This window comes from Musa acuminata, chromosome BXJ3-8 (assembly GCF_036884655.1).
Source record: "Musa acuminata AAA Group cultivar baxijiao chromosome BXJ3-8, Cavendish_Baxijiao_AAA, whole genome shotgun sequence".
In the NCBI taxonomy this organism is placed as follows: Eukaryota; Viridiplantae; Streptophyta; class Magnoliopsida; order Zingiberales; family Musaceae; genus Musa; species Musa acuminata.
In genome coordinates, this window is record NC_088356.1 from 11,978,159 (window position 1) to 12,043,304 (window position 65,146).

The 65,146-nt window shown below is 40.8% G+C and overlaps 6 protein-coding genes across 16 annotated transcripts in view; 4 read left to right on the top strand and 2 right to left on the bottom strand.

Moving 5' to 3' along the window:
• Window positions 1-6,087, top strand: part of LOC135645536 (uncharacterized) — an 8,876-nt gene extending 2,789 nt beyond the window's left edge. For both annotated transcript variants that reach the window (XM_065164023.1, XM_065164022.1), the window contains exons 5-15: window positions 183-302; window positions 410-480; window positions 719-812; window positions 1,023-1,235; window positions 2,277-2,531; window positions 4,436-4,544; window positions 4,946-5,013; window positions 5,297-5,366; window positions 5,461-5,535; window positions 5,639-5,730; window positions 5,813-6,087. In XM_065164023.1, the coding sequence (XP_065020095.1) occupies window positions 183-302; window positions 410-480; window positions 719-812; window positions 1,023-1,235; window positions 2,277-2,531; window positions 4,436-4,544; window positions 4,946-5,013; window positions 5,297-5,366; window positions 5,461-5,535; window positions 5,639-5,730; window positions 5,813-5,894 (1,249 nt within the window). In that variant the 3' untranslated portion in view covers window positions 5,895-6,087. The remainder of the gene's footprint in view (window positions 1-182; window positions 303-409; window positions 481-718; window positions 813-1,022; window positions 1,236-2,276; window positions 2,532-4,435; window positions 4,545-4,945; window positions 5,014-5,296; window positions 5,367-5,460; window positions 5,536-5,638; window positions 5,731-5,812) is intronic.
• A 4,290-nt stretch (window positions 6,088-10,377) lies between these two features.
• On the top strand, window positions 10,378-15,040 carry LOC135584291 (auxin response factor 18-like). Its single transcript, XM_065161828.1, has 6 exons — window positions 10,378-10,596; window positions 10,707-10,973; window positions 11,069-11,130; window positions 11,212-12,366; window positions 13,428-14,323; window positions 14,755-15,040. Exons 4-6 carry the CDS (start codon window positions 11,266-11,268, stop codon window positions 14,810-14,812), a joined length of 2,055 nt encoding a protein of 684 aa, XP_065017900.1. The 5' UTR covers window positions 10,378-10,596; window positions 10,707-10,973; window positions 11,069-11,130; window positions 11,212-11,265; the 3' UTR covers window positions 14,813-15,040.
• Window positions 15,041-34,411: 19,371 nt separating this feature from the next.
• LOC103994969 (protein S40-4) lies at window positions 34,412-35,387 on the bottom strand. Its single transcript, XM_009415442.3, has one exon. It carries the CDS (start codon window positions 35,189-35,191, stop codon window positions 34,703-34,705), a length of 489 nt encoding a protein of 162 aa, XP_009413717.2. The 5' UTR covers window positions 35,192-35,387; the 3' UTR covers window positions 34,412-34,702.
• Window positions 35,388-39,007: 3,620 nt separating this feature from the next.
• LOC103994968 (aquaporin PIP2-4) lies at window positions 39,008-40,589 on the top strand. Its single transcript, XM_009415439.3, has 4 exons — window positions 39,008-39,441; window positions 39,541-39,836; window positions 39,940-40,080; window positions 40,206-40,589. Exons 1-4 carry the CDS (start codon window positions 39,129-39,131, stop codon window positions 40,317-40,319), a joined length of 864 nt encoding a protein of 287 aa, XP_009413714.1. The 5' UTR covers window positions 39,008-39,128; the 3' UTR covers window positions 40,320-40,589.
• A 140-nt stretch (window positions 40,590-40,729) lies between these two features.
• Window positions 40,730-60,499, bottom strand: LOC135644531 (uncharacterized). Of its 10 annotated transcripts, none has more exons than XM_065162184.1 (11): window positions 60,297-60,497; window positions 59,620-59,893; window positions 54,685-54,870; window positions 54,234-54,605; window positions 54,052-54,148; window positions 53,788-53,949; window positions 53,530-53,665; window positions 53,247-53,412; window positions 52,876-52,990; window positions 42,410-42,509; window positions 40,730-41,100 (listed from the first exon to the last, which is right to left on the bottom strand). In XM_065162184.1, exons 4-6 carry the CDS (start codon window positions 54,472-54,474, stop codon window positions 53,841-53,843), a joined length of 447 nt encoding a protein of 148 aa, XP_065018256.1. In that variant the 5' UTR covers window positions 54,475-54,605; window positions 54,685-54,870; window positions 59,620-59,893; window positions 60,297-60,497; the 3' UTR covers window positions 40,730-41,100; window positions 42,410-42,509; window positions 52,876-52,990; window positions 53,247-53,412; window positions 53,530-53,665; window positions 53,788-53,840. The 10 variants fall into 10 exon arrangements, 9 of the variants coding, with proteins under 9 accessions (XP_065018256.1, XP_065018257.1, XP_065018258.1 ...); XM_065162185.1 differs by having other exon boundaries at window positions 60,348-60,490; XR_010498498.1 differs by lacking the exon at window positions 59,620-59,893 and having other exon boundaries at window positions 60,297-60,499.
• Window positions 43,445-52,524, top strand: LOC135644530 (protein disulfide isomerase-like 1-4). Its single transcript, XM_065162178.1, has 12 exons — window positions 43,445-44,068; window positions 44,593-44,722; window positions 49,687-49,852; window positions 49,942-50,060; window positions 50,139-50,219; window positions 50,756-50,842; window positions 50,941-51,015; window positions 51,170-51,238; window positions 51,325-51,405; window positions 51,481-51,615; window positions 51,955-52,011; window positions 52,162-52,524. The coding sequence occupies exons 1-12, from the start codon at window positions 43,488-43,490 to the stop codon at window positions 52,339-52,341; spliced, it is 1,761 nt and encodes a 586-aa protein (XP_065018250.1). The 5' UTR covers window positions 43,445-43,487; the 3' UTR covers window positions 52,342-52,524.
• Window positions 60,500-65,146: the final 4,647 nt, after the last annotated feature.

The following is a 65,146-nucleotide window of genomic DNA, read 5'->3' on the forward strand; positions in this document are numbered from 1 at the left end:
AAAGGTTTTTTGTAATAGCTTTTGTCGAACATTTGATTATCTCTTTAATCTAAGCTTTGGTGAATATATATATTATGAAGCAACTCATGATGCTTGTATGCATTTTCAATTCTAAATTTTCCTATGTACAACGGACTTGTGATTGTGTTGACCTGGAAAGCATATTTGCTGTGATGTTGCAGGAAGGTTATTCATACAGTTGGCCCTAAGTATGCTGTCAAGTACCATACAGCTGCAGAAAATGCTCTTAGTCACTGCTATCGTTCTTGTTTGGAGCTCCTAATTGAGAATGGATTGCAAAGGTAGGTTTTGTAGATTGCAAGTATTAAAGTGGAATGTTGTAGATATTCTTCAGTGTTCGCCTACATTTAATATGTCAAACTAAACATCCTTTAACATCGTCATGCAGCATTGCCACTGGTTGTATATATACAGAGGCCAAAAACTATCCTCGTGAACCGGCCGCACATGTTGCAATAAGTGCGTAATGCACACTCCTTGACAGTGGGATATCCTATTTAGTAATTAACATAAACAAGTCCTTGTGGTGAAATCAGTTCATCACATTTATATTCATATTTTTTTCTTTTACATTCATATTCTTATATGTGATGAGGCATGCACATGGGGTAATGATTGCTCTATGTTGCTTCAGTTATGGTGCTTTCTTTGTAAACAATTTGTTCATGCTAATTATTTATCTTTGTGAGTTGTATAGGGACTGTTAGGCGGTTTTTAGAGAAGCAGAAAGACAAAATCACTGCAGTTGTTTTCTGTACCACCACATCATCAGACACAGAAATATACAAAAGGTACCTACTTCTAAAAGCTACAAGCTTGTTATAAACATATCGATCTGGGAACTTGGATAATATGTATGATAACATCAGATGACATATCCATACTCTTTCATTTAACTTTCATGGCAGACATAGTAAAGGGCAGTCAAGGTTCCTCCTTACATGTTGTAACATTAATTCATCTTTCTGTGTTCCTTTCTTTGACTTCAATGCACTATGAAGGTTGCTTCCACTTTACTTTCCGAGAGACAAGCTTGAAGAAGAGATTGCAGTTTCAAAACTTCCAGCTGATGTCGGAGATGAGAATGGTGAGACAATTATCGATGAAAGGAAAATCAGAATAAAACCTTTGCCTGCAGTATCTGCATCTACTCCAAAACCTTCAACAGCCACGTTGGATCTTCCAGTCTCCGATGTTGGACTGACATTGAGACGGTTAGTTAAAGCTAAAAACCATCTATTCATATGTTTTGTGACTTTATTAGTGTACCTCACATCTGTGATAACAGATGCAAAGATCACTGAAGTTCCTTATAGACCTAGAAACCAAATCAGAACATTATAGTTGAACCTAGAGTGACATATACATGCATGCATGGACAAGGGGGCCTTTGTACCTTTGTCAGCAATGGAGGGCCCAGATAATGAGGAAAAACACAACTGGCTTCTGTTATATGTCTAATGCTTTATGTTTCACAGTTCATGCATTAAGTCAGTTCTGCTAATGGTAAAGTCTGCATACATCCTTCATCTGCTACATGTTCCTTGATCCGCTTCCATCCTTTTGTTGTGTATAAAGAAAAGAGTCTATGCGTTTGGCTGCCTCCTATGGCACTATTTTTGTAAATGGTAGCAACGCACACAGGTTGTCGACTAATAACCTTTAAAGGCTTTTTTTCATTCTACTCTTTGCAGTAGAATATTTTAACAAGCTAGAGATTTAGCAAGTATGGAATCTTATTCTTCTACTGAACATCCTCAATTGACATGGTTAACTTGCATGGTAATGGAACTTTAAAAACATCAGATGGTTGTGATACATACAGGATTATGGATTACCTCAATAAAATGCTCACTAGTTGTTGCTTCACACTTTGTTTCTTCCTTTTCTTAGTGTACATATGTGACAAAGGAATAAGTTTGCGTCACTAGTTTTTAGCCTTTTTTTGCTTTTAGATGGTGGAAGCAGCTGGAGATAAAAGGAGGCCTCTTCTTGTAGCATTTTTTAATCTTCTTTTCTGTAGTTTTCTCTTTTTTACTTTTGGTTTTTCTTTAGCAATTTTTTGGAGCCTCTTCTGCATCTGTGGTCCTTTTCTTTTTCATGTTTGGGACCTGGAGGATTGAGGTGGTTGGGCTTCATTTTCTGAAAGTTCCAAGACACTGCTGTTTGCTGGAATAAAAAAAAGGGAGGAATATTTTACTATACACATTATGAGGGTGTTTTTGCTTTTTTTTTACTAAGCTGTATTCTTTCAGCAAGAATTCTTTCAGCTTGGAGTCATACCTGGATCCTGCATTTATGTCATTGATTAAAGATCCCGACCAAAGAAGGAAAGAGCAACAGGAAAAGGCTGCCCAAACACAAAGTGGTTTCAATTGTGCTAAGCTTCTTGGATTTGGTGATCTTGGTGGCCCTCCATTATCCGCTGCTGAAGAATACTCACTCCATTCCAGATATCTTGCAAAAGCTAATTCTCTTAATCTTTCAGATATTGCAGAAATGAAGATAGTGTAAGTATTTTTTTATACATATAGAACCCACTTATTATGCAAGTAAAAGGGCCTTCTCATTATTAGTTCAACTCTTGCTATAATAGGTTCGTCTCATTATTAGTTTCTTTGGACTATGCCATGTAGAACTTAATGGGTATATAGCAATATATAACTTGTTTTTTCATTCAGAAAAAGGTGTAAAGCTGAGATCTGTTAGATTGTTCTTATGTTAATTGCAGATGCATTTATGACTTTGCACCAACTTCAAGTGTTGGCATGCTTTATGCAAGAACCAAATAGATTCTGTGGATCTTCTGCCTCATGTTCTAGTTGCTCTTTTACTTAGTATTTTCATATGGATAGAAATATTGTTTATCAGTGTTTGAATTATTCCTTGTCAAGCCACTCTGTTACTAAACATAACTGCATTAGAAAAAAAATCTCAAGAGTGGCTTTATGCAAGTTGATTATCTAAGAGTCCTTTATTAACTTTCCATTCTAAACCCTATTTTCAGAAGCCCATGATGGGTCCAATGCATTTTCTCTTGTTCAATGATTGGCGTGTTCTTTGTATTTGTTGGTCATGTTGCAAATGATCTTTTTTCTTACATATGTCCATGTTGCTTGCTTACGGCTTTGGATGATGTCATTGCACCAATGATAAACTCCGAGTAGTGATCAGTGACTAGTGAGAAGATAATACATATTGTCTACCAAGAGTAACAAGAAATCTACTGAGCTTTCTCTTGAGATTCTTATAATTGTGTTCACTTGGTTCCCTAGCCATTGTTATTCTGGCAACTAGACGAATTGTAGTTCTGCTGACCAAGGAAATTTTTGCTATCGAGTGTGTCTAAGGGAATATGTATCTTCTCTGTAAATTTACATCATATCCTTGCTCAGAAGACCGAGGAATCCTCTTTTTAGTTCCAGAAAGATGTTGATGATGTTACAAACTTTGACTAGAAATGAGATTGAACTTCTCGATATGTACCACAATGATTATCCATTTGACGAATATGAATCTCCGCATGATGATAGAATATAAATTTATATTTGGCTCCCTTTAAAATGTGTTTCATAGCAGTTGCTCTTAATAATTGGCCTATTAATCATTATAGATGCTGGTAGCCACTGCTGTATCTTAAGAGTGTCTGGTTATAAAGTTACCTTTGTAGCAGTTATTTATTATTGTTTTTGTATGACTATCATATTTTTCTGTTGCAAATCATGCATGAGATGGAACAGCAATTATTTAAGATTTAGATCATAATTCAAAAATCTGAGAAGGCTCAACAAAAGTTCAGCCAGTTATCAACTAGATGCGAATCATCTCAAGTAGGTCCAAGTTTAATTCCAAGGTAAATTTATTCGAGACAGGTAACATCAGAACATATCAGAACAAACTAGCCTAGGATTTATGTCAGAGATTAAATCCAGGTGCTACCTTCTTGGAAAATTTAATGAAAGCCACTTCTATTTGTTAATTTCACTTTTTTTATCCATCGACTTTTTGAAGGTTTTCTTTAGATACTACTTTTTGGACATCTAATAACATTTGACACAACTGATCATACTTGGGATGCCATCTATCCATCAGATTGCATCTCTTTTTCAACTCCTCTTTAAGAGACACAAGTATTAGCGTTTTTGGAAAAGAAAAGTTAAACTGGGAAAACATGGCCGAGGACCTATAGAGGAGATAACTTGAAGTGAGTAATTGACAATAATGATAACAGAAGAAATAGGAGTACAGATCTAAAAGTAACAGACTATAGCATACTTCATGTGTTGTTTATGTTCACTTCTCTAGACATTTTTAATGAATATTTATGAACTTAATCTGGTGATTGAATGTGATTTTTTTTCATTATGTACGCCTTCTCCATATTGTTGATCTTACTTTTATGTATGAATTTCAGTTACCGTGGTGGTGTCGACAGTGAGGGGCGGCCTGTGATGGTTGTTATAGGAGCTCACTTCCTTTTGCGATGCCTTGATCTGGAACGCTTTGTCCTGTATGTTATAAAGGTATTGAGTTATAAAGAAGTTGCTTTTCAGGGTTTGTTTTCATGTATATAATATGACCATATGAATTTAAGAATGTGCAAATTATTTTCTGGGTGATTATTAGTAATTAAAATAAGTCCTTTATCATCATAATCATCTTATGTGACTGATATGTTACATTTTTCATATAATTATTCCAATAATTTGGTAATTTTGGGTAAATAATTTAGTATTAGAAAAAATATAATCACCATAGAGAGCTCATGGTAGATTGTTCAGCCATCTGCCGAGATATCATATTTAGTCTTCTTGTAGTTTTGCAGTCTCATGGTTAAACACAGTCTGTGCTTACATGGAGTTCTTTGCAAGATTTTCTATGCTGTGATCATGCCTTTCGGAATAAAGCAATATTCTTCTTGCAGGAGTTTGAACCCTTGATTCAGAAGCCTTATAGCATTGTCTACATTCACTCTGCTGCCTCCTTACAAGTGTAAGTATGGTATCACTTGAGGATGTTTGAATCCCAAGAGATTATACTCACATGCTCCATAAAGAAACTGATGACAGTAATGCCTCTGAAAATATTAACTGTTGTGTCTTACTAGTTGTATGAACAACAAGAGCTCCTGGTTGATTTCCTACACCCATGCTAGTTCACAATATGCTCACTTCACTTAGTGCCTACATCAAGCTTGCAGATAGTTGAATCATTGGCTATTTGCCTAGTTTCACCTCTTCTTCTCAATGGTCTCATGTGTGATGCTACTACACAGGCAACCAGATTTAGGTTGGATGAAGCGCTTACAACAGATACTCGGTCGGAAGCACAAGCGTAACTTACATGTATCTATTTTTAGCTCGAGTACTCAAATTTTCAGCTGACTGGAGTTGTTACCATGTTCAGGCTTCTTATAATGCTATTTCCATAATGTTGCAGGCTATATATGTTTTGCATCCAACACTGGGGTTGAGGACAGCGGTCTTTGCTTTGCAGCTCTTTGTAGATGGAGAGGTATTTCTTGGCATGCATAGCTCCTCTCTTTATTAGTAAAATATGATAGCTTATTGTGTTCACGTTATACTTGGTATCTTTTCAATAATCGTGTGCTTCTTAGGTATGGAAGAAAGTTGTTTATGTAGATCGACTCTTGCAACTGTTTAGATATGTTCCTCGTGAGCAGCTGACCATCCCTGATTTCGTCTTCCAGTGAGTGCCCGAAGACTCCCTTGGTTTCCAGTTTTCAGTTCATAAATGAAAATTGCGTCAGTTGATGAATTGATCTGTGCAGGCATGACCTCGAGGTGAATGGGGGTAAGGGCTTCATCGTGGACCCAAGAACAAAGTACATATATCAACGAACCCCTGCATGATCAGATGCATTCCATGGGCTTTTCTGCTTTGGCATTGTCGTGTACACAACTCGGTCTTTTCTTTTTCTTTTTGTAATTTAGTTTGTTCAAAGGTATTTTTAAACGTCCCGAGTCACCTCCCATGATGTTTTGAAGGCTATAATTCTTGTTATGAACCATCTGAAATGACAAATAAATGGTATTGGTTATGATATACTAGTGTTTGCAGAAGTGCTGCATGTTTTTGGTCCTAGCAATCTCTGCTTTGTTGATCTGAATCAGAAATTTTATTGCAATGACTATTACTTTTCCAGAAAGATGGCATCTCTGAGATGATATCATCATAACAGCAATTCTACAGACTTGGTCACAATTTCTTGAGCATTCAGGAAGAAAGGAGCCATAACTTTTGGCCAACATTATCCTTGTGTTTGTCAAAGGAACATGTTCTGCGGCCACTTCTCATTTATTCTTCCTACAATGTTCTCCGTTTCAATGTTCATCAAGTGCTACTGGTATGCATCAAGGCCTAGTTGTAAACCTGTCAGTGGTGTCTCCGAAATACTAGGGGATATCTTTAAGCAGGTAAACTTTGCTTGCCATGTAGAATTTACTGTCTGCCCTCTGTGTCTTGTAAGCTTTTCTATCCTGCATATTACACAGTATTATGGCTAACAAAAACTGTTAATAATTTATCTCACCAACATCCAAAATTGTGTTCCCTCCCCACCCAAGCTTGTATGTGGTCAGCTCCAAAGCCTATGCTACCGTTTACCTGCACCTAAAGTTTGTCTCATGTCTCGAGTAATCAATCACACACAAACAAATGGTTCCAATTCATTGGGCTTGTCGAGCTAAACTCGGCAAACCCAAGATCAAATCGTCTTCAATCCCAAGTGATGGCTTTGGGACCATGTCTTCTCTACTCTACTTGTTCTCGTTGCGCCCCCCTCTTGCACACTGGCCATCTTAAAGATCACAATTAATAAGCTAGTTTGGGGCCACTGTTTTCTGGGGATTAACTATGTGTGGTGATCACAAAGTCAAGACTGCATGGAGAAAACCCCAGTCAATGTGGGCTGCTGTGGCCTGCCCTGCCCCCTGTAACCAATATGAGGTTTAGCTGTTGGGATTTCTTGAGCTAATTAAAGATTGAAGTTTAGCACATGGAAGTGTGTTCTTGAAACTGATGAGCTTCTGTGCCAACATATATTTCTCTGTTAGCTACTCGATGTAACACCAAATTCTTACATACATACATACATATTGTTGCCGGTGAGCCAAAAGGCAAAGATGGTGGAAAAGAAGGCAACTTGAAGATCATTTGAGCTCTGTCGCATGACATGGTCGTTGCCTGCCCAATCTTGTCTGACAGCCTGAGGCAATGAATGGTGTTGCCTGAAGACAATTAATCATCACAGCATATGACAGATCTGGCATTTACTTCTTGCAAAAGCTTGTATGTGTGTGTGCGTGCGGGCGCTGAATCAGATGAAAGCCACTTGGTGGCAGCTGACCATGATCACCAATGATTCCAGTGTGAGCTTCTTGCAGAAAGTACACACAGCAGCTTAGCTTCTGTTCATGAGATGCACATGAAAAAGCTTGCTTCGGAGTGGAGTGGCGTGGCGCGCTTCCCTTTTCTCCTTTAATGCAATGGGAGTTGATGTCTAACATCAGCTACAGTGATTGATTGTCGATCGACTGATACCAACACCAACCCAAATGCCAGTCGACTCTTTTATGAGATTTATCCTTAGAAAAGCTTAATCGAAAGAGACAATGAGACGAGAAAAATGTATTGACATATATTTAGTTAGCGTTGCCATTATCGTCTTCTAAAAGAGAGAAGAAAAGATGGAAAGAAAGAAGCCATCGGCACATCGATGATCTCAATCCCCAACGAGACAGACTGAGTGGAGAGACAGCCAACGCAATGGACGCTTGACGAGCTTGGCCGCACTCATTCACAGCCACCGAGACGGGGGTGTGATGAGTGCGTTCACGTGTGCATGTCCCCGGTGTTGGCGTGCAGGCCGTGGAGTGCATCGAGGCCGGAATGTGCTCCTTCCCTGAACCCGCCGGAATCCGTGTTCTTGGGACGACACCCCACCGGCCTCCGCACATGAACAGCTCATCTCCCTCTCCCCACCCCCACCCCCACCCCTAAACAAATCAACCGCTTCATGTACTACGTGTTCGAGTTGCTGATGGAGGAAGTCACTGCCGACATCGATCCCAATGATCAGATCGCCCACGCTTGCGCCGCCGCACCAGGAGATGAGAATGGGTGTTCATATGAGCTGCTGCTGCCGCTGCATGCAGAAAACCTACCACTGGGTTGACCCGACACAGCGTGCATGTACGTTTAAGATTTCCATTTCTGTGTCCACGAGTCGATGTTCCTAAGATTTGCATTTCATATACTGGTCAAAGGCAGGTGAACAGCTTCATCGATCACGGATGGCGAGACAACTGGCCCAGCCATTTGAGCTAGTGAAGGACCACATGATCCTGGTTGACTTTTTTCTCTCCTCGACAAACCATCTTGGATCCAAAGACCATCCTAACTCCTGTTCTTGGGCATGACGGCAGATGACGCTCATGCAAACGCATCCAACCCACCTACCGGTGCGGGGTTCTTTAACACCGAAAAATTATGTGAAAGATAAGATAGACTAAACTCCACTGTGATGTGAAGGAACCCTTTTGGTTTTTGACTCCTGACCCGAGGAAGAAAATGCATCATCATTTGTTGGTACACGAATGAATCTTTCCCGATTTATTCTACGCCAACCAATGAATTCATGTGATCTTAATTCGACGCTATGTCCGAAGCACAGCAGCCGAAGTCTTCTTAATTTAAGGGACAAATCCTTTCGGATAAGCATGACCTCAGAAGTCTTGTTCTACTCGAGTCATCGATCGGAAGAGGACAGATTGTTCTGCTGTCGTTGTTTCACGATCGACTTGTTCTCTGTAAATTGACGTGGAGCTCTGATGAATCTCGACTCTATTTGTGTTCTTTTTTCTTTGGATTCGATTGGATTAAATTATCCAAGAAATTATCGGAATTATGGGGTGCCGGCGGAGCAACGCAACTGAGCGACAGAGATTCCCGGGGAGGGGCCCGACGAGAATGGGGGATTCCCGCGTGGCTGGGCCTTCTTCCACTCATGACGCGACGCGCGGGCCGTGGCGCCGACGCATGGCGTCCTTCCCACGTGGCTCGACTGCGCCTGACGCATTCGTCTCGTAGCTGTCAAACCGAACCCACCACGGCAATTTGTGGATAGATAATGACCGTGGTGTGGCCCACCGACGGGCGCAACGTTAGCGGGGACGACCGCGGGGGCGGTGCGCGTTGACGCTAAGGCATCGGAGATGGGCTGTCGTCTTCCGCCCCCGCCGCCCCCGCCGCGGGATCCACCAAATCTGTCTCCTTCGGAATCGATTCGTCGCCGATCCCCTCCTCCATTAATCGCCGCACTTCTCCCACCGGACCGGTCAACAAAGCGAGCAGAGGCTCGTCCGCAACAACATCAAACCCTGGAATGAGCTTGAACTCGTTCCGAGGCATTAGGCATCGGTGGAAGACGACAACAGCTCGATAAATGGATGGATTGATTCCATCAGTCGATTTCTTTGATGTCCTCCTGTTTCATCTTGTCCGTTTAGCGCAACACGGCAAGCTGTGGTTGGCCGCCTTCATGATGCATGCAGCTCACGGGATTAGAATCCAGTGCTGCGTTTTGTTGTCATCTTCATCAGCGAGAATCTTGGAGCGAACAGGTCGCATCAGCAGCAGCTTCCCAACATTTCCAAAGCAACAGTCTTCGCCGAAGCCGGAAGAAATCGATTGCATGCTGCTTCTGTCGATTGTTTAGTAATCTCTATTGCATGCATGCTTGATTTTGTCTGACTTATATATATTATTCATGGAAACTCGGAAAAAAATCGTAGGCAAAAGCCACAGTTTTGCACGCTGGGAAGACGTCAGTGGCAGTGTTGTAAAAAGAGATAAACACGAAGGGGGAGTTCGCAGAAGGAAGCGCGGAGTCGCCGAATCGTCCGGATCGGCGAGTAATAGGCGACGCGGTCGCGTCGAGAATTCCGTCATCGGACCAAAAGATCGGGGGTGGAATTAATGACACGCGTCGCCAAAAGATTCCCTCTTGGAAGACGTCAAATCCAACGGTACAGACACCAGATCCTGTGACACGCGTCGCAAAAGATTCCCTCTTGAAAGACATCAAATCCAACGGTACAGACACCCGATCCTGCTCCCCCGCTCCCGTCTCCCCTCTCCCGCGCTTGCACTCCCCGTCTACAGTATCCACAACGGGGACGTCATATGAAATTAAACCCCCTCAATAAAGAATTCCAATTTGATTTCTTTATATAATAGATTGGATTCTTTTCTCTCGCTCTCCGTCTTTCCCCTCTTTGCCCTTTCATTGCGCCGCGACGCAGCGAGAGAGAGAGAGAGAGAGAGAGAGAGAGAGAGAGATATATAGAGAGATCCATTTATAATAACAAGGATTCGAGAACGAGGGCGACCCGCGGTGTGCGAAGAGCCTCTCTTTCCATCAATCGCCAACGAATTCGGGTGATTCTTGCTGTAATGGGGAGAATCTAGCAGAGGATAGGGGATAATTGGTGGAAAGATTGCATCTTGCGTTGGATTCGTGGGGGAATAAGTTCCTTAGTCGTTGTTACTTAGGTATGTAGTCTAAACTTGTTCCTTTTATGTGGAGTGGAGAGTTTTGGAGAAGAGAGACGCGAGGATTGAGATTTCATTTTGGTGAATGACATGGATTTTGGATTTTGTAGGGTTTCGGGACAGTAGGGTTTGAGTTGAGGAAGAAGTCGAGTTGTAATTGTTCTTCTGATCGGATTTTCTTCTTGGAGATCTCAGCGGAGTGGAGACTGGGTTTTTGCAGTCGCTTCGACTTCGAGGAGGCGGTTTTGGGAAGAAGAAGAATTTTTCTTTGCTGCTCCATTCTGTATCTGAAATTTCTGTTCTTTTTCCAGTCGCACCAGTTCTTCTCAGAGCATCGTGAGCGGTCAGACGTCAAGTCTGACACCATAGAGCTTGAGGTTTTTTCCGTCTCATTTCTGTATCAAAAGCCCACTTTGCAGTCTTGTGTGCGCGTTCATGCTGTATCAGTGTCCATTTTCTCTCCTTGTTTCAGGAAGCCTAGTAAAGGAAGGAGTCTTGTGTCGGGAGGAGATGAGGAATTGGCTTGATTGAAAGGTGAGAATTTTCTTAGGAATTCCTTCTTCTTGGGTGATATCCTTTCCAATTTTACTAGCAGAAAAGTGTCTCTTCTCACAGCATCCTCCGAGGACTAGGTAGAGTTGTTCCCTACCACTTGCTTTTGGCAAATCCATGAAAGAACCACCTATGAAGGACAACGACAAATGCCTGGACTCTCAGCTCTGGCACGCCTGCGCTGGCGGAATGGTTCAGATGCCGGCCGTGAACTCCAAGGTCTACTACTTCCCCCAGGGTCATGCCGAGCATGCCCAGTCAGCCGTGGACTTTGGGACTTCGCCACGGATACCACCACTCATCCTCTGCAGGGTGACTGCAGTCAAGTTCAGGGCTGATAAAGAGACAGATGAGGTCTTTGCCAAGATCCAGATGGTTCCCATCAGTAACAGCGAGTCTGACTATGGCGAAGGTGATGGTTTGGGTCTTAACGAATTTGATGCACAAGAAAAGCCTGCATCTTTTGCCAAGACACTGACCCAATCGGATGCCAACAATGGTGGTGGATTCTCTGTCCCTCGCTACTGCGCTGAGACCATCTTCCCCAGGTTGGATTACTCCACGGACCCCCCTGTGCAGACCGTGATTGCAAAGGATGTACATGGTGAGGTTTGGAAGTTTAGGCATATATACAGGGGCACACCACGGCGGCACCTGCTCACCACTGGCTGGAGTATCTTTGTAAACCAGAAGAAGCTGGTGGCCGGGGATTCAATTGTGTTCCTTAGAGCAGAGAATGGGGATCTCTGCATCGGCATCCGGCGTGCCAAAAGAGGTGGGTTTGGTGATGGTCCTGAGACTCCAGGATGGAATTCACCAAGCGAAAGCGCTATCTCTGGCTATGACAGCTTCTCTGCCTTTCTGAGGGAGGAGGAGAGCAAATTGATGGGAGGTACTGGTGGGAATTTTGCCTCCAGCGGGGGTATGAGAGGAAGGGGGCGAGTGAGGGCAGATGCTGTCATTGGGACAGCATCACTAGCAGCTAGTGGACAGCCTTTTGAGGTTGTGTACTACCCGAGAGCCGGTACACCTGAGTTTTGTGTAAAGGCTGCAGCTGTGAGAGCAGCGATGAGGATCCAGTGGTGTCCGGGGATGAGATTTAAGATGGCTTTTGAGACTGAGGACTCATCTAGAATTAGCTGGTTCATGGGGACTATATCTTCAGTTCAGGTTTCAGATCCTGTAAGATGGCCAATTTCACCATGGAGACTTCTTCAGGTAACTTTTTATGCTGCATGCATGCTTGTTATGAATTTGTTTCTTCTTTGTATCTCCATTCAGTTTCACATTCATTTTGTTTTTCTTTGCTTAGTTGTCTAAGAAAGATATAATATAACTGACAAAATACGTATTTTTCGATAAAGATATAGTGAAGAAATTCTTAAGGGATATCTTGGGATATCCTTTTCTTATTAAGATGCAATTGTCCATAACTCTTGAAGTTCTTAATTGTGTTGACTAGAATAAATTTTTATTTTCCTTTGTATTGATTATTGAACCCATTTGTTGTCTATAATTTTGTTGTTCTATATAATCTATGATATAGCGGTGTTCCATTGTTGACAAAAGATTATTATCTTTTGTTTCATTTTCAATTCTACAGTCATGTGGCAAATGATAGGGCTTTTATCCGTGGAAGTTGGAATGTGTGATGTGCTTGTAATTTGAATGATTCTCTCTTAAAAACAAATCCATGCTGTGTATATGCTTGTGAACATTGATCACTAACCCGTCAGTCGTTAGATTAATGACATTATATGTCTCCCGCGGCTCTTCCTGATCATCATCCTGAAGGTTGTATTAGTTGTATTTTAATTTGTTGGCACTAGAGGATGTATTTATAAATAAAAAAACAGCTCAAATGATGCCTAGGCAATACTTTTGAGTGTTAAATATGTAAGTAGTGGTTCAGTGTGAGATGTGTCTTTTTGGCAGGGAGCAAACTTCTTTTCCGCCAGACAAATTAGAGTATCTCCTGAATAAATGGGACAAATCTATTCTGAATTTATACATATCTGCTTATTGGAGAAAGAAAAGTAGAGTTCCATTATGGTTATCTTTTCATAACCTGGGGTCCTGCTGATGAGCATGAACAAATCTTTGGTTCATTTGCTATAATAAATATGAACTCATAAAAACCTCAAATTGTGCTTCCGTGATTTCTGTCACAAGATTGATGGTTATTTGAAACTGCACTCGACAAGTGGTACTCTCACTTGACGGTTTATGTGTGTTTTTCAATTTGAGTATTCTGATTGTCCCTTGAAATGGATTTACAGGTGACATGGGATGAGCCAGACTTTCTACAAAATGTGAAGTGTGTGAATCCATGGCTAGTTGAACTGGTCTCACACATGCCAGCCATAAATCTTGCACACTTTTCACCGCCCAGCAAAAAACCACGGATCCCTCAACACCCTGATTTACCCTTTGAAGGCCAATTTCCGACTCCAATGGTCGCTCGAATCCCCCTTCGGTCCGGCGACAGCCCCTTTTGCTGTTATTCTGACAGCACTCCTGCAGGCATACAGGGAGCCAGGCATGCAAATTTTGGTCTACGAAATCTCCACCTTAACAAACTGCAGATGGGTCTATTCCATGCTGGGCTTCACCGGGTTGATCAAGCCACTCCAAACTCAAGGATATCCATGGGTGTTATTGTCGGCAATCCCACCGTTGATGATGACTTGTCTTGTTTGCTAACAATTGGTCATCCTTCTCAGAACCTGAAGAAATCATGTAATGGAAAGCCACCACAACTGGTGCTATTTGGGCAGCCAATTCTCACCGAACAACAGGTATCTTTGAGCAAATCTGAGAATGGAGTCTCCCTTGGTGCGACCGGAAAAAGTTCAACAGGTGGGGATCTCAAAAAGACAACATATGCATCTGGTGGTTCTGGATATGAAATAGATCGGAAGGGGTCTCCTGAAGCATTCCCAAGTTACAGGGATCATCGAGCTTCAGAGCTTGGTCTTGAGTCTGGGCATTGCAAGGTTTTCATGGAATCTGATGATGTCGGTCGCACTCTTGACCTCTCAGTCTTTGGCTCATATGAGGAACTATATGGGAGGCTTTCTGGCATGTTTGGAATTGAAAAATCAAAGATGATGAACCATGTGTTTTACAAGGATGTGGCTGGTGCAGTTAAACACACAAGAGATGAACCATTCAGGTGAGGACCTCGATCACAGTTTTTGCAATTTTCAGGAAGACAATCTCTTTTACTTGTAGGATGTTATCCACTAATCCCCGCCTTTTTCTAGTGTAATTTCGCTTCATAATTTCTTTTAGCGAAATCTGGAAGTTTTCAAATGTTTTATTTCATTTTCTTAGCAACCTTGCGTGTCATCATCTTCATGAAACAGATTATGTAGATCTTTGCCTGTTTCACGCACATCGTATGTTATTATATCTGAAATTAACGATGATCAATCAATTCCTATGCCTGTTGTAAAACATTTCATGCAGCTGAGCATGTTTCTTCATCTTACACCTGCGGTTTGCTAGATGTAACTTGTGGCAACTAGGTGTTCATGAGAACTTAACATGTGCTATTTCTTATGGGAAATAAGCTAAAAAAAATCATTATTTCATGTGTTGTAGTGACTTCATGAAAACAGCCAGGAGGCTGATGATATTGACAGATTCAGGAAGCCGATGACCTGGCAAGGTAGCAAAGGTCTCTTGCCAATCGTACAGTCGAACTAACAAGCCTCTTATTGAAGTACCAAGATCATAGGCACTTCATTCTTGGATGTTATGTAACGTAAGTCAGTTTTCCGAATCAATTCCCAGCATGATCTTCTTTGCAATTGAAGACTAGATGGGATAATGTGTTGTTCTTGTTAGGAATTGCTACCGCAAGTGCTTGTGCTATTAAAAGCTCCAATATATTTTGTTTTTGATGCATTTGGGAAAAAAACTAATTGCCATGGTGTCACGGACAAAATTCTAAACGGGATGTTTGATGTAATACTAATGTATGTCCGTGTCTTTTGGTTTGTTCATGCTTTGCACAGCATGTAGAGGGACGGTCGAAGGTTTAACAGTCTCATTTTAATTGAGTTTGATGGTCTTTTTAGGCTTGTAAATAAAGGTTGTGTCATGTGGACACTTGTGAGAGATATTTGGTCTATAGTGGATTATTTTGACCTTTTGTTGTGTAACTGTTCAGAGCTTGTAAAGTCTGTTTGTAATTTGCATTGGCTATGAAGTGTTTTCTGAAATGATTGCTTTCTCTAATCCGTTTTCTTTTTTTGTATGTCCTAAGGGACCATGGGAGGTTTTGGGGAGGCTGACCTTTGCGGATAGACATGCAAGGGTGTCGCACAACTTAGACAAAACCAGCTAAGTCCGTGACAGATGGTATCAGAGCGGGACAAGCACTCATAGAAACACTTGACATGCAAACGTGGGGGACCTAGTTGGGCTGTGTTGAGGGCAATCAGCACGCTCAACCATTTGGGGAAAAACGAGCATGGAGATATAGGGAAAATGAGTTGCTCGGAGGAGCGGGCATTTGAGATTAACATTCAGAGAAATGACCAACCCTTCACCGCAAGAGGCTTGGAAGAATGTGTAGCGTACAAAGGTTGGGATGACAGAGTTCGAGCTACGGCTCGACGTTGACAACTATACTTGATGGTACTTAAGGCAAGCGAGGCGCTTGGTAAAGGATGAGACCATATAAGGTAGAATGGGTTGTTCAACGTCCGAAAGAGTTGTGTAAAGCTTACAAAGGTAAGGGGAATTGCTAACTCGAAGAATTCGATACTCATGCAAAGGCTTACATACGGACGATGGAATGTTCACGGTCATCCTAAGGCAATCGAAACTCGACGCCATGGAGCATTAAAACTTTCTCTTCTACATGAGAAGGATACGTCTGTAGGAGGCTGAAGTGTGCAGCGAGTTCAGCATGTTGCTAGCCCTTGAGTGGTGCAGCAGGGACTGTATTGACGTGGAGTTGCAATCTAGCAAGTGCGTTTGCAGAAAGCAGAACAATGCATAGTTTGTTCACCAAGTCAGAGTAGTCCAAGGGGATGGTGGTCTCCGAAGCTTTCAGAGGGAAGGAAACTAAGAGAGATATTGCTCCAATGGGATAGATACCCAGGAGGGATAAGTCTCGGCTTTTTAGAGGAAGAATCACGTGCAACGGACCGCACATGTTGAGGAGGAGTACCTCAAAAACAGCAACTCCACGAAGCTCTATGGAGCGAGTGAGTGGCGAGGAGTCGTCGCATGATCTCGCTTGAGAGAATGCATTGGTGGATGCATTACGAGATAAAGTGGGGGAGCGACCTAAGGTAACACAAATGAAGGCATACTTGGAGTCGATATAGAGATCAGACTCAATGGAGGGCTGACCCGTGGAATGGTGGGCGCGAGAGCCACCATCAACTCAATGCAAAACGAGGAGCGAAGCAACTGGGGTGTAACTTGGCGAAGCACCCAAGTTGCATGAAGGGAGCCGGCATAGAAGATGAAACATGGAGCGGAGGTACAAAGCTTTCCTTGGACAGAGGTCAAGTACATGAACACTTGCAGAGGCAAGAGAGGGATCATGTCGTTCCATGGGTCCTTCATTCTAATGGAGCAAGCTCATCCTGCATGGTGCTAAATACAAAGGGAGCTTCGAGGCACATGCACTTTACCTCAGTGAAGCATTTGACGGGGGAACTGAGACGACTTAACTTGCGGAGGCAAAGTTGGGATCAGAAGGCCTTGGCACGGGGCAAGAGGATGCGGAGGCGGGTACTCTTGAAGAATATGCCGCAGTGTTGTCATTCAAGTTGCCATGAAGGAAGCGGTGCATAGCGGAGATTGTGCTAGTGGGGGGACAAAGGCCTAGGATCCAGACAATGGTGCACCATTTTCAGCGAAGTCGGTGGACTTCGGGAGCTACTAGGTGACAGACTGTCCTAGAGCTATGCTTCATCTAGATGTGACCCAAGAGCGGGTGGATGAATGTCGATTGCCAAAAGAACGAACACAATCAAAGGTGGAAGAGGCCTTACGATACGTTGGCAGAGGCCACACATGGAGGGATCGCAATCCGAGTTCATCCCACAATGATCAGAATGCAATGAAGATGTCACCAGGAGGTGACATGGTGTAGCTGATCATGGTGGAATAGTTCGTGGCAATGCAATACACATAGATTGTAGTCTCGTGAGGGACTATATCATATGGAGGTATGATCGGGAGCTACTGGGAGCTCCACTTCGGTGAATAACACGATGACAAGAAGGGCTATGGATTCAAGGAGTGAAGGCCATGGTATCGCAGAGGCGGGTCTTCCGTGCGTGCATCGAATTTTGCATCGGATTAAAGTCTTGGTCATCAGCATATGAGGGATGTGTACTACCGAGGGAAAAGTTCGAATGCAAGTACCAGTGAGTCTCATGGGAGGGACTTGATCATGCAAAGGTATGATCGAAGCAGCTAGAGAGTTCGACTACTCCAAAGCCCATATTCGCTTAAGGGAGCACGATAAGTTAGAGGACAAGGTCGAGTAAGCAAACGTTGCTACCAAGGAAGCTAAAGAGAATAGAATCGGTGTGAACCCTGCAACATGATGGCAAAGACCATGCATGGGAGTTGCAATCTATCTTTCCATCGACCAAGGGGAACTGCTTGAAGAGCACAGAGGTGTTGAAGCAAAGGGTCGAAAGGGGCGAGGAAGCGACAACGAGTCTAGAGGGACTTAGCTACCCAAAAACTAAGCATCGGTTAGAATGGAGGTGGACTCGGAGGAGTGCCATAGTGCCATAGATGTAGATCTACCGATCGTGAAGAAAGGGATGCATATGTGAGACGACGGATAGTAGGGCTATGGGCATGACAATGCCATGGTATCGTAAAGTTGGGACTTCCGCGAAGTCATCGATCTCTTGCTCTCATGGAGGGAGAGCGCTTGGTCGTGAAAGAGGCCGAGAAGGTGGAGCATGCGGAGGCAAACTCCAAGTACCAAGACAAGGCTGAAGGGCAGAGGCCAAGGAACTTCGTAAGACTGGTGTCAATGAGCTTCTCATCAAAATAACCGAAAGTGAAGGACTTCGAGTCATGCAATAGTGCACGACCAAGGAACGAAGCAGACAGTACGTGATAATGTATCTTTGCTACTCAGTGGAGTAGACGACAGGGTTGATGGAGAAGACGGTAACAATCCCAAAGGCAACCAAAACTATTAGAGACTTACTCCAAGTTGGGGTGAAAAGTTCCTGCATTCCAGAAGTTCGATGGCATTGAGAAGGTGAATCACAGTAGTTAACTCAACGCAAGGAGTGCAAATACTTCAAGTGCTTCAGAAGTGTAAGCAAAGAGCAGGCGAAGGCCAATAATCAGCTTGATGCATGAAGTACAACCCTCGAGGAGGCGGGCGAAGTCAAGAGGCCAACCCCACACTAGAGTCAGAGTAATTGGCGAGTTGAAGCAGCATAGCGGATCAAAAGTTCGACTACTCAACAACAGCAGCAGAAAGCAGCTAGGACCCAAGAGGCGCATTGCAGCTGGAGCAGAAGATTGAAGACTCAACAAGGGTGAGGAGTTGCAGTGTCGACAAAGGCTTCGACGAGGACGTCGAAGGAATAAGTGGGGGAGAATGTGACAGAAAAAATTCTAAACAGGATGTTTAATGTAATGCTTATGTATGTCCGTGTCTTTTGGTTTGTTCATACTTTGCACTGCATACGAAGGAACGGTTGAAAGCTTAACAACCATTTTAGTCTTCAATTACCACCACTGCCATATATCCAACTCAGAGTTGAAGCTTGAAGTTCCTGATTCTGATGGCTTTATCCAACCAATTATGCTCATCGTTTCATAGATTTTGCCTGATGCATGCTGATGCAACAGAGAAGTAATGTTCCACTGAAACAGTGTATGCTCATCTCTCCCGGTAGACAACTTTAATGCAACGCGAAAAAAGGATCTGCTGAAAGAAATGGAGCAACAGCCTGTAGAAGAAAACCTTTCTTCTTCCTCGTCCGATGCAAACCGCATCGTAAGTTGTTTGTAAAAATGGGTCCTTTTACTGGAATTTAAGTTTGCATTGAAAACAGAAGCTGCTCCCCTCCCTCCATTTGTATTCAAGCATGGATTTGAGTCAATTTGTGCTGATAGCCGATTTGAGTTGGCTCAGTAACTCTGAAATGTACCGTATCGGCAATCCTTTATGGTGGTGGTGTTGATTTCGGGAGCAAAATATCGTTGCCAAATATGTAGCTTTGTGTTTATTTTGTACTACCATTCTCACCAAGTTTGGTGTTTAACAAGCTGTGAAAAGAAATGTTGCTTGACAAGAAACTTGGGAGCACTTTACTTTTGTTATTTGTTGCCGGAAACAAAATTCATGCACTTTAATTTTTGATCTCGAATCGTGTGGGGAATTCTACTGTATATATTCATATGCCTGAGACTACAAACTTGGATCATAATCATCCAATTATATTTGATGATAAAAGTCAGGATATAATCTGATACCCTGATATTGTATTCTTCTTCGTAGTCGTCATTAAAATCCAAGTCGGATCGCAAAGGATCAATCATCTGTCTTTCACATTTAAGTTAATTTAATTTTTTTCTCTTGTTAATCCTAATTTCACGATTGATTAAATAATCTTTTAAAATAAATAATAAAAGTTTAAATAATATTTTAGTATATTAGATGATAAAAACTTGATTGGTTCATGTAAGTTATCTAAAAATCAATCGTGTCGATCAATTCAATTCATTCTCTAGCTTTCAAATACATCCAATCAATGGCTAATGATCCGATTCTTTGCCCTCGACTGTCCTATCTCATGTTTGGCACACGTATCGTTTCATGTCACGTAAATCTAAGGAATAATACTATCGGTAACTATAAACATCAAGGAGTCATACCCTAATCGACCAACCTTCAATTGCCATGAACCCTAATTGAATCGGTTCGATTGACTTGAACCCGACTCAATTCATCTATATCCTGATTAAAGCAATAGGAAGAATCAATCAAAATCAGTCCGGAATTATTCTGTGTTAAGATCGGAGCGGCACTAAAAGAGGAGGGGAGGTGAATTAGTGCAGCGGATTAAAACTTGTAAGTTTGAAACCGAATTCATAAATGCGAGGAGATTTCGATTCGACAATAACTTGAGTAAAGTGAGAAGATGAAAACGAAAGCTTGCTGCAATATAAATAACAATTTTAGAAATGTAAGTACTCACACATTCAAGGAACACACCAATTTAAAGTGGTTCGGTCAAATGACCTACATCCACTTGCGAAGCCTTTTTCGATGAGGCTCCCAACTTTCACTAGCAATTCACTTTGAAGGGGAAGGACAAATACCCCTCTTATAACCTTTTATAAGTGGTTCAAACTCTTACAAATTTTCAACGAGAAAGGAGGTGAACACTCAAGCAATTGAAAACAAGGTTTGCTAAAGACTTTGCTAAGGCTTTTATCTCAATCTAATGCTTCATAAAAGTTGTATTCTCTGCTGAGAATTGAGGGGTATTTATAGACCCCAAGAGGATTCAAATTTGGGCTTAAAATTTTGAATTCTCTTGGGTTTCTGAGGCTGGCGGTGCCACCGCCAGAACTCTCGGGTGCTAGGCGGTGCCACCGCCCGACCTTACGGGTCACTGCTTGGGCTTCAAGTCCGACCCAAACCAAGTCACATTCGAGCCTAGTTGGCCCATAACCGGGTTATAGGATTAACCCTTAATCCTAACCCTAATTATATGCAAACTACGAAATTAAGACATGGTCCTAAGCAAGTTTTTAACCGGCAACGTTGAGTTTCCTTCCGGCGAGCTTTTCGGCGAACTTCCGACAGACTTCCGATACACCCTCGGATTTCTTCCGGTGGACTCCCAGCAGGCTCCCGGTCTTGTGGCGAGTTCAGCGAGTCTTTGGCAAGTAGCTGAACCTTCTCGGTGATCTCCGCGAACCTCCGACGATCTCTCCGGTGGACTTCCGAAAACTTCGGCAAGTCCTCGATTCCTTCTCGGTTGGTTCCAGCAACATCTCCGACGAATCTTCGGACTCTCGAACACCTATCGAACTTGACTCCGGTAGACTTGCTTTATGTCTTCAAGCTATCGTAGTTAATCCTGCACAAGTAAAGCAAAACTTCGATCTAGACAATTACTCCTAAGCAATCAAGTTGTCCGACATGTCATTGGTCTCTCGACGCTTCGTCCGATTCTTCGGTGCATAGTCCTCTCTTGCGACCTATTGCTCAATCGGCCAGTTGACTCCGTAACTCCGATATCCTTGGCGCAATACCCACTCTTCTTGGCCCGATGCCTGAATCCATGGCCCGAAGCCTTCTGTCGATACATCGACCGATCCACCGGCCCGACGTCTAATTTTCTGACATGTTCCTCTGGCACAACATGATTTTCTTGCTTTAACTATCTCATCCTGATCGAAGCATCCTGCATCACTCAAAATGTAAATTAAATCATAAACACATAGCAAGTGGTTTCATCATCAAAGTACGAGATTCAATAATCTCCCCCTATTTTATGATGACAACCACTTGATGACGGAGTTAACCTTAATTCCCGGAGTTTAAACAAACTCCCCCTATCAATATGCCATGTTAATAGAGTCTTGAATTCAAGCCGAATTCAAGTCATTGCAAATATTCATCATAAATATTTATAACACGTCATCATACATAACATGATCATACTTCTCCCCCTTTGTCATCAACAAAAAGGAGAAGTGTCACTTTCTATGTGTTTGAGAGATAAATTCAACTTATTGCATGAAAAACATAATATTCATTTTTATCATCATGCAAGTTGTAAGCTTGAAAATTTAGCAAGTGTTAGATCATGCTTAGAACATTCAAGCTATCAAGTTGTAGATATGAAAGTTTTACAACATACAAGCTAGCAAATTTAAAGATGTGTAAGTTGGCATATTTGCTTTTCTTTGCGATGTGCAAGATAGCATTTCTTTATAATGTTCAAGATAGCAAGTTCTACATCATGCTAGCTAGCAAATTAGAGATGTTCAAGAATGCAACTCTTGCTTCTTGAAATATGCAAGTTGTAAGCTAGCAAAGTTTTGCTTCCTTTGTAATGTTTGAGCTAGCAATTTTGGTTCCATTGCAAAGTGCAAGTTAGCATGTTTTGTATCTTGAGATAGCAACTATTTGCTTCTCTTTAGACTATAAGCTAGCAATTTTTATGATATGCAAGTTTTACTGCATACAAGCTAGCAAAAATTTCGAAAGCAAGTGCAAGATAGCTTTCTTGTCTAAGCTCATGATTCCTGCTTCATATTGCAATGTGCAAGTTGTAAGTTTTGCTTCTTGAAATAGGCAAGATAGCACATTTGCTTGAGATTACAAGATAGCATTTCTTACTTTTAAGATGAGCAAACTAATAAGTTTTGCCTCTTTTTGCGATGTGTACATTTGTAATTTTTTGCTTTTTTGCTTCTCTTGTCTTGTGCAAGCCAGCTATCTCCCCCTTTGTCATTGTCAAAAAAAAGGAAAGACCCTTTACATCAATTATGACAAAGGTAAGTATTAATCTTATTTATGCATCATTATATTTTTAAATTAAAACATGCACTATTTCAAAAACCTTATATTTCATTCACGATATTAAATAAATCAATCAACATTATGAGCATATCATACATGATACTAAAATTTTTAACTATTTATCAACATTTTGATCATGATACCAAACATTCATCATTTAGAGCATTCATGATATAAAACATTAAATCAACATTTATAATACATCATTTTAGCAACAACTCATAGCATTTTAAATCATGATTCACATCATATGTAATACATCACATCATAATTAAAAACATAAGTATTGCTTGCATCGTTCCAAATCATAAATATTTCAAATCATGATGGTATTAATTTGTCAAATTACATCCTACCATGTATGATCATAACTTTTCATTTGTATGCATCAAAATAATATCAAGTGTATTTCATGCATAATTTTATATCACCACATAAGAAATATCAAGAAGAAAATAATTAAGTGATGAGATAAACATTTTATGAATACAAGGAATTGCATAAAAATCATGTTATGAAATATTAGAACATGTGAATACAAGGCATGATTTCTTTTTGAAGAACCTACTCATAAATAATCAAAAGAAAATCTTAGGAGATCGATTAATGAAAAAATCTTGATTCATAATAAATCTTAATTTATAAATATCACGGAATCAAGATCATGATTTTGGATAAAACTCGTTCAAATTCAAATCGTCCAAATCATCAAAATCTCAATATTTCTTTCAAGAGATTTAAAATGGCATAAAAAAATTTATTGGTCTCTTATTTAGAAATTAATAAGATAGAGAAAAAGAAAATTTTTAATAAAAAATTCTTTTCTCCTTTTATTTCAACTTATTGATTGATTCCATACATGCATGTCCTTTTCTTTCAAATCCATGCATCATCGTTTAAAACGGAAGGATAAAAAATCATCAAAAAAAGTGCAACACATAATTAAAAAAATAATTTCAACTCATTACTTCAAGTCAAACATAATTTCATTTAATCAAAATCGAATAACTTCAAGACCAATAAATCATCATGTATAATAATCATCAAATATGATGTAAACTTTTCAAAACATTTATCACGATAAGGTATATAAGCCAAAGAAACTATTAAACATAAAGCATATTCATCGATTGGTTTCATTCGGCATAAGATATTTTCAACCAAAATCATTTTGTTATTTATTGTAGTCATGCATTTTTCTTTTTAGATTAATCTATCTTTTTATGCTTAGTTTTCCATACAAAAACCATGCATCATCATTAAGCATGATGTTAAATTTCTTAATATTTTCATTAAGACATCAAGCATGGTTTCAATCAAAATCGAAAATCATCAAGATACACATTTTTTCTTCTTAAGAAAAACATACATATGATCATTAGATTTAAATCTAACATTAACATAAAACATGCAATTTTCAAGAAAAATTATTATTAAAAAAAAATGCATCATGGAAAACATCAAATAATTTCAAAATAAATTAAGGGGGTTTCGATTACCTCATCATTGAATGTCGTTGAGGCGTAGTTTGCCACCTCGCCTTTCTTGATTTTCACTTCGTCTTCGGAGGAGCTTGATTCATCCTAATTTGTGTTCGTCTTCTTGCGTTCAAAGCAAGTAGTTCCGTTCTTTTTGCTTTTTAATTTTTGTTTTGTTTATAGTTTAAGTTCACCATCACTTGAGCTTATGCTCGAGTGGTCTTCATGTGTTCTATGTCCCAAATCCTTCCTGTTCTTTGGAAGGTTGTTCTCGAGTTCCCTTTTTATCACATTGTTCATTTTGTAGGTCATTAAAGACCCAATTAGTTCTTCGAGAGGAAATGTCTTAAGGTCCTTGGCCTCTTGAATGGCCATAAATTTTGGATCCCAACTTTTTGGAAAGGATCTTAAGATTTTAGTTACTAGTTCAAAGTTAGAAAAACTTTTACCAAGAGTTTTGAGTCCATTGATGACATCCGTGAAACGGGTGTACATGTCTCCGATGGACTCACTTGGTTTCATTCGAAAAAGTTCGTAAGAGTATACAAGAATGTTGATTTTGAACTCTTTCACTTGGCTAGTGCCTTCATGGGTGACCTCAAGAGTTCTCCAAATATCAAAAGCCGAATCACAAATTGAAACGCGATTAAATTCATTTTTGTCAAGTGCACAATATAAGACATTCATAGCCTTTGCGTTTAAAGCAAAAACTTTCTTCTCCGATTCATCCCATTCGCTCATCAGAAGAGAAGATTTTTGAAATCCATTTTCAACAATATTCCAAAGCTTGAGATTCAACGAAAGTAAGAAAACTCTCATTCGAGTTTTCTAATAAGTGTAGTCCGTCCCATTGAAAAAGGGAGGACGAATGAGAGAGTGACCCTCTTGAAAGCCGTAAAGAGCCATTTCTATTTGGGTGTTAAACCAAAGTAGAAAATCATGGCTCTGATACCAATTGTTAGGATCGGAGCGGCACTAAGAGGGTGGGGGGGGGGGGGGGGGTGAATTAGTGTAGCGGATTAAAACTTGTAAGTTTGAAATCGAATTCGTAAATGCGAGGAGATTTCAATTCGATAATAACTTGAGTAAAGTGAGAAGATGAAAACGAAAGCTTGCTGTAGTGTAAATAATAATTTTAGAAAGGTAAGTACTCACACATTCAAGGAACACACCAATTTAAAGTGGTTTGGTCAAATGACCTACATCCACTTGCGAAGCCTTCTTTGATGAGGCTCCCAATCTCCACTAACAAATCACTTTGAAGGGGAAGGACAAATACCCCCTCTTACAACCTTTTACAAGTGGTTCACACTCTTACAAAATTTCAATGAGAAAGAAGGAGGTGAACACTCAAGCAATTGAAAACAATGCTTGCTAAAGACTTTGCTAAGGCTTTTATCACAATCTAATACTTCACAAAAGTTGTATTCTCTACTGAGAATTGAGGAGTATTTATAGGCCCCCAAGAGGATTCAAATTTGGGCTCCAAATTTTGAATTCTCTTGGGTTTCCGATGCTGGCGGTGCCACCGCATGTCATTTTCATATCGATCGGTGACTGGCGGTGCCACCGCCTATCGGTGGCGGTGCTACCGCCTGTCAATTTCAACATTGACAGAGTTCTGGCGATGCCACCGTCGGAACTCTTGGGTACTGGGTGGTGCCACCGCAGGAACTCTCGGGTGCTGGGCGGTGCCACCGCCCAGTCCGACGGTACCATCGCCCGACCCTTTGGGCTCTGGGTGGTGCCACCGCTTAGTCCGACGGTTCCACCGCCCGACCTTACGGGTCACTGGTTGGGCTTCAAGTCCGACCCAAACCAAGTCACATTCGGGCCCAATTGGCCCCTAACCGAGTTATAGGATTAACCCTTAATCCTAATCCTAATTATATATAAACTACGAAATTAAGACATAGTCCTAAGTAAGTTTTTAACCGGCAACGTCGAGTTTCCTTCTAGCAAGCTTTTCGGCGAACTTCCGACGGACTTCCGATACACCCTTGGATTTCTTCCGATGGACTCCCAGCAGGCTCCCGGTCTTGTGGCGAGTTCAACGAGTCTTTGGCAAGTAGTCGAACCTTCTCGGTGATCTCTGCGAACCTCCGACGATCTCTCTAGTGGACTTTCAAAAACTTCGGCAAGTCCTCGATTCCTTCTCGGTTGGTTCCAGCAACATTTCCGACGAATCTTCGGACTCTCGAACACCCATTGAACTTGACTCCGGTAGACTTGCTTTATGTCTTCAAGCTATCGTAGTTAATCCTGCACAAGTAAAGCAAAGCTTCGATCTAGACAATTACTCCTAAGCAATCAAGTTGTCCGACATGTCATTGGTCCCTCGACGCTTCGTTTGATTCTTCGGCGCATTGTCCTCTCTTGCGGTCTATTGCCCAATCGGCCAGTTGACTCCGCAACTCCGATATCCTTGGCACAAAACCCGCTCTTCTTAGCCCGATGCCTGAATCCATGGCCCGAAACCTTCTGTCGATACATCGACCAATCCACTGGTCCGACGTCCAATCTTTTGACATGTTCCTCCGGCACAATATGATTTTCCTGCTTTAATTGTCTCATCCTGATCGAAGCATTCTACGTCACTCAAAACGCAGATTAAATCATAAACACATAGCAAGTGGTTTCATCATCAAAATACGAGATTCAACATTCTGAAACTGAACTGAACACTCTGGTTCGACTGAAATTAGGGCTCCGTCGGGCTATGCACAGCACTGGGCTGAGCATAAGATTCATTCATGAATTCAAATATAAATAGCTATTTTTTTTCTTAATTTTAAAAATCGATAATTCATTGATATTTATGGTTAAAAACTAATGAAATAATTGCATATTATATTAGATACAAGATGATCAGAATTATAATTTAAAACTAGATTTTAAACAAGTAATGAATCATAGATCTCATATATTTCAATCTAAACTTTTAAAATAGTACATAAAAAACTACAGAAAATTTATTATAAAATCTAGACCCAATTATATAACTTTTTATGATAAACGAGAATCTCAAAATTACTATAAGGATGAAATGGGAAGAGTCAGAGAAATAAACTCGTGCTTCCTAATTGATATAAAATATTTTTCTATTTAAATTCATAATTTAAATGAATTTAAATTATTTGATGATTACATTCCTCCCTTCATTTTTATATCATAAAATCTTAATATGATACCATAGAAGATGTTATCTTCTTGTACATTTTTTTTCTTTTTCAACAAGTACACAAAACATGATATACTTTCCACATAACATTTCAAGGTAATATATAGTTAATTGATTTTATTTAATTTAAATTTTAAATATATCTTAAATGGCATGGTCTAATAGTTAATGAAATCAAGTGACTCCTATTGAATATGAATATCACGATTAGTCTTTCATAATATAATTCAAAATGATTCATGTAATTTATCTTATTAATACATATCATATTTATCCATAATATATAGATAGATGAATATAAGCATGATAAAAATAAATAAATAATTTTAATTATATAAAAATAAATCCAATTATAATATCTATTCAAGCATACATCAATCTTTTATAGGTTGCTCATAAATCCATACATAAGAATATGTTTTGTCAAATATCTTAGGCTCTAAAGTAATTCTTTTTATTGATAAAAAGAATAGAAGATAAGAATAATTATTGAAGAAGCTTTATTAAAGAAGTGAAAAAGTTTAAATACATTAACATATCCTCTCCTACGCCGATGAGGAAGATAGATTGGCTGTAGCTGGTCGCTGGCCGAAGGAAGGATTTCTCAATGGAGGATTTTCCTCAATAGAATAGAGTGATTTCCTCGTATAGTTTGAGAAATCTTATCTTCTATCATTTATAACCATTAAATACCTTATATCAATATGTTTAAACTTATTATTGGAATAAAAAAGAGAGTGACGTGGTGATAAGAGTGAAGTTATGATAAATCAAGCAGCCCGAGCTTAGTGTTCAAAAAGTTTCTCTGTAATTATGTGAATAATTTTTTTTTTTTTTCAAGAAGCAATCTAGATCTTTCTTCTTCTCTCTAAGTCCTCTTTTATTCAGTGTCTCTATCAATCATTATGCAAAGAGTGAATCTACTAGGAGAACAATAAGATCATTAAATTCTTTACCCAAATATATCATAAAGTGTTATTAACTTGACCTAATCCTTTTACTATGATAAGATCAAATTTGGAGACCAAATTTTTTTTAAGAGAGAAGGAATGTAATCAGCAAATAATTTACATTTAGAATGAATCTGAATTTAAATATAAAAGATATATTTTATATTAATTAGGGTATGTATGATTCTTTTTTAAGTTGATTTCGATGATAATATATCTTTAAAAAAAAGTTGGAATCTTTATGAGACTCCTAGCCCAAATTATGAAACAAGAAATAATTAGTTTTATATGTTTCCTAATTCATAAAAGTTGGAAACAAATTTTACGAATTAGGAAACACATAAAATTAATTATTTAATTATTCTAGACTCCTAACCCAAATAGGAACCTCTCCCTCTCCTATTCAACGAGAGGTAGAGTCGCCTCCCTATTCATCAATAAGGAGCATGAGCTAGAGAGAGATAAATTCTCCGACTCTTTTAGATTTTTAATTATTATGTTAGTTTCACATTTTTAGCATTTAGAAGTTATATAATATGATTTAGATTAATTATTATTTTTTTTAAAATTGTTGACTTACTATTTGATATTTTTAGTTCAGAATATATAAAATCCATGATTTAGAAAGGGTTAGAAATCTTGTTTTAGATTAATATCTAATCTTAGTTTACTCTTTATCCATCTCATAAAAAGTTATCTAATTTTTATTTATAAATTCTTAAAATGGACTAAGTCTTATATTATTTATAAGAGATTGACGAGTTTATTATTGTTAACTCGTGTCTAAATATTTTGAGCCCGTGGTTCATGCTCAATGAAATTAATATATCAATAAGGTATAATTACAACAAACTATTAACTTAGTGATACCAAATATTATCTTACTCTTGATTAAATCAAACTCACATATATTTTTTTTTCCTTTTTTTGTTCTTAATAGAATTCTACAAATCATAAAACGATAATTTTAATTATGTAAACAAACTCAAAATAAACATGTAAAATGCTAACTTTCATGATTAATTTAATCAGAATAAATATGTGATTAATAAGATTCGAAAACTATTTTCTATGAATTAAGATGTCAAAAAACTAGTATTTTAAATTTAAAAATAAATAAATATCGAATAATTCAGGAAAAAAGAATCGTATGAGAACAAAATCTTAATTTAAAACTAGAATTTTAAATAATTAACAAAAGATTGATTCCATATATTTGAATCTTAGAAGTACTAAATGCAGTGGAAGTTGCACTTCCTGTTGCGCTTAAACATGTATGTTCAAAGCAGTTCGTTTGTCTTCATGGATTTCTCTTGGTCGGAGGGATCTGTCTTCTCTGCCATCTTCCCATCATCAGCTAATTTCTGCTGCTACTCTTTCCTTATCCTTCTCTCATCCTCCTCATCCTCCTCGTCCTTCGTTAGACGTCGGTATCTAAATGAAATATGCTGGTGTGAGGGACAGTTCGACACCCTGAAGACATGTAAGTGCATGTACCAAAATATAATTGTCAATATTGATACTTAGTCATCAACTAACCTCAATAATCATCATTTCTTCTGCTTCTTCCTTTCCATCTTCCACTCTTTAGTCACTCCCTCTAAGGGTTGCTGCGATATGCAAAAAAAAAAAGAAGAATACCGGAAGAAGAGGGAGTCGCAGATGGAAGCCGTGGCTTGAGGACTGCGATCCTTCCTTCACTTTGAGGTGGTGGAGTGGGGGAATCATTCCTTCGTTTCGATGTTCTATCACAGACCATCGTCTAAAAAATGCCATATATTAAGAATGTGAAGAAGGACGCGACTCGCTCGAACCGAGTCAAATCTCGATCTCGACCACCGAAGAAGGATGCAACTCATTGAAACCAAGTCAAAAATCTCAGTCGTCGAAGCAAATGACGACTTGAAAGAAACCTGATTGCCATCGGATTCCTCCCCTCCACTGCCTCAAAACGAAGGAAGGATGGCAGCCCCCGATCCTATGGGGCGCAGCACCTTTCAGTCATCCCAAAGCCAGCCTTCCTCAAATTGAGACTCCCTCTTCTTCTCGCATATATATTTTTTTCTATCGCAGCAATCCTGCTCCTCCTCTCTCCTGGAGAGGGAGAGATTAAGGAGTGGAAGAAGTGATGATGATTATTGAGGTTAGCTGATGACTAAATGTTAATATTGACAATTATTTTCGGTGCATGTCGTCACTAAAATTCATGTCTTTGAGGTGTGAAACTATCCCTCACGTCAGCATGTCCACCGGGAATCTCTACAATCGATTATGATGCACTCTCTCGTTTGGAGGATCGAAAGATCGGAGCCGAACGTAATAGATGATTGTATCATCTACCAAGTCGGCCTCTAGATTTTTATGAACATCGTTTATCTTTGTACAGATGATCGCGCATCATTTATGCAGGTGTCCAAGAATGGCATTGGCCTCCGCTAACGAGGGGAATAAAGACGCTTCATTCAAATGGTCTATAAGATTAATTATTAGTTATGATAAGATTAAGTGCCTAAAAATAATAATTAATATATATATTTTTTATAATAAAATTTATTATATTATATTAAATGACACTTGGCGTTATATATGGATCGAAATCTAAAATATGATACTGAGTATAATAGTCTACTCCTCGATTCAGATGTGTCAACACGATTAGAATTAAAATTCTTCGGATGCATTTATTTGGAGTTTTTTTTTATTTTATATGTCAATTTGATGGGTAACATAGTAATAAGTTTATAAATCCCAAATACTTATCTATTTACTCAAATTTTATGAATTAATTTATTTGATTTACACACTGTTTTGATGGAATAAAAAAGAAAACTTTGTATATAAACAAATATAAGCAGAACGTAACAGATATTAAACAAAAATCACAATCAAATAGGATACCAAGATTTACGTGAAAGACCCCTTCAATATGAATGGTAAAAACTATGAGGCAAGCTAGAGAAAATTTATTATAAGAATAATGAATATACAAATCTCAAAGTATCTTGTCCAAAACTCAAGCAACAATAACAAAAGAATAACTCGGATACAAGGATTATATCACTATGTATAATATCCAAATTTTTTCTAAAGTGATCGCAATAAGAATTTACTATAAATTTGATCTAACCTGAGATAAGAATATTACGTGAATGATTGAAAATAGTATTTGCGTTGTCTTTGTCTTCTTCCCTTTATTCGTTTTTCTACCCTCAATTGCTATTGTTACTTATCTCTTTTTCATAGTCATAGCTACCCCTTTTTCTATCTTAGCTGCCACACTTCTTAATTAAAAGAGTTAGAACTTAGGTTAAATGAGACAAAAAAATATTAAAATAAATTATGAAATATTAAAGCCCACCCTAAGTTGAATAATGGGTCATTTGTCCAACTTGGGATGTCCAATTAAGATATATAGCCGATCGTATAAGCTTATTGAAACTAAAATGAGCATCCATTGTTTTATGTAAAAGAAAAAAAGATTAATTTCAGTGCAACTATCCACACGCTCCATATACAAAATGCAAAACAAAAACACTTTTTTTCTTTCGGCATACAATTCAGAATTTGCTGATTAGGTCAAAAATACATGCATGCAACTTTGACTTACCAAACATGTCATTTGGACCAGATCCATATATATATATATATATATATATATCTTTGTTTTTAAATCATGTTTTTTTGATATTGCTAAAAAAAATATCTGTATTCCATTTATTTATGGACAATTAGAACCAAGCAATTCCTTATCACAAATAAATTATATTCCTTGGCAGTAGACTCTCTCTCTCTCTCTCTCTTGCCTTTGGAAAGATACAGCAGCAGTGTGCAACCTCAAATAGTGAAAGTTTCTTGTTTTCGTCTTCTAAATCTGCAGTTCTTCTCAACCAGGATCTGCCTGAGTTGCAACGGATCGAAACAAGACATGATCAAAGCCTGCATCTGCTGAGATGCAACGAACGGAAACAAAAACAAAGTCAGATGGCACTTCTTATTCATTGTTGTCTGTGCAAAGTAGAGCAGCTTGCAGCCTCAAACAGTGTCTTGTAATCTTTGTTCTAAGCTGCAATGCTTCCGCATCAGGACCCGGCCATGAAGCAAGCAAATCAACAACGTCAACTAGTGAAGCATCTCACGTTCTGCTCTTACTCAACAGGTGCCAATCTTTTCCGGAGGAAGCTCTTTGTCTGCATTTTGGTTCTCTCTCTTGCCAACTCTGATTGGCTCTGCCTGCAGTGGACACGTTAACATCAAGCTAAAAAGGCCGGTGATCTAATCCATCTACTATGAGTGAAGAGAAAAGGAGATGCAGATGAGGTCTTATACATATCAATCATTTCCCTGTCTCATGAGCAGGAAAAAATGATACGGATTGCAGGTGGAGTCTCAGAGATTTTGTGTGGGTGCACCGGCCGGTAGACTAGCTAAATATGGACAAGAAAATTGGCCATCTTCTTCATATATGTTTAGGAGAAAAGCATGGAACAGTGAAACCAATACAATTCAACTCGAAAGCTGCATTTTTTATCCTTCTAGATATTTGATTAGATCGATTTGATCTTATAGATTTTTTTGCCAAGATCTAACTGATATTTATTTTTTGGCAAATTATGTGATACAGAATCACCAAATCATTCTTGCAAGCAAAAAAGAAAAAAAAAATCATTGTTGAGATGCCTCAACCAGTCACTATCACCTATCCTTGTCTTTAAGAAATAGATAAGACATGAATACCATGCTGAGGTGGTTTAAAAATGGAAGACACAACCATATCTTCAACCACAATAATAAATCGCTTGTCTTATTTTATTAATTTGTTGAAATACCCAATGTTGTCATCCTATCAACAATGCAAGACATTGGCATATCTGAAGGAATAAACAAAGAATAAGAATGGCTTCTTCCCATCTTTACCTACCATTATTAATTCAACATAAAGACCTATGTGGGGCTTTGGCTTTGTTGTGGCTGTGGATTCCCTCTCCAGCACCTGTTGCTTGATGGAGAGTGTCCATCTCCACCCCCAAAAAGGACAGTTTTTGTAGCAGGAATACGAACACTAGCATGGCATTTTCTTTTGTGAGTGTGTGTGTGTGTGTGTGAGAGAGAGAGAGAGAGAGAGAGAGCAATCTAAATGCCATATGAGATTCCACGATGCACTCAGCTTCAAGCATAAAGTCATCGAATTATTAGAGGAGGTACTGCAGCTTTTCTGCTAAGAGAATTGACTGTGTTCCCTGTGAGAATGACCAAATTACTTTTCATTCATTTAGCATATAACTATTCCAAAGCACAACAAGTGCTCTAAATTATGTACCAAACAGAATATGCCATATGCCAGTTTGCATTAAATATAATCCTAAAGCATATAACTCTAGTCCTAAAAGATGTGTCCATGCAGTGCACATAAGAAAAAGCACAAGTATATAAGCTTATATCTTCAATTATTATGTCTGCGTTTTTTGAGGCAAGGATGAAAGTGTCAAGAAAAGAAGGCACTGGATATCTTAACCTACTAAGTCTCCATTAATTTAATGTCTATCATTCAAAAGATAAAGCTTCATTTAAAGGTTCTCATAAGAAACATGAAATGGGAAGAACTTGCAAGTCATCTCATTGTAGAGTAAATCAATTCACTTGTTTATAGTTTCTCTTTTCCTAATCTCGCTTTCTTGTATTTTTGATTATTTGCTCTACAGTAAGTACCACCCCACTTGTATAAGATAAGCACAAGCACACATCATACCCTCGTTTTCTTCTTCGTCTTCTTCTTCTTCTTCCTTTGCTGTTCACGACATGTCTCGTCATTTAGATAAATTTGCCTACCAAATTTGTCCAAGTTGAAATCGGCAGTTCTACTTGTATGGTTTCTCTAATCACACTCCTGCTTTTTCCTCTATCGGAGGCTGCAGAGTCTCTCACAAAGGGTGTTCCTCACCACACTGTTCCTTGAATCCCATCCTCCGAGATGAATACCAGCCTTAACCAGTTCTCACACATATGAAGTAGATTGGCTTGTATCAGCAAACAGCAATTCGATTCTCACAATCAAACATTGGGATTTATTCTCTGGAAAGCACCGAGAGTACGCAAGTAGCGATGGAGGAACAGACACGCTTTACTCTGTTTCCATGACATTGATTTGAACTTTGGCATTAAATTGGGCACTCCAAGTTACAATCCATGGCTTCAGAAAGTTAAATACGTACGCTATAAAACTTCAACCAAGAAGGGGAAAAGGAAAGAATATATGAGCACAAATCCATATATCCTTGCAGATATACATATACGAGAAGGAAAAAAGATGGCTTTTTGGTGGCAAAAACGGCCTCATTTGCAGTCTGTCTCTTTGCGTTCCGCTAAATGGTGATTGGATGATCGATCGAAGGTGTCAGTCCTGGAACCCAGTCTTCTCCCAGATGGCATTGCGAACGCGCCTGAGGTCGCGGCCCTTGAGGGTGCAGCCGACCCCCTCGTGGACAGAGAACGACGCCGCACGGCTCCGCCACAGCAGCTCGTGCGGCGGGATCATCGGCCCCCCAGCGCCGCCCTCCTCGCCCTCCTCCTCCCACCAGCCCCTGGCGCTGTTGCTGCTACCGCCGCCGTAGTAGCTGCCGAGTATCTTGGACCAGTCCGGTATGTTCACCGGCAAGGAAGCGGCGGCAGCGGCATCGGCGACGGCGCGATCTGCCTTCTTGCTGCGCGCGGAAGAAGGTCGGGAGGAAGGCGCCGGCTTCGGGAACTCGGCCAGGCGCGGCTCGATGGGGCTTCCCCAGACGTCGGACTCCTCGAACTCGTCCGCGTCGAACCCGGCGGCGGTCGGCGTGAAGAGGCGGTGCGCCGCGTGCTTCGCCGTCAGCTGCTGTCTTCCCCCCGCCATGATCAACCAAGCTCTCGTCTTTGTATTCTGTTTCCTCGCAGAAAGCCCCCTCGTCTCAACTATTCTTCACGACTCGGTCCTTGGTCTGCGTAGTTTCGGACCACCGAAGGAGAAGGGAAGAAGACGAGGAGGAGGAGAGAGGGAAAGGGAAAACCCTGTGATTGGGCGCTTCCTTCTTTAGATTTCATTGCTCGTGAGAGCTTGTTATTATAGAGAAGCCTTCACTTGGAAGAGGCCTTGTGGATAAGGCTCTTGTTTCTCTTTCTTCGTCGATGTGATGCTGCCCTTCGACCTGCTTTTTATTTACGATACTGCCATCGGGCTGGCTTCACGCCACCACGTCGCGTGTTTCGTTGTTTCCTCGTTAAACACGTTCTGATGTTTCGCGGAGCACGGCAGCCTTTTGGACCTGGATTCCTCCTGTTGAGAATAAAAAGAGGTGCTATCTTGTAACTAGCGTGATCCGCAAGAGTAGCTTGTCGTACTTTTCACCGTGGCCGTTGGATGGCGTGGTGATCCGAAGTATCGAGGGCTAGGATGGGAGTGACTGAGGCGGGGGGAGGAGGAGCGGCAGGATGGTAATTCGAAATCAAAGGTGATCCGCGTTTTGTCGCGGCCGCGGCCGGGGCCCGCGGCGGGACACGCGTCTACCGGCATCGATGACGCGACGCGACGCGACGCGCAAATCGCACGGCCCGATAGCGCGGGGTAGCATCACCGCACGTGAAGTGGGACCCACGTTGTCCCCCTCCTTCCCCTCTCCCTATCCAGCGCAGATGCGGCGCCGTGGCGTGACAGAGTAGGAACAGGCGGGACCCACTGACAAGCGTACACCCTCGCGCACTAAAAGCTTCGGGGAGGGAAAAAAGAAGGGACGTGGCGAGACGCCACTGGTCTTCGCACGTGGGGGATGAAAGGTGGACGTGGTACGGCACTGTGCCGAACTGAGAAAAGACCCGGCACGATTTTTAAAGCAGGGATGCCGTGAGCGACACTCTTTCCCGTGCTGCCTCCCGACGGTGACTGCTCTCTCGTCGTCACCATGGCGACCATGATTCCCTACAACCATTGCAGCGTGATCGACACCAATCTTCCGGTTCGCAAGGTGAATTCACGGTTTCCTGTTGAATCTGATTCGATGCAAATCATGCAAAGGGAAATTTTTTTGGGGGCGGTAAATCTAAATGCCACTGCGAAGAAGTCCAAGCGGAGGCTTGTTCTTCCTAGAGCAGTAGCCATGGCTCGCGGAGCTGTAGCTTTCGGTGTAAAGACTTTGATTGCAACGCCATTTTGCATCGCGTTCAAAGCTTTGCTTGGGATTTCCAAGTCAACCCCTCCTTGTCATCATTCATTGATGCGTCTGCAACAGTGGTTGTAAACGCTTTCAAGTCTTTTTTTTTTTTTTTAATGTCACCGACTTCTAGATGATTAAAACCTTGGCTTGGCAGTCAACCGGTCATGGATTTCCGAACGCAGCAGCTGAAGATTACCTGGGAGTCACTGTTCCTTTACTGATGACCAAAGGTGATGTGCAGGATAACCTATCGGAGCAAGGAAGAAAGGATTAGCTGTCTGCGGTGGTGACAATATCTGATCTTCTTCGTTCTTATCCTCGGCCACATCAGTGTCTAGTTGAATTCTCATGAGAAGATGGGCTCAGGCTCACCTGTCTCACCACAATGGAAACATCAGATACAACTCTTGGTTCGAGAAGAACATGCATTGCCACATCAAGCGTAAAGGGATCTCTGTTTGCCGAGACGTATTTATGAATGTTAGAGCTTGATCAAGATACATATTAGACCTTTCTTGGCAGCTTATGATGCTGGGAATAAGAAGTCAGCCCCAGAAGTTTTAAGTCTCTCGTGCTTGTGTCTCGAGCTGTCCAATTCTGCTTTACTTCTTAAACATATGCCATGTGTAGATGATCAGCAGGCTGTACTCTCACAACACAATGCAGCTTCTATTGCATGAGTGACAGAACTATGACAAATGCAACCCTGAGATTCACATGTAGATGGTAATTGATTTGGATCAACATCACATTTAAGAAGCCACCTAACTTATTTTGCAGATCGAAGAGATTTGGACATATAGTGAGATGATAAATTACAGAGTTCGAGCATCGTTGTCATGCTTTAAAGAATCAGCATTGGAGAGAGAGAGAGAGAGAGAGACCTCTGTGCAGAAAGTTAAACATATACATAATGGGTGCTCCCGAGAGCTATCCAAACAGTACGTTATTCTCGGAGAATCCAGCCTTGGATTTGGGACAAATCGGGGTTTGGCTTCTTTACAACTGACAAGTTATAATCGAGTGAACTTTGGGAACCAGCCGTCAAGCTTATCGATGCGCTTCACCACTCTCTCTCATCTTGTTTCTTAATGCGATTAATAGCTGTCTGTGAGTGGCAACGGAGCTTTGGTATTAAGGAAGCAGGACCTTTCTTGGAGCTCCCTCCCATATCTAGTCCTCCTCTGCTTGTGTGTCTGCATGTTCATGGACTGCGCATTTGATCTCCGTCCACCATGGATCATCGGCATGACTAGTTACGATTACTGGACTCGCACAAAGAGAGGCCCGTTTGTATCTGCCGTTTTATATGCCCAGGAACAACACAAACGGATTTAATCAATCATGGGCAGTGAAACGATCAGTAACTCTTCCCAGTAATATTCAAGATGTCATTAGCTTTCTGACAAAGCCAAGATTGACATTGTGAGATAAATACATTAGATTTTCCTCGTATTTCACCCACTGTGGGTGTCTTCTGTATTCTCTCTCGTACATGTCGTCGTTGGTTCGTCAAGAGAAAAGAAAGCCAAGAAACAATAGCAAAATATGCACTTCTGACCCAACATTCAGGAGTAGTAGTAATCTTTTATGCATTCATTTCAGATGTTCTGCTGATAGTGGTTTCAGTTCATCATCCGTGGAAGAAAAAACAAATGGAGACATCACCAATTACGCACCACCTAGAGACAAAGATGAGCTATATAATTAATTAAGATTCTTCTGGTCCAGCCCTCATATCATCACCAAGATGGCAACCTAATTCATAAGATCAATAAATGGTTTTTGGTGATCTGGAAAGCTAAATAAGTCTTGGATGTTGATTTTGGAGGGATCATCATCTGACATTAAAAATTGTACACCTCGTGCGGAACCTATATGCATGATTGGGCAACTCGAGGGCGGAGTTTTTGTCGCTGGAATACTCTGGACATGAGACGGGCGACGTCGATGACGCCACCTCCGCACCGCCTATTAAACGCGGGCCACAAGCCAACTTAACCGACGCAAAAATCCAACAACAAAATCTAAACTATCGAACCCCGGATTGGTTCCGTGTCCGGGCGCCGCCGACCGCCACTTCCTCTTGAGCCATCCACGTGGCTCTCTCTTATTTCGCTCGTTTCTTAAGCCGGAGGTCCCCTTTCACCCACGTGGCGAAACGGGCTGTGAATAATAACCGTCCTCGACAAATTTGCGTTGATCACAGTGCTTCGCCTTTAATCGGTCATATCACCGGTCACCTGCGTCTGTGTGAGATTACTGCGAGCCCCTAGTCTTTGCCATACCCTGCTGCCATTACTTCCATCAATGGAAGAAACGACACAGCCGACACAGGCATATAGCATCCCTCTCACGTACCGGCGGTGGTCGAGCATCTGACTTGGAATAGTACTGCGTGGTGGGGCCGACAATGGGTTGATGAACTGCGATGATGATCCACCGATGAGGATTTGGTCGGTCAGGGGCGGCATATTATAACCCTAAACCTCAATCCATCGGTAGCAAGATTGCACGGAGAGAACCAGCCCTCCTGCTGCTACTGTTCGTCACCCGTGGCCCATAAATAGCTCCAACTCTCCCTCCTTCCAAGCGCACAGCTTACAAGTGCTACTACTTGTCCTCTGGTTCGCAACTGCATCGATGGCGAAGGATACCGAGGTGGCAGGACGCGGCGAGTACGGAGGCAAGGACTACACTGACCCACCGCCGGCGCCGCTCATCGACGCGGAGGAGCTGACCAAGTGGTCGTTGTACCGCGCGGCGATCGCGGAGTTCGTCGCGACGATGCTGTTCCTGTACGTCACGGTGGCGACCGTGATCGGGTACAAGCACCAGTCGGACCCCAACGTGAACCCGGCCGACGCCGCGTGTAGCGGCGTCGGGATCCTCGGCATCGCGTGGGCCTTCGGCGGCATGATCTTTATTCTCGTCTACTGCACCGCCGGCATCTCCGGTTCGTCCCTTTGCTTTGCGACAGTACTCGTTGCTTGCAGTCTCTACGGTAAGTATGCATTTGCTGACGGCGCTCGTGTGGGCGATGCGGCGCATGCAGGTGGGCACATCAACCCGGCGGTGACGCTGGGGCTATTCTTGGCGCGCAAGGTCTCGCTGGTCCGCGCCCTCCTCTACATGGTGGCGCAGTGCCTGGGAGCCATATGCGGAGTCGGCCTCGTCAAGGGATTCCAAGAGGCCTACTTCGTCCGCTACGGTGGCGGCGCCAACGAGCTCAGCGCCGGCTACTCCAAGGGCACCGGCCTCGCCGCCGAGATCATCGGTACCTTCGTCCTCGTCTACACCGTCTTCGCCGCCACCGATCCGAAGCGCAACGCCCGTGATTCCCACGTGCCGGTCTGTAACTCTCATCACATACTTACATATGTGTACGTCTGTCTCTCTCTCTCTCTCTCTATATATATATATATGTGTGTGTATCTGGCGTTCTTCGCTACAGGTTTTGGCTCCTCTTCCAATTGGGTTCGCAGTTTTCATGGTGCACTTGGCCACGATCCCGATCACCGGCACCGGCATCAACCCTGCGAGGAGCTTGGGAGCTGCCGTCATCTACAACCAGGACAAGGCCTGGGATGACCAGGTACCGATCTCTCCGCAGTAGTCATAATATGTAAAAGAAAAGATAGCTAGTGATATCTGCATTATTAGCTCATGGATTAATGACTGCAAAGAATGGAGATGAGCGGGCAATTGATGTGCTTGCAGTGGATCTTCTGGGTGGGGCCTTTCGTCGGTGCTGCCATTGCTGCAGCCTATCACCAGTACGTCCTGAGAGCGAGCGGTGCCAAAGCTATGGGGTCCTTCGGGAGCAATGCATGACGACACCTCCGTTTCCTCTTCTACCTCAACCAGAAGAACAAGCCTCATCTGATGTTGATGTCGTTGGGCATCAACTCATTTCTTCACCTTCATGAACGCATTTGGGTGCTGTGTCATGTTTCTCTGCATTTCTCTTCCACTTCACCTTGTTTGCATCATCAAGAATGTACTCCTAAAGTGAAGATCTATCAAGTGTCGTCCTTTATGTCATCTTCACACGGTCTGGTGATTGATGGGCTCAATCAATAAAAAGGGGTCATTTCTAGCTTCTCCAAACAATAGCAAACCAGAAGGGATAGAAGATTCAATACACATGCCAGTACATAATACATTCCTGTAATAACATTCATGCGCCAACAAAGCAACCATCTGCTAACTTGGATTAAAACCAAACACTTGAAGAGGATATTTATGAAAGAAAAATGAAGTAAATTGATCAGTAAGGATCATTAGATCGGCAATTAAAATGTGTTGTACACCTAACTTGGGGTACAAACTCAAGTTTTGTTTACGACAACAATACACAGCACAAAGTCGAAATACAATAATTTCAGAAACAACAATCAAAATAGAAAATTTAGGGCTTTAACATTAAAAAGCATATACCACACAGAAAGAAGCAACTGCATCTTTGTTGCATTTGGATAAACTGTCTACTGAACTCGCAACCATCCACGTGAGCTGGATATATGATCAGTGGCCCCGATGTCCCATCTACAGCTTTGTTCCAAATTCGGGCAAATTTATAGGAGCTATTCTTTGCAATCATGTGCTCTTTGGGCTGCAGGGTAAAAGATAGCATCTTATTGTCATAGATCTCTGTCCTATTTTAGAAAGAAAAAAACACAATATGTTGATAGTAGGTAGATAGGCCGGTTACAATAAAAGACATAGAAAAGTCGGTTTTCATTATGTGACAAGAGAATATTGAACTGAAGCTAACATTTTTGTTGTTTTGTGTTTCATTAACTTTGTTAAAATTGTTTTGTCACAAGTGAAGAACAGAAATGCCAGATACTTACATTTAGTATCAACTAATATATCCATCTAATAATAAGATTCGATCACAAAGAACCACTGCACCAAAAGTGTTCTGTAAATTCTGGCATGAACATCATATTTATGGCACATCCTTCTTTCTCATATCAAAAATCCTACATGTACATTTTCCTTATAGTACAATAAACTTTGACAAATACTAGCAACTTACATGGAAAGACAGTGACCATTAAAACTTTTCACCTGGTCATTTACTTTTGCTCCATTTTGGTGCTAGGACAGCCACAACTTTTAGACATAAGCTAAGAGTATGCTTCTGCCTAAAAGTTATTCCTATGATTTTTCAGAACAGTAAAAATGTACACCAAGTTGCTATTCCAATGAAGAATGTCACGATGCACACTAACGCCTAATTGCTTACAGCAAAAGCCCCCCATAACAGCATAAACCGGGACAATGTGAAGCCTATACAAACCCTTCCAATCGTCCAAAGTTACCATATCAAATTGGTTCAGCTGAAGCAAGCCAGATGTCATCCTCCACATACAGAAAAGCTTTCAATATCTATCTTTTTGGATTCTGAAATGTAGATCCAACCTAAGTGGATGCACAGACTTGCATCAAGTTTGTGGCCTATTATGATAACTTGCCAACTTGGTTGTCACCAGATAGCAAATTATTTCTATGAAGGAAACAGATTCTTTGCTAATATACCATATAGAATTTACAGCCTTGCACAATACATGTCTTGGAATTCAAATGCATGGTGCCCAAGAGTTTGTCCAACATATCTCCCAAAATTCCATAACACGCAAGTCCTGTTTGCGGAGGAACAAGGTCAAGAAGATTCAATTAATACGTTAAAAGATGACTCCATTTAGTTGATGTAATACATTTCTTTAGTGTGTGTGCTCACTCATCAATTGTTCACAATCATGGAACCACAATGTCTCACAACAAAGATCAGATGTTGGGATTGGATAATAGAATTAATGTGAACTAGCATTTGAAGGAAAGAAGATTTCAGCATGTCATGAATTCTCCATTAATGTTAAAACTAAGAATATAATTGCGAATGAGATCGAACCTACCTCATACTAAACGAATCTGTTGTCAGTGTATGGCCCTGCGGTTCTGGAAAAGGATCGAAGCCGTGAAGGCGGTCCCTAAGGCAACACCAATAAGACGCTCCTGCATCAACAAGCTCCATCAAGATCGTTCCTTCCCCCAACAGAATACATAGGTTAATCTCAACTAGTTACTCTCCCAACCAAAAGATCTACATACATGCAAAGAAAATCATTATCCGCAAAGGAAGAATCGATCGCAAGGCAATGTTTTTTATAGAACCTAAAAATCAAGAAAGGCGGGTTCCGACCATACGGAACAGATATTCGAATCCAAAGCCGAAGGAATTGAGGGCTAGATTGGGAGAAAGAGTAACATTTCGAATCGAAATGTTCCATTCACCTGTGAAAGGATACTGATCATATTCGCCGGTCACGATTTCAAGTGATTCCTTCTGCCCCATTTCCAAGGGCGTGGAGAGAGGGCAATGCGATGACAACCGCGGCGGAGTCCCAGCGGCAAGTACTCTCTCCACAGCTTTGCACGAACCGGGTCAGGCCGGGTTCGCTGGTCGCGAGACAACCCGGCCCGATCCTCCTTCTGATCGGGCTTGTATACAGAGGAGGATCGAACCCGGCCCGATCCGCCTTCTGATCGGGCTTGTATACAGAGGAGGATCCGACCCCGCTGCAATTTCGGATGTCTGCAGGATTCGCCAAGTCAACAAACCGTTGACTGACGTTGCTCACATCGCAAGAACGTCCGTCTCACGATAACGCGGGCAACGCACGTTGATATGTCCCTAATCGACCGTCCGATTCATCACAACGGCCAGATCTGCGCTTCGTTTCTTAAAACCCGTAAACTGCGGCTACATCTCCCCGCTTACCTGTCACCAGCACGCGGGAAGACCAACGTGGCCGCGCGTGACTCGTCCAAATTTGGCCTTTCACGTCATTGCACGAGTCCCATGAGCCCACGTGGCCAAACGGCTTCCCCTTGTCGCCTTCGGTCGCTCACGCGAAGCACCCGCCGTCCGTTTCCTTACAAAACCCCTCCCAAACCCCAACCACGTCATCGAACCGAGCTCGAGGTGTAGACATGGCGTCTCGAGCTCTCCTCCTTGCCCTCGCGATCTCGTCTCTCCTCCTGGTCCATGCCGCCCTCGCCTTCGCACCCAAGGGGCGCGCCGATCTGGACCACGACGAGGAGGATCTCAGCTTCCTCGACGAGGAGGACAACGGAGCCGCTGACAGTCACGACGATGGTGGCTTAGGACACTACGCCGACGAGTCCCATTCGGAGGCCGACAAGGAGCCGGAGTACGCCGACCAGGATCAGTACGATGCCTTCGACGATGCCGACTACGGATCGCACGACATGTCGCCCACGATAGACGAGACGGACGTCGTGGTGCTCACCGACGGCAACTTCAGCGACTTCCTGGCGAAGCACCGCCACGTGATGGTCGAGTTCTACGCGCCGTGGTGCGGGCACTGCCAGGCCCTCGCGCCGGAGTACGCGGCCGCCGCCACCGAGCTCCGCGGGGAGGACGTGGTGCTCGCCAAGGTGGACGCCACGGAGGAGAACGAGCTCGCGCAGCGTTTCGAGCTGCAGGGATTCCCCACTGTGCTCTTCTTCATCGACGGCGTCCACAAGGACTATCCCGGCCAGAGGAGTAGGTAATTTGTCCGAGGGTGGCTTCACCCTTTCCTTACATCTGAGCCCTCTTTGCCTGGATCTGCTTCCATCCAACCTAATTTATCTAAATTCCTTTGCCAATGCGCTCTGTCTAGTATCTTAGTCATAAATTATGGTGTTCTTATCTTTTTCTTCCTTTCTGAGAGGCGTCTTTGGAATTGCTTTCATCCGGATTTTTTAGTCTTCTAAAGCTATGATATTGTAGATATCAAGATTGTAGGCCTTGGCTGAAATGGACTTGAATCTGCGTCAGGGAACTATTGAAGACCTTACAGGATCCACTAAAGAATGGTGGAAACTTGAATTAGGTTCAGTGTTACTAACAATACATGGGGATGGCCCAAGAAAAACCCTAAGGAGAAAGGCCATGTGGTTGTCAGAAATTCTCTTTTGTCCACTTTTACTTTACCTGTTGCTTAATTGTACTGTTTCCTTTTTGGTGCTTTAAGAATTACAAAAACATTTTGACGAGTACATGATGCTGTGTTTTATCTTTTATGAGCAGGGATGCAATTGTCACCTGGATCAAGAAAAAGATAGGACCTGGAGTTCAAAATATAACCACAATTGAGGAGGCAGAAAAGATCTTGACTTCTGATAGCAAAGTTGTTTTGGGCTTTCTTGACTCTTTGGTGGTATTTTCTTAAGTCCTTGTAACTTTGAGCTCTAGCAAACTTTGACTCTTTGAGTGCTGGAAGCCCATAATGTTTATATTTTGGCTATTACTGTATTTTTTTTTTATATTAGCGGATAGAAATTGACATACTGTCAGATCTTCACTCTATGATCTGACTAATGATTGAAGTAAGATCATTTCATTTTATTTTTGTAACTAATGAGGACCCTACATGAGGAATTTTCTAAGAGAGCAATATCAATGTCCTTTACTATGTTTGTTGGGCTTTGTTGATATTTTTGTGCCTGATGCTTGACATCAGTAACACTTTAGCTATATAGATATGACCGCATTGTCACGAACTTAGTTGGTTTTGCCTAAGTCGTGCGGCACTCTTGCGTGTCCGTCCGCAAAGGTTAACCTCTCTGAAGTCTCCTATAGTTCCTTAGGACCTACAAAAGAGAAAACGAGTTAGAGAAAACACCTCACTCAAGATCCACAAGCAAACATTTCCGAAAATACTTCATAGACAATGCAAATTACAAACAGACTTTACAAGCTCTAAAAGGTTGTACAACAAAAGGTCAAAATGGTTCACTATAGACCGAATATCTCTCACAAGTGTCCACATGACATAACCTTTATTTACAAACCTAAGAAGGCCACCAAACCCAACTAAAATGAGGTTTTTAAGCCTTCGATCGTCCCTCTACATGCTGTGCAAAGCATGAACAAACCAAAAGACATGGACATATATAAGTATTATATCAAATATCCTGTTTAGAACTTTGTCCGTGACATTCTCCCCCACTTATTCCTTCGACGTCCTCGTCGAAGCCTTTTGCCGACACTGCAACTCTTTGCCTTTGCTAAGTCTTCAATCTTCTGCTCCAGCTGCAATGCACCTCTTGGCTCCCAACTGCTCTCCGCTGCTGTTGTTGAGTAGTTGAACTTTTAATCCGCTATGCTGTTTCAACTCGCCAATGACTTTGACTCTAGTGTGGGGTTGGCTGAGTTGTGTTGATCCTTGTTGATTCTTACGAATCATCCAGATGAAAGAAAAGACCATCCTTACTTGCGCTAGTCTCTCAAATACCACATGCTGTTTGAACTGGGTGGATGCTTGTTGGAGCTTTAACGAGCATCACCTCACAAACTTTCGAAGTTTTGGGTCCTTCCTCCACAAAATATCCATCGACTCTTCTTTCATTTAGTTGTCACTTCCAAGTAGATTCGCATCACTTCTGCTTTCGATTGGCATTCTGTTGGGAAATGAAGCGGATAATCTACTCTCAGTAGCACTGATCACTATTGGTGAGGATTTGACAATTATTGTCTTCCATTATCTTCGAAGGGTCTTTGAACCTGTGCAGCGCTCCTTTGCTGGATAGATAAGAGAATTTGGGTACTCGGTTTCGCCCATTCTCTTAAGAGTTGAGAAAGCAATGGTTACTTGACTTCGCCCGTCTCCTCAAGGGTTGTACTCCATGCGTCGAGCTGGTTACTGACCTTCGCCTGCTCTTTGCTCATACTTCTGAAGCACTCGAAGTGTTTGCACTCATTGCATTGAGTTAGCAATTGTGATTTATCTTCTCAATGCCATCAAACTTCTGTAATGCAGGAAGTTTTCACCCCAACTTGGAGTAATTCTCTAATAGATTTGGTCGCCTTTGGGATTGTACCGTCTTCTCCATCAACCCTGTTGTCTACTCCACTGAGTAGCAAAGGTATAGTACTGCGTACTGCCTGCTTCGTTCCTTGGTCGTGCACTCTTGCATGACTCGAAGTCCTTCACTTTCGGTTATCTTGATGAGAAGCTCGTTGACATCGGTCTTACCAAGTTCCTTGGCCTTTGCCCTTCAACCTTGTCTCGGTACTTGGAGTTTGCCTCTGCATGCTCCACCTCCTCAGCCCCTTTTACGACCAAGCGCTCTCCCTTTATGAGAGCAAGGGATCAATGATTTTCATGGAAGTCCCGCCTCTGCGGTACCACGGCGCTGCTATGCCCATGGCCCTACTATCCGTCGCCTTGCATCTGTATCCCTTTTCTTTATGATCAGTAGATATGTCTCTGTGGCACTCCTTCGAGTCCACCTCTATTCTAACTGATGCTTGATTTTGGGTAGCTAAGTCTCTTTGTACTCGTCGTCGCTTCCTCGCCCCTTTCGACCCCCTGCTTCAACACCTCTGTGTTCTCCAAGTAGCTCCATTTGGTCGATGGAAAGACAGACTGCAACTCCCATGCATGGCCTTTGCCATCATGTTGTAGGGTTTGCAATGATTCTGTTCTCTTTAGCTTCCTTGGTAGCAACGTTCGCTTACTCGACCTTGTCCTCTGACTTGCCGGGCTCCCTTAAGCGAATATGGGCTCTGGAGCAGTCCAACTCTCCAGCTGCTTTGATCATACCTCTGCATGATCAAGTCCCTCCCATGGGACTCACTGGTACTTGCATTCGAACTTTTCCCTCGGTGGAACACAGCCCCCATATACTGATAACCAAGGCTTTCATCTGATGCAAGATTCGATGCACACACGGTAGACCCGCCTCTGTGGTATCATGGCCTTCAATCCTTGAATCCATAGCCCTTCTTGCCGTCGTGTTATTCACCAAAGTGGAGCTTCCAGTAGCTCCTGATCATACCTCCGTATGATATAGTTCCTCACGGGACTAGTCATGTGTATCGCATTGTCACGAACTGTTCCACCACAATCCGCTGCACCATGTCGCCTCCTGGTGATATCTCCATTGCATTCTGATCCTAGTGGGATGAACTCGAATTGTGATCCCTCCATGTGTGGCCTCTACCAATACATCGTAGGGTCTCTTCCACCTTCGATTTTGTTCGCTTCTTTGGCAATCGACCTTTATCCACCCGCTCTTGGGTCACACCTAGATGAAGCACCGCTCTAGGATAGTCCGTCGCCTAGTAGCTCCCGAAGTCCACCGACTTCGCTGAAAATGATGCACCATTGTCTGAATCCTGGGCCTCTACCCCTACTAGCACAATCTCTGCTGCGCACTGCTTCCTTCATGGCAACTTGAATGGCAACACTGTGGCATATTCTTCAAGAGTACTTGTCTTTGCGTCCTCTTGCCCCGTGCCAAGGCCTTTTTAACCTAACTTCGCCTCCGCAAGTTGAGTCGCCTTAGTTCCTCCATCAAATGTTTCTTCGAGATAAGGTGCATGTGCCCATAAGCTCCCTTTGTCTTTAGCACTATGCAAGATGAGTCTGCTCCATCAGAATGAAGGACCCATGGAACAACATGATCCTGCTCTTGCCTCTGCAAGAGTTCATGTCCTTGACCTCTGTCCAAGGAAAGCTCTGTGCCTCCACTCCGTGTTCCATCTTCTATGCCGGCTTCCTTTATGCGGCTTGGGTACTTCACAAAGTTACACCCAAGTTGTTCCGTTCCTCGTTTTTGCATTGAGTTGATGGTGGCCCTCGTGCCCACCATTCCACGGGTCAGCTCTCCCTTGAGTCTGATCTCCATATCAACTCCAAGTGTGCCTTCATTTGTGTTGCATTGGGTCGCTCCCCCACTTGATCTCGCAATGCATCCACCAATGCATTCTCTCAAGCGAGATCATGCGACGACTCCTCGCCGCTCGCTTGGTCCATTGAGCTTCGTGGAGTTGTTGTTTTTTAGCTACTCCTCCTCAACATGTGCGGTCTGTTGCACATGATTCTCCCTCTGGAGATCCGGGACTTATCCCTCCTGGATATCTATCCCGTTGGAACAATATCTCTCTTCGTTTCGGAGACCACCATCCCTTTGGACTACTCCGATTTACTGAACAAACTGCGCATTGTTCTGCTTCCTGCAAACGCATTTGCTAGATTGCGACTCCACGTCAATACAGCCCCCACTACATCACTCAAGGCCTAGCAATATGCTGAACTCGCTGCACACTTCAGCCTCCTACGAACGTATCCTTCACATGCCGAAGAGAAAGTTTCAATGCTCCATGGCGTCGACTTTCGGTCGTCTTGGGATGGCCGCGAACATTCCATCGTCCGCATACAAGCCCATGCATGAGTACCGAATTCTTCGAGTTAGCAATTCCCCTCACCTCTGTGAGCTTTGCACAACTCTTTCGGTCGCTGAGCAACTCATTCCACCTTGCATAGTCTCATTTTTTACCAAGCGCCTCGCTTGCCTTGAGCACCATTAAGCATAGTTGTCAACATTGAGTCGTAGCTCAAACTCAGCTATCCCAACCTTTATGCGCTCCGCATTCTTCCAAGCTTGCTTGTTCTCGTGATGCCTCTTGCGCGAAGGGTTGGCCATTCCTCTGAATGCCAATCTCAGATGCCCGCTCCTCCGAGCGACTCCTTTTCCCTACATCTCCATGCTCGTTTTCCCCCAAACGGTCGCGCGTGTGCTGACTGCCCTCAACGCAGCCCCACTAGGTCCCCCACGTTTGCATGCCAAGTGTTTCTATGAGTGCTTGTCCCGCTCTAATACCATCTGTCACGAACTTAGCTAGTTTTGCCTAAGTCGTGCGGCACCCTTGCGTGTCCGTTCGCAAAGGTCAGCCTTCCTGAAGCCTCCCATGGTCCCTTAGGACCTACAAAAGAGAAAACGGGTTAGAGAAAATGCCTCACTCGGGATCCACAAGCAAACATTTTCGAAAACACTTCATAGACAATGCAAATTACAAACAGACTTTACAAGCTCTGAACGGTTACGCAACAAAGGGTCAAAATGGTCCACTACAGACCGAATATCTCTCACAAGTGTCCACATGACACAACCTTTATTTACAAGCCTAAGAAGGCCACCAAACCCAACTAAAATGGGGCATTTAAGCTTTCGACCGTCTCTCTACATGCTGTGCAAAGCATGAACAAACCAAAAGACACGAACATATATAAGTATTACATCAAACATCCTGTTTAGAACTTTGTCCGTGACAGCATTGTTACAAATGATTCTTTTGTTCAGTAACTTTTTTTGTATTTCTTTTTAATATCTGCAGGGTGATGAAAGTCAGGAACTTTCCTCAGCTTCAAAACTCGAAGATGGCATTAACTTCTACCAATCTGTCAATCCTGATGTTGCAAAGCTTTTTCATATTGATCCCAATGCTAAACGTCCTTCTTTGGTGTTATTGAAAAAGGAGGCAGAAAAAATTTCCTACTATGGTATGCTCATTTGTGTAGTGTTCTGAAGGTATTTGTTCTTGAAATAAAGTGTAAAAGGTAGATATTGACTGTAGTTTCAATTTTTGTAGATGGTCAATTCAGTAAGTCAGCAATTGTTGATTTTGTGTTTGCTAACAAGCTTCCACTGGTCACTACATTTACAATGGAAACTGCCCCAGAAATATTTGAAAATCCTATTAAAAAACAGGTAGGCCCTACTTGTATGTTAAATGTAATTACTTTCATTTCAGTTTATTTTCTCATTTGGATTCTTTTCTTCTATCAGCTTTTGCTCTTTGCCATCTCAAATGATACCAATAAAGTCATGCCAGCATTCCAGGAGGCTGCAAAATTGTTTAAAGGAAAGGTTCGTGCTAATATTTCTAACTTGCAGTCTCTATAAGTTCTTTAGAAAGATGAAAAATACTGTTTCTTTAATTTCAGTCATAATAAACTATCAGATTTTATGTTGATGAAAGTACAACTGTTATTCTATTTATACAAACAAATAAAAAATTCTATGGAATGTACGCAAGCAGATCTCTGGTGTTCTACTCTATGTTAGCATGTTGGTTGTTCAGGCTTCCTTTGGTAGCTCTCAGTTTTAGTTTTGAAGAGATAATGATAAGCTTTTGGAGGGTAGTCACTATGATGTGAGAAGCTAGTCCATCAAATGATTCATTTCTTTCTTTTTCCCCTTTAAATCGTTGGCAAATATTTGGTGGTCATTTTATTAGGTTCCTTTCTGACAATCAAGTGGCTAGGTATTATTCACAACATAACTTTTCATCTAACTCCAGTCATATTTTCTGATCCCTGATGCTATGTAATATATACAAGGTTATTTATCTCCATTTTGTTCTATGAGATCTGACTAGTGACATTTTCTATTTTCATCTCAAGCTTATCTTTGTATATGTCGAGATGGACAAGGAGGATGTCGGTAAACCAGTTTCAGATTACTTTGGAGTGACTGGAGATGGTCCTCAGGTAAGTATTTCTCCCATATTCAATCCAAAATTTGGTCTTCAATTGATCATTGACATTTCAATCTTATCCACAATATTGCATCTGTATGACTTGGACAGGTTTTGGCATACTCGGGAAATGAGGATGCCAAGAAATTTTTTCTTGATGGTGAAGTCACACTTGATAATGTTAAGGTTAATATCACTAGATCCGTGTCTTAAATAATGCCAAGACCATGTTATTTGGTACACCGATGTTCTTGACATATTGCAATAATATATCAACTTTCTGAAATTCATGTTCCTATGCATGTATTCATGAAATCTGAAGTTTGCTTTCTTGATTTAGAGTTTTGCTGAGGGTTTCCTGGACGATAAGCTTAAGCCCTTCTATAAATCAGATCCGATACCTGAGACAGTGAGTTGCCTAGTTTTCCACTTCAGCTTCTATCTACTGTGCAATATCTCTGATCAAAGAATCTATATTATTGTAATTGTGCACAGAATGATGGGGATGTGAAAATTGTTGTTGGTAAGAATTTTGATGAAATTGTCCTGGATGAGTCCAAGGATGTTCTTCTTGAGGTAAATCAATTAATCGACATAAATGAAGTAAACAATTTTTATTTGTAATTTGTTGTTAATTCATCTCTGATCCAGATATATGCACCATGGTGTGGGCATTGCCAAGCACTAGAACCAACATATAACAAGCTTGCCAAGCATCTACGGGGCATCGAGTCTCTAGTTATTGCAAAAATGGATGGCACCACAAATGAGCACCCTCGGGCCAAGGTCTTAATTCTCTCTTCGATAAACTTGACACTCAGATTGACTTGAGAATTGGTTTTTGATACATAATTCATTTTTATGTTCATGTTCATCCCATAGAGTTATTCTGTCAGAGTTGAAGCTTCAAGTTTGTACCACGGTCAACTATGTCATATAGTGTCTTATATAAATAAATAAATATGTATGTATGTAGTATGTATGTATGCAGTTAAACTTTCTTGATGTGTTTAATGATACCAGTGAACCTAGTCTTCGTGATTAATCAGCAAGCAAGAGAGTCAAATATTTTACTTCCCTACATGGAAGCATGGGAGCTGAATGTATGTGTTTTATTTGTTTCAGACTGATGGCTTCCCTACACTTCTCTTCTTTCCAGCTGGGAACAAAAGCTTTGATCCGGTAACTACATTATACTTTTTAACTCAGTGCCGTAGATATTTTCTTAATTATCCTTTTCCCTTTACCTATTGTCCATGAACATTTTTATGATATTATTTTGAAAATGTATTGTAATTTTCACTTGTTTACTTTGATACCCAAATCATGTAGATCACAGTGGATACTGACAGAACAGTGAAGGCATTCTATATATTCATCAAGCAACATGCAGCAATCCCTTTCAAGCTCCAGAAGCCGGCAGCAGCCGCAAAATCTGAGACCACCACGGACGGATTGGCTTCCTTCGTCGGTGAGAAGAGTGCGACCCCGGACGTGAAAGATGAATTGTAAGTCTTTCAAGGAGCACAAAATCTAGAATTGCTTTTTTGGCATGTGGAGGTTTTAGTTTTATTAGCTTTGAGCAATAGATGTCCCTGTAGAATTAAGACTTAAATTACAAGAATAATGGACTGCTGATGCCCCCTTTCTCTTGTGGAATAGAATGGTTCACTAGAATTAACGTGCTTTTCTTAAGCATGAAAAATGACCAACATCTTTTCTGCCGTGTGGCTGTGCTTTGAATGATTATATGGTATGGAAGACATCATCTATAAATTTATGAGTTGATAATTCATAATGCAGATAATTCAGATGGGATAGTTTTGATGAAAATACAGATGTACAGAATTTATGAGATCCATGAAGGAATGTACAAACCAGATGAAATATGTTATCTAGCTTAATATGGAGCGATGCATTAGATTACTGCTAGAATTCAAGTGGAGGTCAGACATGTTAGATCCTGTAGTATTTGTTCCACCACAACAGCACAAGAAAATATTGCTACCCCAACTAGTACAACAGGCACAGCATGAGATGACATACCTTCTCGAAGACCATCAACTTGCTCGTCTTTGTCCTCGTCCTTATCTTAGGAACTTCTCGCCCAGGCCATTGCAGGTGGAAGAATCCCATACAGTACCATCATGCAGTAACCACCCTTGAAGAAAGTAGTCTAATTAGACAAAAGATGCAAAGGAGCATAATTCCATCTTCAAGAAGATGATGCAGCAGAAGACCAGCAACAATCTATGCTAGCAACTAAAAAGGAAAAGTCTGAATGTACACGGATAAAGACATCGTTCCATAGTTCATTATACTCCATCAGAAAAAGGTAGAAATCAGGGAACATCGTGTGTAGGAGAACCTGGAAAGATTCAGATTTGCATGTTTTGCTCGAACGTTTACCGCAATACCTGTTGCTATGGAAAATGCATCTGATACAACTGTTGAAACGAGAATCGACGGAAAAATCACTATGGAAATTGCCGAAATATTCAGCTTGCTGCTCTCCCACCATTTTGTTGCTTCACAGTCTTCTGTGGCATCTCCTGTACCATCATCGCTGCTCTTTGGTTCTTCCTGTGACCACAAGTAAGGTAGCTTCGGTATCATCAAGCAGGATTTTGATATCTATTTACAGATTCTGTAGAACGCTGAGGAATTTCAAGTGAAAACAAGATTTCCATTTTATCTTACTTGTACAGAAGCATGGAAGCTGCTGAGTTGTTCTACGAAGAACAGAGAGAAGCCAAGGAGAGTGCCAATTAGTGATGTCCCGACTGCTAGAATTGAGAATGTTTCCACCATCGGCAACATGCTGCTCCACCTTATGCTGACACAACAAATCGATCAGAGATGAACTATCTCCATGGGCATATATTTATCTATTCTGCAAACAGAGTCTAGCCATGCATGCACATGGACTGTGCTCATGTGATTACGTCTAAGCCATACCTTATGAGCAATCAATAGCATGGGATCAGTGGCATCCAAATTGGAGGAGATTCCTAGTGCGATACTTTTCCCACACCAGTAAAGAGATCAATGGCACGGTGCTGCCTAAAAGAATTGAGAACCTCACCCGTGCTAGATTGCCACCGAGATATGCACAGATGACTGCAGGACGAAGAAGAAGAAGAAGAAGCATCAGCAAGATTGTGGTTCACGTTCATCACTAACTGTTTAATTGCTTTGCAACCCTGCAGTAGTATTCAGTACCAGGTGGTCTGTGGCGCCTTCGCCCAATCTGAGGAGGTTACTGAGACCGTCCCACCACCAAAGGAGACAGACATGGCCTCGATCAGTACCAGTAAACCTTTGGTTAGTGCCATTCCAGCATTAGTGAGAAGAAGATCTCAACTGTAGTAGCCATTTAGAGAGAGAGAAAGCAGCAGCCAAACCTATCATTGTGACGGTCAGCCATTGATTCACTTGGTCTGTGATGGTCATGCCACCGACCAGTATGAGCAGTGCCACGAGGAGCGTGAAGAGGTTGCCCAAGGTGGAAGCAGGAAGGCCGATCAAGTGAGAGAGAACTTCCCCTGACTTGGAGGTGTAGGCCACCACACAAGTGTAGCGCAAGAAGAGGTAGGCGACAGTGGCCAAGTTCCCTCCCCAGACGCCCAGTGTCTCCTGAGCCATTGTTCTGAGGGACACAACTTCCAAGTCATCCCCTGCTTCCTCAACTCAATGTTTACTTCGGCTAGCAAAAGGGCTTCGATCACCAGGACCACCCATCACAGGATTATGGATATCGCACTTGGAATGAATCCCTGCATTAGGACATGACGGATGAGAAAAAGCATATGCTTTCTAGACCATTCAGAGAGAGAGAGAGAAAGAAGCATATACCGCAGGAGAAGTTTTTTCTAGTAGAGCAAGTATTCCAGAACCGATGCTGGTTCCGACGATCCAGGAGACCGCACCGAGCATGGTTCCCTTCTTCCCTGCACCTTCTGGATCAGGTGAGTGCAGGGGCTCATCGTCCGAGGTCGACCCGGCCTTGGCCGCCGTGGGTAGCGTCTTATGGCTCCTGATCTGTACTTTCTTGTGTTAGAACCCTTGAAGATTCTAAACTTGGGGTTGATCTCTTTAGGGGATCGACCTCCTTGGAACTCTATAGGGGTTCCTCCCGCAGAAAATATTCATCTATTGCTTATCTAAAGAGAAGGAATACATGGCTATTTATAGGGCTTCTAAACCCTAACTCCTAATAGGACTCCTACTTAAGACTCTTACTTCTAACCAACTCCTAATAGGACTCCTAGTCAAGACTCCTATTCCCTTACAACTCCTAATTCTTCTCTAAGAAAACACCTCCTACATGAATGCCCCTCTCAATTAGGACTCTCCTAGCTAGAGTCCTAACAGAATGTCCCTCTCAATTAGGACTCTCCTAGTTAGAGTCTTAACAGTTTTACATGAATGTCCCTCTCAATTAGGACTCTCCAAGCTAGAGTCCTAACAGACCCGCCCTCTTCAAATCAGCCTTGTCCTCGAGGCTGATGATTCGTGAATTCTGGGAATTTGATCTTCAAGTCGTCATAGTTCTCCCAAGTGGCATCTTCTATTGGTAGGTTCGCCCACTGTATTAGCACTTCATTAGTGGGTCGTCGTCGTCGAGTCACGATCCGTCGATTAATAATGGCACTTGGCTGGGTCTGGAGTTCTCTTTGGGTAGTCATATTTGGTGGGTGGCTTTGGGCTGTCTCCAAGCACCTATTTAAAACTTTCGTCTGGCTGTTGGTTTGTGAATGATATGTCGTACTCCTTTTCAATTTAGTACCCTGCATATGGAATAACTTTGTCCAAAATCTGCTCTTGAAGATGCAAGTAGAATTTGTCACAAGCACAATGTGTCCCTTATAGCATAATTCTTTTGAGTCCCGATTGTAATGAGCCACGGAGCTTGGTGCTTCCTCTAATTTTTTTTGTATCTTACTGGTCTCCGAATCTTCCTGCCATTCCATCTTAATATCCTCAAGGAAGTCGCTGGTTGGAAGTAAAACGATCAAAAATTCAGCTTGCTCAAGTAGCTGCGAAAGCTCATCTGCAACAATATTCTCTTTCCACCTTTTGTAAGTTATTTCATAATCAAATCCAAGAAGTTTTGTTACCCATTTTTGCTGCTCAGGGGATGATATCTTTCGCTCCAAAAAGTACTTAAGGCTTTTTTGGTCGGTTTTAATTTGAAATCGTCGACCAATCAAGTAGGGTCTCCACCGCGTTGCTGCGCGCACAATGGCGAGCATCTCCTTATCATATGTTGACTTATTTTTATATGAGGGAGATAATGCCTTGCTAGTGTATGCGAGTGTTCGACCATCTTGCATGAGAATGACTCTAATTCTGACTCCAGATGTGTCGGCCTCAATAATGAAGGGTCGGTTGAAATCTGGTAGTGTTAGCACCGGCGTTGTCGTCATGGCTGCCTTAAGTTTGTCGAAGGCCGTGGAGGCTCTGTCCAACCATTGGAGGACATCTTTTTTCAGTAAGGAAGTAAGTGGTGCACTGATCTTTCCATAGTTTTTCACGAACTTGCGGTAGTAGCCTGTTAAACCCAGAAAGCCATATAGCAATTTTATTTTTCCCGGGGTCAGCCAGTTTTGCATTGCTCCAATTTTGAAGGGGTCCACCGTCACACCTTTCTCTGATATGATATGCCCAAGATATCCCAACTTTTGTTGAAGAAAGTAAAAATTTCTAGTAGCCGTTGTGTGTTCGAAAGGCAGTTTTCGGTATGACTTCTTCGTACACTCGTATTTGATAATACCCGGATCAAAGGTCCATCTTTGTGAAGATTTGTGCTCCCTTTCATATAGCAATTCATCTAGTACTGGAATAGGGTATTTATCCTTGATGGTTATGCCATTGAGAGCTCGGTAATCAACGCATATTCGCCATGTTCCATCCTTCTTGTGTACAAGTAGCACCGGTGAAGGGTAAAGGTTGCAACTCGGCCGAATAACTCTTGTTTCGATCATCTCTTTTATAATCCTTTCTATTTCATCCTTCTGGAGATGTAGATACTGATATGGCCAAGTATTTACTAAAGATTTGCCTGGAAGAATCGTTATACAATGATCATGCCGACGGGTAAGAGGTAGGTTGCACGGTTCGTCAAATATATTTGAAAATTCAGCAAGCAAAGGAAGTAGATTTGGATCTTCAAATTCTATTGGCTCTCCCTTAGTTTGCTGCTCAAGTTGTACCAAAAAGCCACTGCATGCTTTATGCAAATCGTTGTTATGTCGCCCCCACGTTTCCCGTGCAATGTCACCTGTTTCTCCTTACTGTAAAATTTCATAATTAGTTTCATAAAATTCCAGAAAATATCACCTAATGTCGTCAACCATTTAATGGCCTCATGATTGTTAAGAGGGAGAAGGAAGAAATCTGCAATTATCTCTTGGTCCTTCAGCAACAGTTTCACTTGCGGGCGCCTACGATCATACTTCAAAATCCATCCGTTGGCGACCTTAATGACAAACCTGCTGCAATTCTCAATAGGTAAGTTCATATGGACAGCAACCTTACTGTGTACGAAGTTTTTAGTGCTTCCCGTGTCGATGAGAACAGTGATCGGTTGTTGTTTGAGAAGGCCTCCAACTTTCATCGTTTGCGGGTTTGAGTAGCCAGCTAGTGTATGTACCGTAACTTCGGTCGGTTGTGGCTCTTCTTCTGCATCTTCTTCTTCATGTTCAAGGATCTCTTTTGGATGTTCAATGACCTCTTCTTCTATCGGTTCTATCATAAGAAGTCCCCCTTTACTACAACGATGCTCATGGCTCCACGGCTCATCACAATGCCAACATAACCCCTTCGCATATCGCTCCCGAAGCTCTTCTCTTGTTAACCTCTTTGGTGTAGGGACTTGGTCAATAATAGGGGGGGCTGAGGGCTTCAATATTATTGGTTGAGGAGCGACCCTAGTCCTCCGAGCTTCATGGTTCAATTGCTCCTCTTGATGTTGTGCGAAAGAGATGGCTGCCATAAGCGTATACGGTTGTCGCGCTTTAACTTCTCCTCGGATCTCCGGCTTCAAGCCCTCAATGAAGGTCCTCAATAGCTGTTTTTGAGACCAATCACGAGTTTGATTAGATAACCTTTCAAACCTGGTTTGGTACTCCTGAATGGTGGAGGTTTGTTGGATCTTTGCTAGTTGTTCGTCAATATTCTCATAATCGGTTGGTCTGAAGTGAATCAGCAGTCCTTCTTTGAATTGACGCCATGAAAGGACTCCATAAGTATGTTCAAACCAGTCAAACCACTGTATAGCATCCCCTTCAAGATGTATAGCTGCAATTTTCACCATAGATACATCCGCGGTTTTGTGGTACCGAAAATATCGCTCCGCGCGCGAGATCCAACCAATCGGGTCTCCTTCTTCCCATCTAGGGAAGTCCACTCTCATGCATGGATAGTTGGGGTTGGTCATAGAGCCTACCCTCCCTTGGAAGTCATCTCTTCGGGCTTGGTGTGATTGGGCAAAGCTCTCTCCTTGATATGATTTCTTCGGGCTTAGTGGTCGACCCAATCTGAGTTCGATAAAGAGCGTCCGAATCTTATCCTCCATTCGCGCCTCCAAGGCTTCGAATTTAGCATTGATTGCCTCCTTAGATGCCATAGTATATGGCCCCAAATCAATGATGTTAAGATCTCTCTTTTGCTGTTGGGTTAAAGGCATGTATAGGTTGAGAGAAGTGATAGTCGAAAGTGTTGGTGGATTGGTGGATGTAGGCTGCGGTTTAGGCTTGTTTTGTGGCTGTTTTGGGTGCAGTTTGAGGGTGTGGTTTGGTAGAGTTTTAGGGCTGTGGATGAAAGTTTTGGATCTGTGGTAGATGGTAGCAAAGGTTTGACAGAAATCCGTAAAAGTTGCAGCAAGTATGTGCTGTCTTGTAAGAGTAGAATTGTCGTCGAAGAAACAACAGTTTCTCGACGTAATTTCCACCAAAAACTTGAGAGAATTGAGGAGGGAATTGATAGCAAAATCACAGTTTATATGACAGCAAGGATATCTAATTTAATCAAGAAAATTTCGGCAGTATAACAGCAAGGAAATTGGTGCAAGTTGCAATTGCAGAATTATCGTTGAAAAATTTCAGCAGGCTACGATGAAAATTTGCAGTAACATAAAATCATTTTTAGAGATGAATTTCTTAATAGATCAATCTTAGATGGAAGCCATGATGATATATGAAGTGTATAAGAAATTTCATTCAAAAAAGATTGCAAATAGATGGGTTAAGGCAACGATATGCAGCTGAAATTTTCTGCAGCATAGATTTTCAAGTGCAGCAGATTGGACATAAAATATCAGTAGTTTATATTAAGAATTTTTCAATGAAACCAAAGGGAAATCTACTGTTAGGAAGTGTCAAAGATGTCATAAAAATTTCGTAGAAATTTGGATAGAAAAAGCACAGTAGCAAGATCAAACAGATGGTGCTATGCGGCTTGAATTCTGCAATTCAAGTGCAGCAGATTGGACATAAAAGATCAGTAGTTTATATTGAGAATTTTTTGATGAAACCAAAGGGAAATACACTGTTAGGAAGTGTCAAAGATGTCATAAAAATTTCGTAGAAATTTGGATAGAAAAAGCACAGTAGCAAGATCAAACAGATGGTGCTATGCGGTTGGAATTCTGCAATGTATCTTTCGTCGTAGAGATGAAAACTTTGTGACGAAAAGTTTATGCAGCAATATAGGAACGATTTTTTTTTTTTTTTGATTTTCGAATAAGGATAACTAAATTGCAGCAGCAGTAAGATAGGAAACCAGAACCTGTTGCAATTCACGGGGAGATCAAAAGATGATCCGCGGTGGTGGAGATGATGACGGAATTCGGTGACGATCTTTTAAGCAATTGTGGGAATTGCTTTGGATGGTTGTAGAGGGTTGATGGATGGCTGTGGAAGGGCAGCGAGACGCCAAGAACGCTGCTCTGATACCAGGTGTTAGAACCCTTGCAGATTCTAAACTTGGGGTTGATCTCTTTAGGGGATCGGCCTCCTTGGAACTCTATAGGGATTCCTCCCTCCAAGTTGCTGCTCAAAGGCTGCAGAAAAGATTCATCTATTGCTTATCTAAAGAGAAGGAATACATGGCTATTTATAGGGCTTCTAAACCCTAACTCCTAATAGGACTCCTACTTAAGACTCTTACTTCTAACCAACTCCTAATAGGACTCCTAGTCAAGACTCCTATTCCCTTACAACTCCTAATTCTTCTCTAAGAAAGCACCTCCTACATGAATGCCCCTCTCAATTAGGACTCTCATAGCTAGAGTCCTAACAGAATGTCCCTCTCAATTAGGACTCTCCTAGTTAGAGTCCTAACAGTTTTACATGAATGTTCCTCTCAATTAGGACTCTCCAAGTTAGAGTCCTAACATCTTGCAACGCCGTCTCATTGCCCAAACACAAGGAAATGGCATGTCAGAGACGAGAGAAGGAACGTACTGATTTGGGATGGTGCTGCAGAGTGCAGAGTGCTGCAGAGAAGGAACGTACTCATTGGTGCTCCAAATGAGCATGAGATGGCTCTGGTTCTGTGAAAGATTAGGCTCTTTGAGCAGGAAGGCATTCTCAGTCCCTGAGCAAGCGATCGAGAGTTCAGGGGAGGAGAATGTTTGTGGAGGGAATCTGCTGTGCAGCGTCGAAGGAACCAAAAAAATTGTAGAGAATCGAAGGAATAAATGAGTGGCTGTGGAAGAATCTTCGCGATATTGTTGATGATGAGATGAGTGGCTGGAATTGCTCACGCTTTGTACCATTAGATTCTGATGGAAAAAGCTTGTTCAGATCAATCGTGTCTCCGGCACTGCCTGCCAATGGAAGAAGAGGACATGAGAGCAGAGGTTTTCAAGAAGGAAGATCTTCAGGTTGACGCTCGCTTCCTCACGTGTTGAGAGAGGTAGTGACGACCGCCAAAGGAGGGTATTCCGACACCAAAGAGTCCGTCTTTGCATCATCTCCGGCCTCTTCCGCATTGACGTTGAGTCTAAAAAAAATTATATATATATATATATACTCTCATAAAGTCTTAATAAGTAATTAAGAGGATCTTTCCTTTGTATTGGTCAATAATTATAATCAAAATTTAATCAAATTTATAATATATCAATTTTTTCACTTTGCTCATTAATTGATAAGATATAAAAAGTTAAAATAAAAATAAATAAATAAAATATATTTAAAATAATTTTATTTAATTGAATTCTAAAATTTTGAAAAAAAATTTATATATATGCACGAATTTTATAAAATAAGTCAATTAGTCCAATAAACATAATACCACATTAAGCTTGACTACCAATGCAAGTCATAGTGATTGTTTATCATCAATATTTTATTTTATTTTATGTACCATAATATTATTAATTTTTCATAATATAGTTCAAAATGATCCCTATAATTTATCTTATTAAATCAATCTTATTATCATATTCAATTATAATATGTATTTACATAAATATGAACATAATAGTAAAAATAAAAAACTTTAATTATGTAAATAAAAAAGTCAATTATAATATCTATTAAACATTCATTATCATATCTTTTATTGATTGCTCATAAATTTAATCATAAAAATATATTTTTCAAAAACTCTAGATTGTATATTATAAGTGAATGGATCAATAATCAATATAATGGAACTCAAAATATCTTAAATTACTTGGTAATTGAGTTTGACTATATCAATTACCTCAAAGTTTGATGAGATAAAATTTTATAGTCATAAAACTTGATTAGTAACCTCAAAGTATACCACAAAATCAACTTTTATTATTAATAATAATATAATAATATATTACTTTATTTTTTTTCCTCTAAATTTTTCCTTCAACTAATAATTATAAAACATATAGTGTATCTCCTACTATTTAGATAATTTATAGAATCAACTATCATTTCAAGCTAATCTAATTTCATATATATGAGCATATAATCTTTCGTCTATTTTAGATATCTTATTACTTTCTTTGTAATATTTTAATATTTTATTTCTATATAACTCTAATTATATATCAAATATTTAGATTAAAAATTGATATTTGATTAGGAATAGACTTAGCATATAATAGACTTCTAACTATACGTACATAATAATTTTTTATCTAATTATTTTTTAAGTTATTTAAAAAATACTTGTTTTGATTGAATATGTCATTTGTTGAATAAAGTTACACACTAAATCTCTCGAAGACTTGGTCGATATATTATTTTTAAGATGCTATACTAATTGTTAAGATCTATCTTTGAATTTATTTATGTTAATAACATAATTGTAACACCCCTGATTAGTCCCACATCGAAAATGGACAGGATTAAGAATGACGGAGTCAGAGGACTCATCACGGCGTGAAGCCACCACTCATCAACGTCAAGCCTTTGAGTGGGGGTGATTGTAACACCCCTGATTAGTCCCACATCGAAAGTGGGCAGGATTAAGATTGACTTATAAGAGTCTGATGAGTGTATTACTATTAACTTCAGCTTAAATATAAAAAATAATGATATTATAAAACTTTACACACCATTGTTTGAAGGCTTATTTAATGTCATAAATTGACTTTCTAAATTTACATACTAATTTTTATATTTTTATTTTCTATATAAATTATTTAGATTAATTCATATAAATCTATATCCTCATTCAAAAAACTTATTTTTATATCCATATGATGTAACTCAAAATCATAATTAGCTACTAATATCATAATGATTATTAATAAGTTTATTTAATAAATAAATAAAAATATCTTATTATGATCGATGCATTCTTTATAAGTAAAATATTTAACCACAAGTCTGACTTTTATATTATTCGATGTTATCCTTTGAATCATATTTATATAATAATTTTTTTATAGTTTTTGAGCAATTAAAAAAATTCTCAAACACCATTTTGGTCTATTGATTTCAACTCTTATTTTATTACATTATATATATTTTTTTAAATCATTACTTTTCATAATTTATTAAAACAATGAGGGATCCTTTTAATTGCTATATCATAATAATATGATTCTGATATATATACTATATCTAATAAAAACTAACAAATCTTCTTTCCCTTTGAGATCTTTTCAAAATTATCGATTGTGGTTGTTCTATAAGATCGATGATATCAACATTACGTGGAAGTTTATCATCAATATTATTTTATTATTCACTCTCAACAATTCTTTTAGTGATTCAAGGAATAACAATCTCTCGAAAATAATAAATGGGTATAAACCTATATCTCATTAATATTAAGATTAGATTTCGAGATTTTTACTCCCACTAATTTGCTATTTTCTAGGAATCCTACCTTATTAGATTCAACTATCCTTATACTACGATTAAGATAACAAAATCTATATTCCTTTAAATTTTTCTAGATCAATAATAAAATATCCAAAAATAGTTCTTGAATCCAATTTCTGTGAATTAAAGATACTTATCTTAGTAGAACAATCCTAAATATGTAAATATTTCAAGTCAGGTTTCTTGTTAATGCATAATTGAAAAGAAGTTGATGAAATTGACTTACTAGGATCGCTATTCAAGATATATATAATTGTCCTTACAGCTTCTCCTCAATTCGAGCAGAGAAGAATAACACATTATACTCCTAACCATATTCACAAGAGTATATTTTACATTTCAGCAATTTCATTCTATTATGGTACATCTTGTAAAACATACTAAGCATAAATATCTTATTTTTCTAAGAATCTAACAAAAAGGGTCAGAAGTATAATCGAGCTTATCATATATGTCATAAAAATTTATAATAAAATTTATCACTTTTATTTAATTATCTCTTGACTTTATTTATGTATACCTAAATGTATCAATAATATAAGACCTTAAATAGTCATATCTCAATAGGTAATACATAAAAGTACTAAAATATTTCTTTCTCTATTAAAACAAGAAACATGAAGTGACCTATAGATGCAATTATATACAATCTTAGGGAGTTTATGATATGTTTCATTCCAAATTACAAGATTGTTGTAAACTCAAGATTAATATTTATTTTGTATAAACCATCATATAGAATTTAAAAATTAATTTTTATGAAAACATAACTATATTGGATTTACAACTATCAAAAGAAAAATAATATTTTGATAATTCTAAATAAAGAACCTAAATTTCTAAAATTATAGGAATATAGTATCATATTAATCATCTCTATGCATTAGTGATAAATACAATTTCTATTACTATCATTTTAAATAATTCCCTATTATGATGAATATTTTTATACTCTTTTGGTTCCCATATAAAAATGAATATCTATTATTAGTAACATAAGTTAAAGCATTAGTATCAATTGTCATCCCTTCCAAATCGATAATATTAAAATTTTCATCATAAACCAATCCAGGATCCAAACTAACATTTGAGGGTACTAAGAAACATTCAAACATCAATCACATCTATAAAACCTATGCAGTTTATAATCATACACCACGTTACTCGACAATTCATATTTATGAAAACCCAAGCCAACTTAACAAAATATTAACCTCACTTATAAATCCACAAGCTAAACAATTTATACAATCAGATCTCAAATCATTTACCACAAGTTCATATTATCGTAAACTAAACATTCCAAAATTCCAAACGTGAGAGGTCGTTTATGCTAGTCATAGGTGTCAAGTAAGCCAATCACGTGAGTGATGACATGTGTGACTTGACACGAAATCATTTTTTGCTTATTATATTTTGGCATTTATCAGTTTATATTAACTATTGCATATATGCATGTATATATTGTGATATCCTTAGATCTGTGCAATGAGAATCGGATCGTGATGAGATCACGATAATGAGATCGATTCACCTTTAAACACAGATCATAAATAATCTCGGTTATAGGTTACTCGAGAGGGACATCATGATAACCGGATAGACTGGTATGCTGTATACCCGTCCATATGATGGATGCAGTTGGTCTCATAGCTGCTCGTGTGGGGACACTAGGGATACAGTACAGGTGCTCATTGGAGAATGAGTTCACTGATTGATCCGCTTACGGAATGCTGGATGGTTGATGATGCCTTATTGTTAGATAGTAATTCCGCAGTCCTAGTGGTGTATCTGGTCCGTAGACTTGAGACACTAAGGATGTCTTGTATGAGTGTTCCACTCTTTGATACCAGACTTATAGGTTTGGTTGTCCCAGATCTAGTACAGCTGGTCATTGGGAGTGATAGTCAACCTTATGAAGGCTATTGAGTGTCGATAGAGGATCATCTGCTCTTGGCATCATAAGAGGAATATCTCATTTGTTCTTGCTTCGA

Excerpts from the sequence above, each read along its gene's own strand:
- LOC135644530 (XM_065162178.1), top strand. The coding sequence starts at position 43,488 with ATGGCGTCTCGAGCTCTCCTCCTTGCCCTCGCGATCTCGTCTCTCCTC. Across the intron at positions 50,061-50,138 it reads AAAATCCTATTAAAAAACAG|CTTTTGCTCTTTGCCATCTC; the intron begins GTAGGCCCTACT and ends TTCTTCTATCAG. Across the intron at positions 51,616-51,954 it reads ATGAGCACCCTCGGGCCAAG|ACTGATGGCTTCCCTACACT; the intron begins GTCTTAATTCTC and ends TATTTGTTTCAG.
- LOC103994969 (XM_009415442.3), bottom strand. The coding sequence starts at position 35,191 with ATGGCGGGGGGAAGACAGCAGCTGACGGCGAAGCACGCGGCGCACCGC.
- LOC135584291 (XM_065161828.1), top strand. The coding sequence starts at position 11,266 with ATGAAAGAACCACCTATGAAGGACAACGACAAATGCCTGGACTCTCAG. Across the intron at positions 12,367-13,427 it reads CACCATGGAGACTTCTTCAG|GTGACATGGGATGAGCCAGA; the intron begins GTAACTTTTTAT and ends ATGGATTTACAG. Across the intron at positions 14,324-14,754 it reads ACAAGAGATGAACCATTCAG|TGACTTCATGAAAACAGCCA; the intron begins GTGAGGACCTCG and ends CATGTGTTGTAG.
- LOC103994968 (XM_009415439.3), top strand. The coding sequence starts at position 39,129 with ATGGCGAAGGATACCGAGGTGGCAGGACGCGGCGAGTACGGAGGCAAG. Across the intron at positions 39,837-39,939 it reads CCCGTGATTCCCACGTGCCG|GTTTTGGCTCCTCTTCCAAT; the intron begins GTCTGTAACTCT and ends TCTTCGCTACAG. Across the intron at positions 40,081-40,205 it reads ACAAGGCCTGGGATGACCAG|TGGATCTTCTGGGTGGGGCC; the intron begins GTACCGATCTCT and ends ATGTGCTTGCAG.
- LOC135644531 (XM_065162183.1), bottom strand. The coding sequence starts at position 58,519 with ATGCCTTTAACCCAACAGCAAAAGAGAGATCTTAACATCATTGATTTG.